At 36.7% G+C, this 72,089-nt stretch overlaps 1 protein-coding gene and 1 pseudogene across 3 annotated transcripts; one reads left to right on the top strand and one right to left on the bottom strand.

Annotated features, from left to right (window-relative positions):
* The first annotated feature begins 5,554 nt into the window (after window positions 1-5,554).
* On the top strand, window positions 5,555-5,848 carry LOC102966148 (annotated as a pseudogene).
* Window positions 5,849-33,107: 27,259 nt separating this feature from the next.
* Window positions 33,108-71,601, bottom strand: LOC102965869 (T-cell receptor-associated transmembrane adapter 1). Of its 3 annotated transcripts, none has more exons than XM_042998934.1 (7): window positions 71,317-71,601; window positions 58,002-58,112; window positions 55,199-55,275; window positions 49,876-49,912; window positions 42,409-42,470; window positions 39,325-39,413; window positions 33,108-34,104 (listed from the first exon to the last, which is right to left on the bottom strand). In XM_042998934.1, exons 2-7 carry the CDS (start codon window positions 58,100-58,102, stop codon window positions 33,823-33,825), a joined length of 648 nt encoding a protein of 215 aa, XP_042854868.1. In that variant the 5' UTR covers window positions 58,103-58,112; window positions 71,317-71,601; the 3' UTR covers window positions 33,108-33,822. The 3 variants fall into 3 exon arrangements, with proteins under 3 accessions (XP_042854868.1, XP_042854869.1, XP_007098651.1); XM_042998935.1 differs by lacking the exon at window positions 71,317-71,601 and adding an exon at window positions 67,834-67,912; XM_007098589.3 differs by lacking the exon at window positions 55,199-55,275 and having other exon boundaries at window positions 71,317-71,596.
* Window positions 71,602-72,089: the final 488 nt, after the last annotated feature.

Raw genomic sequence — 72,089 nt, 5'->3', positions numbered from 1 at the left:
ATGAAAACACTAATTTGAAGGGATACACTCACCCCTATGTTTATTGCATCGTTGTTTACAATGGTCAAATTATGGAAGCAGCCCAAGTGTCTATCGATAGATGAATGGATAAAGAAGATGTGGTATAGGTGTGCGTGTGCATGCATATATATATATATATATATATAATTCAGCCATAAGAAAGAATGAAAACTTGCCATTTGTAATAACATGGATGGATCTAGAAAGTATAATGTTAAGCAAAATTATGCCACTTGGAGAAAGACAGTTACCATGTCATTTAACTCATATGTGGACTTTAAGAAACAAAAGAAATGAACAAAGTAAAAAAAAGAGAGAGAGAGAGAGACAAACCTAGAAACAGACCCTTCCCTATAGAGAAAAAACAGATGGTTACCAGAGGTGAGGTGGGTGGGGGATGGATGAATAGGTGAAGGGAATTAAGAGTACACTTATTGTGAGCACTGAAAAATATATGGAGTTGTTGAATCACTATATTGTACATCTAAAATTAACATAACACTGTATGTTAACTACACTGAAAAAAAAAAAAAAAGAATGGGTTCCATTTAGCAGAGAGGAGTTCTGTTTCCAGAAGGGAAGAAAAGCTGGATAGACAAGAATAACATGTCACTGAAGTTACAAAAGTACTGGGCCTTATTTCATCCACCTGTAGCAGCATCCAACTGTTTGTCCTTTAGACACCTAAGTGACAAAGTAAGATAAAACACCTTTTGGGGCACCGGGGTGGCTCAGTCGGTTAAGCATCTGACTTCGGTTCAGGTCATGAGCTCATGGCTTGTGGGTTCGAGCCCCGCATCAGGCTTTGTGCTGACAGCTGAGTCTGGAGCCTGTTTCGGATTCTGTGTCTCCATCTGTCTCTTCCCCTTCCCTGCTCATGCTCTGTCTCTGTCTCTCTCATAGAAATAAATAAACATTAAAAAAATTTAAAAAAAGATAAAACACCTTTTATTTAGTATTACAGAAACAAAAAATTGCAGGATTTATGCAAACTTTAAGCACTGTCTGAAAAATAAGAAAAGTTTAAATATAGTCTAAAAACACTGTAGAAATTCTTTGCTATTTAGGATTTTAATCTGTAAGTGTTTAGGACCACTTCCATTGCAGATGTAATCCCCATAAGGCTTCAGCACGCACTTTCCCATTGCTGGCTGAAGAATGTACTCCTAGTGGGTTACCAATAACCACTGCTCTAGGTACTGGGCAGACCCTCAATTTCCTTTCATCACTTTGGTAACCACAACCAGGCTGCAAATTAGAATCTCCTGGGAAGCTGTTTAAAATTCCCACGCCCAGGCTGCAACCAAGGCCAGGTGAATTAAAATCTCTGGGACTGGGACACAGGCTTCAGTATTTTTAAAGCTCTCCAGGTGATTCCAATGTGCAGCCAAGGTTAGCTGATTCAGGGGATGGACGGGCTGCATGCTGACTCCTACACAGGCCTTGCTTCACCACTGGGGTCTTGAAACAGAACTAAGATTTAATCATGACCTTACAGAAAACGGACAAGAAGGTAGCTCTGCCTGTGTTGGTTGTAGGCCACGAATTCCAAAGAAGTTCATGTACTAGATTGAATTATTTATGTTATTCATGGTATATTTTAAAAATATAAAAAAATTATAAAAATCTAGGTTTTTATCTTCTCTTGAAAGGTTGGAACATTGGGGAAATATTGGGCAACATTCGGTCAGCTGCTGTTGAATAGCAGCTGCCCCCTCTAGGCAAGAAATGCACTTTTTGGTTTGTCCTGGTTTTCACCACTCGGTTAATATGTGCAGAGTTCCACTAATCGAAACAATCTGCCTAGCCTTTCTGGGCATTTGAGTTTACAGCCGCTTCTAGGTGCTAAACATCCCTGCAACCTGGGCAAAAATAAGTCTCTTTCGAATATAGCCTAATTCATTAAATTGGGTCTCCATTGGGATAAAGGCTTTTGCAGTAAAAAAAGAAAAAAAAAGTATTAACAACTCATTAACAAATTGACAAGGTGTTTACTATCCTGACCTTTTCCCCTGCACGGAAATCTTTCAAGTGACTGTCAGAATAGGTCAGAGAAATGCTAGGTTCCATATAGATACAGAGATATGTTGATGCATATATACTTGTAGATGTAGATACAGATACATCGCCCCTTTAAGAAGTCTTCCCATGACTATCAAAGGGCCATAAAAGGGGCACACACAGATTTCAGGGTTTCTCTTCTCCACCAAGGAAAAATTAATACCTTGAAGGCGAATTGATTAAATTCACTGTAATTCTGCAACAACAAGTAATGGCACTTGTATAGGACATTCCAATTACAAAAGAACCTCTACACTTATCATCTATTTGATTATCATAGAAGCTATGTGAAGAAGACTTTATTATGACTTGTGATAGAATGACTTATAAAAAATAAATATTTAGCCATTCAGATGACCCAAATATATTTCTCAGATATATTTGGTCTTCATTCACAGTTCCTGAAAATGCTTCAGAGCCACAAAGGTGAAATGGAGGTCTTTCTATTAATAAAGGCAAGTTTTAGATCCCACACAAGGCGGTGGGGAGCTCATTGCCAGGGGCATTAACCATATGATTAAACCATATGATTTTAGTCCCTCCCCCCACACACATCTGGGAGGGGAGGGGCTGGAGATTGAATCAGCCAATAGCCAGTGACTTAGTCAATCATGACTATTTAAGGAAGCCTCCATAAAAAAACCAGAAGGCAACGTTTAGGCCCTTTTAAGGAGACCTTCATGCTTGAGGAAACATAATTCTCCCACGTGCCACCAAGCTGGGCCCTAAGTTCCACCAGGACAGAGCTTCCTTTGTTTGAATGCTTACCCTGTGTATCTCTTCATCTGGCAGTTGAAACTGGTAAATGTAAGTTTTTCCCTGAGTTCTGGAGTGATTGTTGAAATCTCCCACCTGTTGTCAGTCAAGTAAAAAGCTGGGGTGGCTTGCAACTGGGATCTAAATGGGGGCGGGGTGGCCTTGTAGGAGGAAACCTGTGGAATCTGATGCTATCTTTAGCTAGATAGCATCAGAATTGAGTTGAATTTTGCATCTATTTGAGTTGCATTAATTTGAGTTGAATTATAAAATGCATCTATATGAAGGAGGAATGCTGAGAAAAGGGAAACTAAGCATAAGAACGATACTTTGGTATAAACTTGGAATAATAGTTATAACACAATTTTTTTTCAAGTTCCTGCCCTTCTTTGGACACTAATCCCTGTAATTAAAATTGTTCTCTCCATTTAGTTATTTGTAGGTTTATGGTTCTTCCATCTTCTAAGTTAGTCTTACCTACTGTTCTTGTATTCTCAGTCCATTTGGTGAAAAACTTAGTACCAGGTAGAGTGAGGGTTCCATTTTATTTGGCTTCCCCAAATAGCTCCAGCATCCCACATTCCACAACATGATTAAAGGCAATATGGTGTAGTAGAAATTACCTTGATTTGAAGTCAAAAGACTTCAGTTTTATTCCTAGCCCTGCCCCCTACCACGTGGCCTCAAAAGGGCAAAGTAAATAACAAATATGAAATTAGCAAAACCGATGAATGCAACTTTCTGTGGCCCCCTGGACATGCCTGTACTCCCGAAATACCAACCTCACCAAATATCCTCCTATTTTAGCTTTTGCAGCTTATTCCCATACTTCTTTCCCTAGCCCTTAACTGTAAGAGAATAAATATTAAGTACAGTAGAAGTATGCATCAGGGACCGACCAGGTGTGGACAAAGACGTGTGTATACCCGTTTTGGTGATGTGTTTTAGTTGAAACAGCCAGGCTCTGAGGCAGGACACAACTTGCCAATGGGCAGTGACTTCAAGTGACTACAGGTGATTTTTACAAGGAGTGCATTTAGGCTGTTCTGCTCCAGTGAGCAGTTCATCAGACTTGAGCTGCCGGTGAGAATTGGGCTATGACTTGGTGGAAACTTTGTATAAAATCAACAACATCCTTGCTGAATCCTGACACCTAGATGATGTTTACCAGGAGAATTCTTAAGTTGATTGGGCTGTATGTTTTTGTTGTTTATATTTTGAATTTCTACAGGTTTATATTTTGAATTTCTTTTGCTTCCAGTTAAGTGACTTAAGTAATTTTTCCTCTCCCAAGGGGAAGAGATTTTTTTTAATATTTATTTTTGGGAGAGCACAAGCAGGGGAGGGGCAGAGAGAGGGGGACAGAGGATCTGAAGCAGGCTCCACGCTGACAGCAGTGAGCCCAATGTGGGGCTTGACCTCATGAACCTTGAGATCGTGACCTGAAGCGAAGATGGACACTCAACCGACTGAGCCACCCAGTTGCCCCAAGAGATTCTTGTTTTAGATGTGAAAGTTCTGAGTTAGTACTTCCTGTCTCATATTGACTGGTATCACAAAAAGTGAATTCTACATAGAGGGCCACTACTACATGTTGCTGCAAACTCTAGGGAGTGCGTACCCGTGTATATAAAATGTGTGTACATATATATGACTCTTGGTCCACACTGTCAGGTGTGTAGGGAGTGTAACATCATTTTTCTGTAACTGAACTTGAATTCCATTTGAGATTGCCATTCTTCTGGTCATAGAAATGTAATCTCAATTTATGAGCTCTTTTCCATCCTCTTTTTCACCTGTCTAGAAACTCAATGGGTGCCAATGTAGAAGAGGATGGAATCCGGTGTGTATTGTCATATATCAACTTTACTTTTGTAGTGATCAGGGATAATCACCAAAATACATTAAAAATATCTAAAAATCAAAATGGCACAGGCACAAACAATCAAAATGGATATCTGCGGTAATTAGTACAAGTGAACAGTCCATGCTGTTGACCTTGTCCTTCTGGTCTTCAACTGTTGGTTCACTCAAGTCACAGCTATGTCTTTTTATCCCTATAGAAAGGCATCTTCAAGTTTCTGTGCCACATCCAAGTGCTTCCTAGGAGCATTAAATATATTATACTATTTTCATCCCACTTTTGCCCACGGAAACTATGTTTTCTCTACTGCTCCTTAGGACATGGGGGAAAGTATGAACTTTGTATCTTCCTGGATTCTACTCCAGGCTGGATGTGGGGTGGGGATTGATGTCAGAAGGTGCACTCCTCTTGATTTCCACTTATTATAAAGGTTTAAGTTGTGTTTGGACCAGGTTAGAGTAGGGATCAGGTACCTGAAATGGTCAGAAAAATAGATAATTTTCAGAAATTTTAGCTTTCAGCTTTATTATTTTATATTAAATTAAATTTTCTCCTCATCAAAGATCTAAAGAATATTTAATAGGGGGCACTGTAGCCTGGCTTTTCGTATGCATTCCCAAATATTCCCCGAATTTTGTTTAGGACAAAATTTTTATGGTCTGAGTCCTTCAAGCATCTTTGTCTTGGTTTTTGACAATCAGGGGTCATTTTTCTACTACTGTTTTGTCATTTTGTACCCACTGAGACAACACATGTTGCCCATTAAAAAGGAGCATGTTCACAGAATAATGAAGAGTATCAGGAATAGGTGCCTTGTCTTCTCGCCTCTTTGGTCTCAGCCACAGAAACAAGATGACAAAGGGGACATCATCATTTGGAAAGTGTCACAGTAAGAAACACACATTGTGCTTCTGCTGTGACTCTAAGGCCCACCACCTTCAGAAGCAGGCCTGTGGAAAATGTGGCTGTCCTATCAAGTGGAAGAGAAAGTGTAACCAGAGCACCAAGGCTAAAAGACGAAATAGCACTGGGACTGGTTGAATGAGGCATCTAAAAGTTGTACACTGCAGATTCAGTCCTGGACTCCATGAAGGAACAACACATCAACCCAAGATGGCAGCAGTTGAGGCATCGAGTTCATCTTAAGGGTTTCAGCGATTAGTCACACAATAAATGTTCTGGTTAAGATCGATAGATATAGATATCTATATCTATATATCGAGAATGGCAAACATACTGGCTACTGTGTATTTAACTATCCACCATATATGCTTCAGACATCTGATCTGTCAAGTCTATACATGGACATCTCAAGCACAAGAACAGTCTTTCTTCTTGAAAGCCCACCCAGTCTTTGGATCACAGTATTAGGAAATTATTTGTTATAATGGTCTGAAATTTGTCTCTATGTAACTTACCTAAGAATATTAAAGAGAATGGAAAACAACCAGTCACTTCTGTATTATCACTTCTCTCCAGGCCTTGCTTCAGATATTGTGTTTTGTTTACCACCTTATATCCCAAAGGCAAGAGCACACACCAGTATGTAGAAAGGAAAGTTGGTTTTTTGGAAACACAGTGTTTTGTGTAGCTATTCTGCCATCCAAATTCCTGCTAAAATTCCTGATTAGCAGTCTGGGCAACTAGCTTTTGATCAGTATGCTTTATCTTCCAGGGAAAGGATTTCAAGCCCAGTGGCACATGTTGGAGAGAGGTAATACATTGGTCATTGGGATTGGAGACCCTCCCCAGGTCATTAACATAAGGCTCTGTGAGCTGTATGTTGTCCAAGGCTCAAGTCTCTTTCACACTGTACTTCCCCTGTGCTTTCACCACATTGGACATTTTGTCTTTTCAATTTCTCTTCACCCACCATGCTTCCTTGGGACATAGGCCTTTGCTCTGCTGAATGCACTCCTAGAAAAGATTTTTCTTCTCCTATATACCCAGTATTACCCTCCTTCAGATTTTAGCTCAAATGATATGTCCTTATGATATGTCCTTGGGAAACTTCCCCAAGTTCTTTAATGAAATCCTTTGTTTGTTTGTTTGTTTTTCTTTTTAGAGTCACTGATTTACACTTCTTTGTATGATTATTTATTTAATTGAGCCACCCAAGCACCCCTACTCTCTCTTTATGGTCTATCATCCAGCTGGAACATGGTAGTCACTGCACAGATAGTTTTTGAATGAATGAATGAATGAATAAATGAAAAGTCCATACCTGTATGTAAAGTTAGACCTGGGCCCATGTACTGGGTATGTCTTTCTCTACTCTCTCCTGCCTCTTTTCATCTCCATGTTTCCTTTTCCTCTTTAACTGCAGCGCCTGCTTCTAGCAAGCACTGGAATCAAATAAATGGTTAAATGTGTGTATTTTTTCCTTAAGGCCAGTTACAGGCTGTGGTGATGATGATTCTGTGACATCACCCAGACCTTGTCTAATGAGCAACAGGAATCTATGGAGAAATGCTGTTTCCCAGGGTTTGAATCAATGGTTGGAGCAGAGGCATTACAGAAAAAAAGATGGGGTGGGGTGGAAAAGAAAGAAATCCAGTGACAATTTTTCTCCAAATGTCATTTATATTGCTTTGCAATATTTACAATATATCTTGTCATTAATTCCACCAATTAAGGGAGGAAATGGCAGGATGTTCTCAAAAAGTTTATAATAACAAACTCTGCTCTTGTTCATACTTCAGATTAGATGTCATTTCAAATCCCTTAATTTACAACTTCCCTTCAGATACAGCCCACTAGATTACATAAAACCTTGCTGAAATACATCTTCGTTTTTCATGGAAATCAGATACGGTAATTTGAATATCGAAGGTAGGCTTAAACTGATTCTTGATTGTATTTTTATAAGTGGTGATATTTTCTCAGTATAATTTTGTTTTTACCACACACTTAGAAACCCTACTAAGAACTAATATCCAGGAAATATTTATTCTGATCAGTTGCCTCTTTAGAAAGGTATGATTTGATACTCACCTGGCACAATTTTAAATACTAATCTTGTTATATTGGTCACAAAAATGAAACAAAAGAAAACAAATTTAAGCTTGAAAAATGATGGCAATTTGAATATGAACTGTTTGCTATAATTAAAGGTGATAAAGGTAAGAAGTAAGAAATGTTTATAGGAAGATGACTTTAAGTTTAAAACACAGGTTTATTTAAAAACAAAAATGAGGCAGAGACTTACGATGCAGACATGTTGTTTATGACAGCCCAATCTGTATTACCAAGAACCCACATACAAGTATGGATATGGAAAACTGTCTGCAAATAATTCAATTACACAAAGCAAATTGAAAAGGCATAAAATCACCATCTGAAGAATTTGGGCACTTTAATCTTTTTCTGGTACTGTTTATTTGGAGGAAAGTCTGTTTTGATGGGTTTCTATTTTTGTTAAGCAAAAAAAAAAAAAAATGAAACATAAAGAAGCAATGGCATTTTGTTCAGTGATAATTTGAGAAGGACACTGTTGAAAGCAAAACACTTTGATTTTGAAATATTGTTTCCATTATGTGGGTTTTTTCCTGAAGTAATCTGTAAAGACAGTTTGTGATCCAATCATGAATTCTAAGGACCTAAATGCACTGTTCCTCTTAAAAAAAAAAAAAAAAAAAATCTACCCTCTAGTTCATTATGAGGTGAGTTAGGACAGGTGATCAAGGTTAAGACCAGAAGTAGGAGAGTGGGCTTTTAGAGGCAAGGACAGTGGAAAGATTGGAGGAAACACCGATAGTCAAGACAGTTGCATAAGAAATACAATTCCTGGGAGCTCCTGAGTGGCTCAATTGGTTAAGCAGCTGACTTTGGCTCAGGTCATGATCTTGCAGTTCATGGGTTCGAGCCCCGCATTGGGGTCTGTGCTGACAGCTCAGAGCCTGGAGCCTGCTTCAGATTCTGTGTCTCCCTCTGTGTCTCCTGCCACTTCCACACCCCTGCTCTGTTTCTCTCTCTCAAAATTAAAAAAAAAAACATTAAAAAAGTAATAAAAGAAATGCAATTCCTACATTAAAAACTAAATTGCTATTGTTTCTTCCTGTTGTTTGCTCCCACCTTTCCTGTTTTGAAAAAAAAAAAAGTGAAGTTTTACATTAGCAGTGAATATCTAACATAATTAACATATCACAGTTCAATGACCTCTTTGTAAAATAATTGGTGTTCACACAAATGAAAATAAGTAACTCTCTGCACTGCCCTCTGTCCTGAATAAAGTTAGGAAATGTATCAATTTTTCTGTATAGGTCAAGACTGCCCATTAAAACACGTACTCTCTGCTTGATTTCTATTTTTGAAAATTATTTAGTATTTTCGACCATAATTTTTAAGGAAGAAATACGTTTCCACAAAGCTGGCCTGGTCACAGCTAGAGTATCTTATATACTGACTGAATGAATAGCAATTTAAAATGCTAAGGTCATATCAAGTGAGAAAAACAGAATGTGTGACTTATTTGGGATCATGAAACATTAAAATGCAAGTACTATTGTAGAAGATCAATTATTTTCTCTGTGATTGGTTAGGCTGACCTTTTGACTGAAGAAGTCCTAAGGAAAACCAGACTAATGGCCTCGTAGCCTCAAAGAAAAGGAAATCTCTAACCAAATCTAAATTACATGGGCACAAAATTATTTTGCACAGTTGCATTATTTCCAACTGAGTAGATACGATTTTTTTTCCTTCGTTTCATTTTTTTAAAACCAGTTCTAGCAGGAATGGGTATCAGCCATTACCCCACGGAGAGCTGGATACCCTTTACACTTATGAAATGAAACAAAATGAGAAAGATGAATCCACCTTTCTCTAACCACAGTCCCCCCATACCCATTCCCTACTGTCCAGAGAATTCTCTAGACAGAAAGATGAGTCGATGAGGCTCTGTGTCGTTGGAAAAGTGGAACTAATAAAGTGGGCAGAGACAGAAAGAGTCACCCATTAATTTGTTTTTTAATTCATTAAGTATCTATTGTTGACCTATTATCTGTCAGACTCAGAGACATACAGTAAGGTGTCAAAGTTAGTAAGACAGACAGGGACCATGCCCTCTTGGGGTTTACAAGCCAGTATATAACTATAACTCTTAACAAAGAATATGAAAGAGAGGAAGGCCAGTTCAGCTCAGGGTTTTATTAACAATGGTAATTTAGTTACTTGTTTGGTGGACATGAAGAACATTGGCCATTTTCAGAATATAATTTTGAGACCTTGGAAAAGGAATATGTCATTGTCTTTCTTGTTTATCTAAAGGCCGTGTGGTTGGATTGGTGCAAAAGGAAGTGGAATTCTGTAAGTTTGACACTGTCTGGAACAAAATAAAATGTTTTAGAAAGAAAATATTTACATTTTATTTTTACTTGATTACGAGTACTTATGTTGGCCACAGTACAACTTTTCAAACCTTGCAATCAAATTGAATACCACCCACCACCACTTCATTTCTCTTTCCATATTGATATTCACATAGTATTTGTTTTTTTTATTAAACAGTTTTATTTTAAGATCATGATAGATTCACATGCAACTGGACGAAAAATAGAGGTCTTGGGTACCCTTTAGCCAGTTTCCCTAATGGTAACATCTTACAAACCTATAATACAATGTTATAGCCAGGACACTGACATTGATACAGTTATGCTACAGCATATTTATGCCACCATAGGCTCTCTCATCATGTGCATTTAAGCCCCACCCACTTTTCACCTGTTTCCACCTATTCCTTAACCCTTGGCAACCACTAACCTGTTTTTCATTCCTATAATTTTGCCATTTCAAGAATGTTATGTAAATGGAATCATTCAATATGTAACCTTTGGGAACTGGCTTTTTAAACTCAGCAGAATTCTCTGGAGATTCATTTAGGTTGCTGTGTGTATCAGTAGTTGGTTCCTTTTTATTGCAGAGTAGTATTCCATAGTAGTATGGATACACCCCGGTTTGTTTGCTTATTCACTCATTGAAGGGCATCTGGGTTATTCCCAGTCTGGGGTGTTTATTAATAAAGATGCTAGCTATAAACATTCCTGTATAAGTCTGGGATAAATGCCCAGGAGCGATTGATGGGTTATATGGTAACTACACGTTTAGTTTTTAAAGAACTTAAAAAACTATTTTCCAGAGTAGCTGTACCAGTTTACATTGCCAACAGCCATGTGTAAGCAATCCAGTTTTTCCACATCCTCATCAGCATTTGGTGTTGATGCTATTTTTTTTTTTTTATTTTAGCCATTCTGATAGGTATGTAGCGATATCTCATTATGGTTTTAATTTGCATTTCCCTAATGACTAATGATTGGATATCTTTTCATGTGTTTACTTGCTAGTTGTAGATCTTGTTTGTGAAATGTCTTTAGTCCATTTTCCAACTGAATTTTAACAGTTGACTTCTGAGAATTCTTTTTTTTTGTCAGGTGTGTGTTTTGTAAATATTTTCTCCCTGCCTGTAGTTTATTTTTCACCATCTTATCAGGAGCTTTCAAAAACCTACATTTTTAATTTGCTGAAATCTAAGTTATCAATTTTTCTTTTATTAATGGTGCTTTTGGTGTCATCTAAGAACTCTTTGACTAACCTTAGATCCCAAAGATTTTCTGCTTTCCTAAATGTTTTATAATTTTATATGTTACATTTAAGTCTGTGATCTATTTGGAGTTAGTTTTTTATAGTGGATATAAGACTTAGGTCAAGGTTTGTTTGTTTATTTGCCTATGCATGTTTATTTCCTCCAGCACCTTTAGTTGAAAAGACTAACTTTCCTTTTAGTTGCTTTTACAACTTTGTCAAAAATCAGCCAGGCATATTTGCGTGAATCTATTTCCAGGTGCCCCATTCTGCTCCACTGCTATGTGCCCATCACACAACAATAACCACACAACTTTAATTACTTTAGCTATGTAAGTTACAAAGTTGGCAGCCTGATTACATTTTATTCATCTCTTTTCAAAATTATTTTAGTTATGTGTTTCCACATAAATTTTAGAATAATTGTGTTTATATCTAAAAAAGATGTTTCAGGGATCTGGATTTCCCTCATGACTATGCATGCAAAACCTCAGTAAAAAATTAGCAAATAGAATTCAGCAATATATTAAAGGAATTAGAAGTCATGACCAAGTGTGGTTTATTCCAAGGATATACAAAGTTCGTCCAATATTAAAAAAAATTAATGTCCAATGTAATCCACCATATTAACAGACAAAAGAAAAGTCATATGATCATATCAATCAATTCAGAGAAGGCATTTGACAAAATTCAGTATACATTCATGGTACGTATGTCTTTGGGTTTATCCTGTTTGGGAGTTCAACCAGCTCCTTAAATGTGTAGGTTTCTTTTACCAAATTTGGGAAGTTTCTGGGCATTATTTTTTCCGAGTATTTTTTCATCCCCAGCCTTTTCCTCTCCTTTGGAGACGCCAATGACATTAATGTTGTATCTTCTGTTATGATACCATAGATCTCTGAGGATCTGTTCAGTATTTTTTTTTCAGTCTATTCTTCTCTTATTTTCAATCTGGGTAATTTCTATTGTTCAGCCTTCCAATTTGTTGATTATTTTTCCTGTCCTCTCTATTCTGCTGTTGAGCCCATCCACTGGGATTTCATTTTGAGGTTTGTATTTTTTCAGTCATAAAATTTCCCTTTGATTCTTCATATCTTTTATTTCTTTGCTGAGGCTTTCTGTTTTTTCATTTGCCTTAAGCATGTTCATAATTGCTCACTGAAGCTTTTTTTAATCATGATTGCTTTAAAATCTTTTTCAGATCATTGTAACATCTCTGTCTTCTCAGTGTTGGCATCTATTGTTTGTCTTACTTTATTCAGTTGAAATCATCCTGGCTCTTGGTGTGATGGTGATTTTTTAATGAAACCTGGATATTTTTGTATTATGTTGTGAGACTCTGGATCTCATTTCAACCTTCTGAAGATTAGCTGTTTTTCTCTCTCCATGCGCTGGTGGATTGGGGGCATTGTCTGGTTACCACTAGCTGGAGGTAGAAGTCTAGGTTCTAACTTGGCCTTCATTAACACCTGAGAGTGGGTGGAGAGCCCTTCTTGCTGCTGGGTTAGGTGAGATTTTGGCTCCCCTTGGGGTCTCCACTGAAAGTAGGGTGAGATTAGTCTCATTATTGCAGGGTGATGTTGAATGTCTTGAGTCTCTGACAGGCCTCTTCAGAAACCCAGCCACCTCCAGGTGGTAAGGGGAAGTAATGCCCCATGATGGCTGGGTGAGAAATGGAAGTCCAGGTTCCCCATGTAATCTTCACTGACACAATGGGTTGGGGGGGTGTACATCATTATCATCTGGGATGGTAGGGAGACAAAAGCACCCTACTTGGCTTTTTTTGGATACCACTTTGATGGGGATTTGAGGATATCTCTTATAGCCTCATGAGTATACAAGTATAGACCTCTCAGCGTTTGATTGCATGAGTGGAGATGGGCCACAGTTTTCTCTATGGTTACACTGGAATTGAGCAGTTAGTGTCTAAAAATTTTCTCTGCCCCAAGGGTGCCCCTTTCCTGCTCTTTTGGCTAAAGAAAGCAGATGTGTGTGTGTGTGTGTGTGTGTGTGTGTGTGTGTGTGTGTGTGTGTTTGCTGATATTTACAGGCTGCTGGCTTCTTCAGTTCCCAGTATGGGATATATGAGGTAAAAAGAAAACCCAGAAGACTCACTACTTGGTTGTTTCTTGGGACTCTCAGTCCCTAGCAGGCCTGCTTCTTCTCTTCACCTTTCAAATATTCTTATGTTTGTTTTATGTATAAGGCCCAGAGGTTAACTGTACTTAGTGGAGGAATAGGGAAAAGTATGTCTATTCCATCTTCCTGGAAGCATAAGTCAATAAATTGTTTTGATTAGTACATTTTTATTTAACAAATTCTCTCTTATTGATTTCCATAAATAAGAGTCTAACTCAGAAAGGAACATGGGCACACTCAAAATATATACCCAGAATCCAAACACTTCTCATCTTCATCACTGCTACCATTATGGCTCAAACTATCACCATCTCCCATATGAATTATTGCAATAATATTATAATTGCTTCTCCCCTTGGTCTCCCATGATTTATATTAATTACAGTATCCAGAGAAGCTCTATTAAAGCTATAGGTTAATTACTGTGCTCAAAATCTTTCAAGGGCTCTGTATCACTAGAACCAAAATCCATACAGTGGCCTACGAAACCTTATACATTCTACATCCCCTTTACCTCTTTGACTCATTTTCTCCTATTCTCCCCTCACTCACTCTGGTGGAGCCATGGTGGCCTCTGTGCTGTTCTCACCTAGTCTCACCTAGTCTCACCTAGGCGTATTCTCATCTCAGGACTATTCCCATCTTGGGACTATTGCAGTTGCTGTTTCTTTCATCTGGAACATTTTTGCCCAAGATAACCTCATGGATAGCTTTTACACCTCCTGTAAATCTTTTCTCAAATGTTACCTCCTCAGGCCTTCCCTTATTACCATATTTAAATCTGCAACTGTGGGGAAAAGACAGTTTCTTCGATAAATGGTCAGCTCCATGTCAAAGAATGAAATTGGACCACTTTGTAACATCATATGCAAAGATAAACTGAACATGGATTAAATACCTAAATGTGAGACTGAAACCATAAAAACCCTTGAGGAGAGCAGAGGCAGTAATTTCTTGGACATCAGCCATAGCAGCACTTTTTTTTTAGATGTGTCTCCTGAGGCAAAGGAAACAAAAGCAAAAGTAAACTGTTGGGACTACATCAAGATAAAAAGCTTTGCACAGCAAAGGAAACCACCAACAGAACAAGAAGCCTACTGAATGGGAGAAGATATTTGAAAATGACATATCCAATGAATAGTTAATATCCAAAATATATAAATAACCTACACAACTCAATACCAAAAACCAATCCAATTAAAAAATGGTCAGAGGACGCGAATAGACATTTTTCCAATGAAGGTATACAGGTGGTCAACGGACACATGGCAAGATTCTCAACATCACTAATCAACAGAGAAATGCAAATAAAAACCACAATGAGATATCACCTTACACAAGTTAGAGTAGCTAAAATCAAAATTACAAGAAATAACATGTTGGTGAGGATATGGAGAAAAGGAATCCTCATGCACTGCTAGTGGGAATATAAATTGGTACAGCTACTGTGGAAAACCGTATGGAGGTTTCTCAAAAAATTAAAAATAGAAATGCCACATGATCCAATAATTCCACTACTGGGTCTTTACCCAAAGAGAGTGAAAACATTAATTCTAATAGATATAGAACCTCTCTATATATTGCAGCATTATTTATAATGGTCAAGTTATGGAAGCAACCTAAGTGTTCATCAGTAGATGAACAGATAAGGAAATGTGGCATATAAATGATGGAATATAATATAGCCATAAAAGGGGTGAGATCATTCCAACATGGATGGAACTAGAGGGTATTATGCTACATGAAATAAGTAAGGCTGAGAAAGGCAAATATCATATGATTTCATTCATAAATGGAATCTTAATAACAACAACACCACACCAAATGGAGAAACAAACAAAAAGCAGAATCAGACCTATAAATACAGAGAACAAACTGATGGTTGCCAGAGGGGAGGAGGGGTTGGGCAAAGTAGGTGAAGGGGAGTGGGGGATACAGGCTTTCAATTATGAGATGAATAAGTCATAGGAATTAAAAACACAGCATAAGGAATACAGTCAATGATATTATAATAGTGATATAATGGGATAGGTAGTAGCTATACTTGTGAACATAGCATAATGTTTAAATTTGTTGAATCACTTAGTTTTACACCTGAAATTAATGTAACATTGCATGTCAACTATACTCAAAAAAAGATAAAAGTGCAACTATCCGTCACTTCCTTCACCCCACATACCATCGTCTCCTGCTTTATTTTCTCTATAGCGATTTTCTTTCTGTTATACCATTACAATTTACTCATTTATTTTGTTTATTTTTTGCCTGTCTTTATTAAAATATAAGCCCCATGTGGGACATGGCGTCTTGTTTGCTATTTCTTTTCTATATCATGAACAGTGCCTGGCATACACTAAGTACTCAATAAATATTTGTTGAATGAATAAATGACATATATATCTGGACTTTATTGAGACAGAAACAGCTTCATGACACAGCAATAGCTTGGATGGTCTGATTGTCAGCAGCTCTGGTGATACAAGATAAATTCTAGCCCATGTTCCTTCAGGTGCATTTATACACCCATCTCTGTTCTGTCGTGTCACTGTATTTCTTTAATATTCTTTGCCCTTCTGCTTCTTTCTGCCTTTCTCATTCTAGACTCACTACCAATTACATGGTTTTCTCAACATTTCTTTAAAAATAACAAGATCGAATCTGATTGCTCCATTGAATTGTTATCCTGTCTTGGCAAAATCACATTATAATGGATCACATTATAGGCCAACAGTTGTGGAGTACCTTTAGGTCAGCCATGGGTCACAGGGAACAGTGTATGATTACCTCTGCTGGATAAATCACCCAGGGCAGCTTTCTCAAAAGCAACAAGTGGAAATGAGATACCACCTCACACCTGTCAGAGTGGCTAAAATTAACAACTCAGGAAACAACAGATGTTGGTGAGGATGCAGAGAAAGGGGAACCGTCTTACACTGTTGGTGGGACTGCAAACCGGTGCAGCCACTCTGGAAAACAGTATGGAGTTTCCTCAAAAGGTTAAAAACAGAACTACCCTACAACCCAGCAATTGCACTTCTAGGTATTTATCCAAAGGATACAGGAGTGCTGATTCAAAGGAGCAAATGCATCTTAATGTTTATAGTGGCACTATAAACAATAATCAAATTATGGAAAGAGCCCAACTGTCCAGAGACTGATGAATGAATAAAGAAGAAGTGTATATATACACACACACACACACACACACACACACACACACAATGGAATATTACCCAGACATTAAGAATGAAATCTTGCCATTTGCAGCAACATGGATGAATTAGAGTGTATTATGCTAAGTGAAATAAGTCAGTTCAAGAAAGACAAATACCATATGATTTCACTCATATGTGGAATTTAAGAAACAAAACAGGTGAACATAGGGGAAGGGAAGGAAAAATAAAATAAGATAAAAACAGAGAAGGAGGCTAACCATAAGAGACTCTTAACTATGGAGAACAATCTGAGGGTTGCTGGAGGGGAGGTGGGCCGGGGGATGGGCTAAATGGGTGATGGGAATTAAAGGCGGGCACTTGTGATCAGCACTGGGTGTTACATGTAAGTGATGAATCACTAAGTTCTACTCTTCAAACCAATAAAAATAAATAAAAACAACAAACACAAGCAAAAAAGCAGCAAATGGATCAGGTAGAGATCCAGAGAGTAGATTCTTCTCTAATATGCTAGGCAACTCTGTAGATTTGCAAAATTTTTATAGATTTAAAAATAAAATCCTCCCATTGTTTTTTTGACTGTTATATCCGTATACAAGCTACTCAGCCTACACCTTAGAAAAATGGAAACAAAATCATGACTCACCATTTATCAAAGGTATCCCTGGCCTTTTTGACTTTCTGTCCAGTAGAGGACTGATCTCCTTGAAGAACTTAAGAATCTATGCAATAAATATCAAATAGTTTGATTTAAGTCAACTTTTATTTTTGAATTGAAATTGAATTTCAACACAGACAGACTGAGATGCTTTCCTTTTAGGTTTATACATTGTCAGAAAAAAAGACAAAAAAAATACACCTTTGCTTTGCAGCATATCCTGGAGAGGACCCACGAAATCCTTGCAAGTTCATGGGTGCTATGGCTCACATATTATGGCCCTTTGAAAAGTACAAAAACAAAGAGAAACATCAGAACCAACTCCTGCCCAGCATGACAGGTAAGGAACAGCAGTTTGGAATCGGTGTGGATTTAGATTTTTTGTGAGAATTCTTTTCTGGCCCTACTCGGGAAAAATTTGTTTCTAACATACAGGGCATAATTAGGCTTACTGTATAATCTCTCACTTTTTATATGACATGATAAATACGTTATAAAGAAACTGTTCCGTGACAAGCAGCTTTCAAAACACAACAACAAAAAGATGAAAAAAATAATATTAAGCAGATTTTCTTCCCTAGAAAATTCCTATCACACCTAACAGCCATTTGTTATTATGTTGTTTGGTGGGTTTTTCTCCCCCCATATCTAGAGATGAAAGGAAAAAGCTATTATGGATAAACTGTGATAAAATTACTAAAACCCAAAGAACCAGTGGAATGCCTTTGTATAAGTACATTTACTTTTGGAGAAATGGGACCAATTTCAAATTTCAGCAGAAGCCTTTGTTTTCACTTTTCATCAGAATCTTGTCCTTTTCCTTATTGAACACAAGGTATCGATTATTAAACAAACGTTTATTCACTTTTCACTGAACACCACCAAAAGCAGAGCCGAAGAGTTTGCCTTTTGTTGGTGACACGAAAGCAGATGCTGTTATGCAAAATGCACATACAGATAGCTCAGCCTTTTCTGCTCTACCTTATGGAACATTCCTTTATAATTGAGTATGCTTTTAATTCCCCTGATTAGAGTGCAACATTACCCAAATTGAAAGGAGGGAGATTAAATAGTAGCATGCCTGAGCTAGATGAATTATCTGCAGATGAGAATAGAATGACAAGTGATTACCATTCTTTTTTTTATCTTTATTTGCCCAATTATCTTTATTTCTTTAATTATCCTGGATAGAAAATGAGGCCAATAAAATTTTCAAGACAGAAATTTGTATCATTTTAGTATAGCTTATACTGATAAACAGCAGCCAAATAAAATAATCAGGCCACAACAATGTCAACACTGAGAAAGTCAGGTTTATTATATTGCTTTGTTACTATTTAGCATGCTGTCAGAGCCATCTGAGGGATGGTGAATCTGGGGCAATTGTTAAACAAAAGCCTTGACAGAGTTCGTGCTCCATATTTTTGCCTCTCCTCCTTCCTTCTGGCTCTGATAATACTTCAAGGCTATAAATTCCTGAGAAATGAAACACCAAGTTGCCCAGAAGACAGACAGAAGAATGGAACTCTTCCCACTTCTGCTAATGAAGCATCTGAGGCTTAGAGCATCTGCCACGCCCCATGGACGGTACTGCATTGAACTGGAGCTTCTTGAGGGCAGAAAATGTGAGATTCACTCTTAGTAACCCTAGTGTCTAGAACTGTGCCTGTCACATTGTAGGCAAGTGCTTCAGTTTGGGCTAAAGCGAATACATAGGAACAAATTCTCTTTCTCATTCCATATTATAATACACAGCTCTCTCTTTTGACAGCTTTCCTCCATCAAGAAAGGCTTACTTAATGTCAACTCTCTAGTATAAAATCGCACTGCTGGAAAATAGGGAACTGCTGGCTAATAGTTGTAAGAAAGTGCATGGTGTGATTTATTTCTACGAGAAGCCCTATTCATTTGGGTTAATATTTTTGAGTATATCAGATGGTCTTAATATGGGTCTTTGCAGGCAGTGGTAATAACTACATGATCTTGGATAAAATATGAACCTCTTTCACTCTTAAGTTTTTTATTGGCATAGTCCATAGGAGGGCTGGTTTTGAAATAAAATAATGTAAAAATCAATCAATTATTGAAGACGTTAATGTGCCGTTGTAGTACGGAAGGTATGGATGTGTTCTACAACACTCTGGGACAAGAAAAGGTGTATTGCTTTATTCGTGTAAATCAAATTAATCCTGGCTCTATGCCTTTGCTTGTCAAGGCTGTGTGAAATTGAATTCTGACTCTGTTTTTGGAGGATCCTCCGCCTCCCTAGAGGGAGTCTTTCATATTCATATTCCTGCAAATATAAGTGAATGCAAATGTATGTATGTTCGTATTTCTTCGCCCTGACTTTCTTACACAAAAAGGGGTGTACGTTATGCATTCTTATACACAGTGCTTTTTAAAAATTTCTAACATATGTCCTGAGATGTTTCCACGTACAGAACATGTCCTTGTGTCTCTCCGGAACCTTCATGGTGTTCCATTTAGTGGTAGTACCTGAGTTCATTTAACAAGATTCCTATTGTTTTCAAACTTTCGCTATTACAAATAATGCTGCAATCAATATATGCTGTGTGGAAATATCATTTTGTATGTACCAACATATCCACAGAATAAATCCTAAAATATCAGAGTACTGTGTCAAAGAGCAAAGGACTTTGTAATTTTTGAAAGCATTGCCAAATTCCCTCCGGTGTGTACCAAATCACACTCTTTAGCAGCAGCGTGGAAGAATGCCTGCTTTCAACAGGAAGATTGTAAACTATTGAGTCAATTTCTTTAACAGTTACATGAAATATTTTACTTTTCTGTTTTTTCTTTTTTTTTTAATTTTTTTAAATGTTTATTTATTTTTGAGAGAGAGAGAGACAGAGCACAAGTGGGGGAGGGGCAGGTAAATTGCTGCGGCTAAGAGAGGTTTTTTTCCTGCTTTCTCCTCTAGGGTTTTGATGGTTTCCTGTCTCACATTCAGGTCCTTTATCCATTTTGAGTTTATTTTTGTGAATGGTGTAAGAAAGTGGTCTAGTTTCATTCTTCTGCATGTTGCTGTCTAGTTCTCCCAGCACCATTTGTTAAAGAGGCTGTCTTTTTTCCATTGGATATTCTTTCCTGCTTTGTCAAAGATTAGTTGGCCCTACTTTTGTGGATCCAATTCTGGAGTCTATTCTATTCCATTGGTCTATGTGTCTGTTTTTGTGCCAATACCATGCTGTCTTGATGATTACATCTTTATAGTAGAGGCTAAAGTCTGTGATTGTGGTGCCTTCTACTTTGGTCTTCTTCTTCAATATTACTTTGGCTATTTGGGGTCTTTTGTGGTTCCATACGAATTTTAGGATTGCTTGTTCTAGCTTCGAGAAGAATACTGGGGCAATTTTGATTGGGATTGCATTGAATGTGTAGATTGCTTTGGGTAGTATTGACATTTTAACAATATTTATTCTTCCAATCCATGAGCACGGAATGTTTTTCCATTTCTTTATGTTTTTCAATTTCCTTCATAAGCTTTCTATAGTTTTCAGCATACAGATCTTTCACATCTTTGGTTAGGTTTATTCCTAGGTATTTTATGATTCTGGGTGCAATTGTGAATGGGATCAGTTTCTTATTTGTCTTTCTGTTGCTTCATTATTGGAGTATAAGAATGCAACTGATTTCTGTACATTGATTTTGTATCTTGCGACTTTGCTGAATTCATGTATCAGTTCTAGCAGACTTTTGGTGGAGTCTATCAGGTTTTCCACGTGTAATATCATGTCATCTGCAAAAAGTGAAAGCTTGACTTCATCTTCCAGACTCATTCTATGAAGCCAGCATTACTTTGATTCCCAAACCAGACAGAGACTACAGGCCAATATCCCTGATGAATATGGATGCAAAAATTCTCAAGTCGAATTCAACAGCCTATAAAAAGAATTATTCACCACGATCAAGTGGGATTCATTCCTGGGTTGCAGGGCTGGTTCAACACTTGCAAATCAATCAATGTGATACATCACATTAATAAAAGAAAAGATAAAAACCATATGATCCTGTCAATCAATGCAGAAAAAGCATTTGACAAAATTCAGCATCCTTTCTTAATAAAAACCCTCGAGAAAGTCGGGATAGAAGGAACATACTTAAACATCATAAAAGCCATTTGTGAAAAGCCCACAGCTAATATCATCCTCAATGGGGAAAAACTGAGAGCTTTCCCCCTGAGATCAGGAACACGACAGGGATGTCCAGTCTCACCACTGTTGTTTAACGTAGTGTTGGAAGTTCTAGCATCAGCAATCAGACAACAAAAGGAAATCAAAGGCTTCTCTCTATTCTTAATCTATCCAGCTAGACAGGGCTTCTCAACCTTGACATTTTGGGTCAGATAACTCTTTGCTTTGGGGCTTGTCCTGTGCACTGTAGGACGGTTGGTAACATCTCTGGCCTCCACCCACTATGTGCCAGTGACACTGCCCACCCCAGGTTGTATTTCCAATCGCAGTAAGTCTGCACACTTTGTCAAATGTCCCCTGGGAAAGAAAGATTGGGGAGAGGGGAGCAGAACTCTTAGATGCAAACCACTGATCTAGAAGTTTTGCAGTATTGAGCCTTTTTGAAGAATGAACTTTGGTTTTGTTAATTCTATTTTTCCTTTTGGCTGCTCTATTTACCTTTGTGTGTTTTCATTCTGTTTAGACTTATTAATGTTTACTTTCCAACTTTTTATGATTAGTATTGAACCCTTTAGTTTTCATCCTATCTTTCCCCTAACATAAGCATTCTAGACTCTTCATTTACCTACAACCCACGAGTAAGCGGAATTATAGTATGGTTTTAGCTTTCAGTTTTGACTTTAATGATTTCCTCTTGTATCCATGGGTTATTTAAAAATATGTTTTTATAATTTCCAAATTTGTGGATTTTTAAACTTATTTTTTAACAATTAATTTCTAACTCTGTTTAATTGTCAAGGAATATGTCTGTGTAATTCTGATGCTTTGGAGTATATTGAGATTTACTTATGGCTTAGAATGTGGTCAATAATTTCCATAAATGTTCCAAGTGTTGTTGAAAATGACATCCAGTTGCTGAATATAGTCTTCTGCACAAGTCCTTTATCCCCGTTCTTCTCAAACTTTTCTGATCATGTCTTATTGGGACAAATGAATGAGATTTGTTGAGGACAGATGAGACAGATCTGCGAGGGTGAAGGTCACTGCCAGCTATCCCAAGAATAGAGGCAATTAAGGTTTGGTCTGACTTGTAACCCTTTCACACTATAACAGTTTGCCACAGCACAGCAGCTTATAAGTTTTGCATTAGGTCAATGTCAACTATGTTTTCCAAATCTTCCAAATCCTTACTGATTCTTTTGTCTATTAATCTATAATTACAGAGAAAGTTTTGTGTAAGTCTATTATTTTTATACTTTCTCCTCGTAGTTCTATAAATTTTTGCTTTATATATGGTATTAGGTACATACAAATCAGAATTCTTACATATTTCTAGTAAATGTCAGCTTCATTAATTACAGTGACCCTTTTAATCTAGTATTGCTTTCTGTTTTCATGTCCATTTGACTAACATTGATATAACTATGCCAACTTTCTTGTACGTTATTTGCTTATTGTATTTTTTCATCTTCTTATTTTCAATTTTTGTATCCTTATGTTTTAGATATATTGCTGGTAGGCAGCATGGAGGTGGATTATTCCTCCATTTTCATAATATTTGTGAAATGTTGTTCCTGATAAGTTAGTAGACTCAGTATCTTGTTAAAACAAGAAAAATTGCAGTCATGTGCTGTAACTTCTAACATGCCAGTGATTCTTTTCTGATATGACATGATGATCTTCCAAGTATTTATGTTGTTTAGAAACACTGAGTTATCAGTTGTAATAATATTACCAGGTCAAGCAAGATAACCAATCAGAATTGCAAGTTTCTTTTGGTATTGTTACGGGGCCTGGCAACAATCTCTAGAGTCTTCAGAGTGTTACAGAACCTTTTCTGATACTTCCAAGGACAAATTTATATTAATAGAAAGAACAGTACAAGTTGGTAACAGTTATGAATATTCACACAAGTCTCCTTATTACAAAGGAAACAAGATTGATATTCTTGTGAATGTTCTCAATTTAATACCTTATCAAATCAGACTATTTGAACATGTTTTATGATGCAGAAAGCTCTTTCTCTCTGTAGCTTCAGGAGAGGGGATATCTCTTTGTCTCTTTTAGACTTTTTTTTGTTAATTGTAAAGACTTCTACTCTTTTTAAGGTGAGGCTCTGTTAACTTCATTACTTACTCAGCATAGAAAGAAAAAACCAGGCCCAAGATCTCATTTTTATTTGTAGAAGTGGAATAAAGGATGAATAGGATTTTATTTATTAACAGTGAAAGAAGGTGCATATAGCATTATCCCCCCACATTCTGATTTTGCAAATGAGGAATGTGTTATTCCTCACTGAATGCAGTGAATACAAGAATGGCAGAATGGACAAACAATGGTTTTTTCTTCTTAAGGTAATCAAAGTTTAAAACGTAGAGAGCAGTGGGCACTGCAGCACTCTTGGTGAGAAAGGCAAGTTTCACTGCCCACCAAAGTCCCCTACAACAAGAGCCTGCAGACGGGTCTCTTGGTTAGGATCTAACTGTCCCATTCCTTTCCTCCAACCTGTAGCTGAGGTGAACTTGGCAGGCTACTTAATTTATATCTCGGTTGGAACCTTATCTTCCAGGGCCTGCTAGGTTGAATGAATTAGGTCAGACTAAAATCAACTGCCTAATTGAAAATACGGCAAGAGATGTTGTCCTTAACAATTTGATAGTGAGATTTAGAGAGTGAATGAAGTATAAATAACCAAGGGATTCATTGTTAGTTTCTTAAAAATAGGTTGTTTAATATTCACTTAAGATATCTCTAAGTCTTGCTGAATATTTTCTTTTAAGTGATCTCCTAAAGGCACCATTTTATTCTTTTGGTTGTGTTTCCTCTGAATTTGTGAATATAATAATTATAACTATGCAAATTTAGTTTCCAAAGTCATATATAAAGTATTATAAATTTTAATGGAGGGGAATAAGTTTATGCATTCATAAGGAATTTCATTATTCACCTTCTTGAAAACTAGCTTTTACAAAACCTCTAAGAATATTCTGAGTGGTGGGCAGTAGATTTAGTCTGTAAGAAAATACTGTGGATCTCATTCTGCCAACCCCACCTCACCCCAAATGGCACCATCTTAACATTCCTTATTACCCTTTGGAAAAAGGTTAACTAAAAAAATGAAACCAAGGTATTTGTAAGAAAATTAGTTAAATTAGGTCCATGCACAAGTAACAGAAAACACAAATAACAATGGCTTAAATCAAACAGAAACTTCTCTCTCATGTGGTAGAAGCAGGAGATCCTTGGTCCAGGGTTGGAGTGTGTTTCACGTGTGAGGGAGTTAGGTTCTTCTTATCTTGTTTCTCTGCCATCCTCAGCCCATGGCTTCTTTCCTGTGATCTAATATGGCTGCATAAATTCAGCCTCCATATCTTTCTTCCAGCTAGAGGAAATGAGGGCCAAAGAAGGCCACATGGAGCTACGGGGGGAACATTGTTCCTGCAGCTATATATTCAGTGTCAATTGCATTAGACAAAGTTAAACAGGTAAGGAAGACTTTATTCGAGACTATAAGAGTAGAGAAGGGAAACTGAACTTTACTGAACTAAAAATGTGGAGAGATTTGAAAAGCTGGGTGGAGGTAATCTTAGGCCACTTATGTTTACTAATTGACCTTACCCAGAGGTAAAAGTAGACCTCCTGTCTTTATGACAGGAGGTAGTTTTACAAATCGGAGCAAGGTAACCACTGAAATCAGGCCTCTACTCTCCCATGGATACTGGGAATTTCTGGCCCTATCTTCCTTTAATGTTCACATTGCAAAGAGATGGTTCCCAGGTCCTTGAGAAAGAAAGACATTGGGTCATCAAACGCCCAAGAGGCTTTTAAAGAACTTGCATACATTTCAAAGGAGGCAGAGGAATAATCTGCAATTACAAGTGTTTTAAAGGAAATACTCTAAGAAAAGGGGGTTCAGGGGCCTATAGTGAGGAAGAAATCTGGCTAAAGTTTGTCAAGCCAAGCACATTTAAGGTGCCCTGGTGACCCAGTAAACTCAAGATTCTGTACTAAGGATGAATGGGAGAATGGACATTGGAGGACAACTCGCAATCTGCACCAGTTGGCTTCATAATTTTTTCTCTTTCAGTTATTTGAAGAAAGACTACAAAAACACAATCATATTTAATTCAAAATTAATCTTATTTGTGGAATTTCATGTGCTATTATGATTTGTATGGCAAAGATTTTGTGGGTGTGGGAGACCCTTTCAGTGTTCTAAAAATTCTTTCTGTAAAGTTGACTTGGATTTGTAGTAAAACATTTGTTAAGTGACCTCCTCTTACATGAGCCACTCTCTCTTCCTTCTATCGACAGACTGACTTTTGACCACAGCATGAAAAATGCTCAGACCAGTAGACACTCTCTTATAACCTGCTGAATTTCTTCCAGCCTCAGCATGGTATGCTTTCCAGGAGTCAGTGGTGTTCCTCTCTAAAGTTGATTCTCCTAGCTATGCTTGTTATTGTAATTACATGAGATAATTAATTGTTACGTATCCTAATGAAATATGGAGGTGGATAGAGCATTTTCTATGATAATTAAGGTCAGGCTTTGTAAAGAATCAGTAAACATGATGGCTTAAAAATCACAGTCAATTTAGATGGTAGCAATACTTATAAAAGTCTTGGAAGAAAGACCAAAAATCTGGAGACATTCTGCACCTAGATTTCATCACAAATGTTTTAAAGTTTTATTCTGCTTTAAGGAAACTTAAACTGGGGTTATAGAGAGTGTTTAACAGTCAGTGAGATTTATACAAAAAAGATGGCATGAAATTCCCATCACAGACATACTCAAGCAAAAGCTTTGGCCCTATGTCAAAAGGCTAACCAAGAAAAGCTTATTACATTTGAAGTTAAAATGTTTATGGTACATTTTCATTATTCAGTACTTGGATCAATTTTAAAAATTAATCTACTAATTACTGTTTCAATCAATTGGTATGAAAACAGAATGAAATAAAAGCCCTACTAACTGTCATGTTTTATGATGGATACTGACATGTTAAGAGAAGTTGTCCATTGCGTCAGAGGTGGCCAAGGATATTACTGATTGAAACACTTACTCCCACTGGGTGTTATATGTAAGTAATGAATCACTAAATTTTACTCCTGAATCATTATACTATATGTTAACTAACTTGGATTTAAATAAAATTTAAAAAAATAATAGATTAAATAAATAAATAAACACTCCATTTGCTTTTCATTTTGGATTCAACAACAAAGAATTCTCTAATTTTAAATGAGATAACTTTAACCCCCCACAGATAAAATTAGACAAAATTGAGCATAAAATTAGGTTTTAGCCTTAACGCTGATTTTTTTTTTAAGTTCTAAGTTTAGTCTTTTATGAGGTATGAGCGTGAACTTTGTATCTAATATCATCGAAGCAATGACTTCTATCTTTTAAGTCATTTAAAAGCAAGTGACATTAATAAAAATACTTTCCTGGAAAAACACTTTAATATGAACATTTTGTGGTAGATGTCTTAGTGTTTATTGAGAGCAACAGACTGTCATTTAAGTTGACTTATATTTGGATTCATCCTGACCTAGAGAGGCTCTTTGTGTGTGAAAGCTACTGTCATTATTTTTCAACATTTTAAAGAAATATTTTTTTTAAATTTGTCTTAGTAATAGTTTTGACTTTAAGTTATAGAAACCCATTCACGGTCTTTTTATTTTAAATAATGGACACCTAGTCTATTTGAAGTAGAGATTATTATGACCAAATAGGTAAAGCATAAGGCCAACCCCAAAATAGGGCTCAAAATACTTAGAACCAACTGAAGAGATCAATAAGAGATCACTACTCTACAGAGCCAGCTTTGGACTTAGACCATCTGTTCAAATCTTGAATCTACAATTTATTTGTGTAGTATTAGTAAGCTGATCTTCATCAATCTCGGTTTTCCCATATGTAGCATTGAGATTTTAATAACATCAATCTTTTAGGGTTGTATGTGATTAAATTAAGTGCATTTATTAGCCCAGTGTATTTCACTTAGCAAATTTTTAATAAATATTAGTTGCTGTTATGAAGGTTATCTGGTTAGTCTGATTAGTTATGAAGTCTTAAACTTCACTCTTTAGCAATTATCATCTTGTGCTTACTCTTGGTTTCTGTCCTCTGTAATTATGCCCCATTTCTACCTTATGGCACCCTTATGGCTCTGCCTTCTGTGATCACTGTTCAATCTGTTGCATACTGATCGTTTCAGAAGATGAGTTAGCTGTCTTAATTCAGTTATCTGCCTTTGATCCAGGCAGCCATGATTTTGTAGGTAGTGGAAAGTAGTTTAGGGTGTTTTCCCACAGAACAGGTTAAAGGAACAACAAGCAGCATGAAGAGACTACCTCTCTTGGCTTTGTATTCTTTCTTGTTCCCTTCTCTAAATTTTGATTTTTCCTGGTTTTAGTGTCTTAATATAAATTGTCTGTTCTATTAATCAAGTGAAGACAAAACCTCAAAGGAGATTTAGAGCATATTTTAAAACTATTCACCCTACCTTTACTTTGTCAGAAATAAGCCCTTTAATACCAAAGGGAAATGAGTTATTGCTCTTTTTCTTGAGATTCGAATTAAACTTGTTCAAGCTTTAACATTCTCAGTGAAAATCTCAAGAGTTTGGAATTCATCTGTTTTCTAGTCACAAATTTTCTCTTTATTTCCATCTGTACATCTTTTTTTTTTTCAGTTGAAATGTGAAAGCTTATAATGAGACTCCCCTGGGATATAAGCCCTGAGAACTGCCACAGGTAAAACATATATGTTCCCTTAATAATTGCATAATGATCAGTAATTCATAACTTACTAATTAACATTTAAAAGACTACAGGTTAGGTTATAGAATACACTAAATCCCACTAAAAATATATTGTAGAATTACACTAAAGTGATATGAGGTACTTGGAGTTTTGCTTCTGGCCAAGATGAAATTACATCTTGATATTCCATGTAGATATTCCATGTAGATATTCCATTGATCGCCAGAACTTAGAAGATGAAGCTTCATGTCAAGAGAAGCCAAGAAGTGGCAATACTGGAGGTGAGAGAACTGTACACAGGGTTCTGAAAATATGCAGAGTCCCCTTTGAGTATTCAGCTGAATATGGATTAGTGCATGCATGTAAGGAAGCTACCAAAAGCCTGGGGGAAAGACCCACCTAAAAAAGATTAGAAAAAACAGTGCCCAGGGCTCATAAGAGACTGGGCAGAGTACCTGTTTTCCATAGCCAGAGTTGAACACCTCAAAATTCCTGAGGGCCAGAGTAGCTTTTAATCTAAGTTAAAGTTAGTCTACTACTGAGGCAAGACCCTGCTCTGGTCCTATCTAACAAAGCTAGTTAGTTAGTTTAAAGTTTGTTTATTTATTTTGAGTTAGAGAAAGAAAGCAGGGGAAAGGTAGAGCGAGAAGGAGAGAGAATCTCAAGCAGGCTTTCCACTGTCAGCACAGAGCCCAACGTGGAACTCTACCTCACGAACTGTGAGATCACGACCTAAGCGGAAATCAATAGTCAGATGCTTAACCAACTGAGCCACCCAGATGCCCCCTGCCTAACAAAGTTCAAAAGCAAGACTCTAAAGGATCAGATTGTATCCAAGTAACATGACCACTTTCCAGAACAAAGCTCAAGAGTATATATGTGATTGTAAAATATGAATCTCCAAACAGAATAAAATTCAGAATATCTTCTCCCAGTAAAAAATCACTAGGAATTTTTAAAAGTAGGAAAATACAATCCATAATGAGGAAAATCAGTCTGTTGAAACTCAGAATGACAGAGATGATAGAATTAGTAGATAAAAACATTAAAACAGTTGTTATAGCTGCATTCAATACATCCAAGAAGTGAGAAGAAAGATTAATCATGTTTGATAGAGATGTGAAAAATGAGAAAAAAAACCTCAAACTGAATTTACAGAGATAAAAACTAAATTGTCTGAGATTAAAAAATATCTATCTTAGATTACTAGCAGATAAACATTTTAGAAGCAAAGATTAATGACTTTGAAGACATAGCAAAAGAAACTATCCAAAATGAAACTCAGAGAAAAGACTGAAATAAACATATCAGTGAAATGTGGGATAATTTGCAAGTGATTGAAGAACTTGAAAATGGGTGGGTGAGAGGGCACAGAAAAAGTATTTAAAGAAATATTAGTCATTTTTGTCCACATTGGTAAAAACTATAATTACACAGATTCAAGATGCTAAGCAGTCTCCTACTACAAGACACATAAAAACAAACAAAAACTACTCAAAGGAATATTGTTTAAAACTAGTGATAAAGAAAATCTTAAAACAATCAGAGAAAATTAACAAATAACACAGGGACCAAGACAAATATGACACTAGATTATTTCTTTGGAAACAATGTAACTGAGAAAATAGTAAAGCAGTATCTTTAAATTACTGAGAGAAATATATAGCCAAACTAAACCTTAAAATTTTTTACCCAGAGAAAATAGCTCTCAAAAATGAAGGCAAAAAGAGACTTTTTCTGATACATAAAAGCTGGAGGAATTCATCACCAGCAGACCTGTTCTAAAAAAAAAAAAAAAAAAAAAGTTGAAGAAAGTCCTTTTAGCACAAGAATGATGGTATTAGATAGAAGCCTGGCTCTACAAAAGTATTGAAGTGTTCTGGAAATATTAACTACCGAGATAACCATGAAGGCGCTTATTATTGCTACTTAAATCTCTGAAAATAAGAATTGACTTTATTAAAGGACATAGCAAGGAGAATTCCTTATTAAAGGAAAAATTAATAACAATGTATAAAATAAATAAAACCCAGAGCACAAAAGCCAGAAGGGCAGAAATGGAAGTACACTGTTTTAAGGTTCTTATACTATACCAAAGTAGTAGTATATCATTTAAGTGTAGACTGTGATAGGTTAAAGATGTTTATTATAAACTCTAAGCAACCGCTAAAATAACACAGCACACTTATAACTACTAATCCAACAATAAAGATAAAAAAGAGTCATAAAATATACAAATGTATAGTTGGCTCTTGAACAACATGGGTTTGAACTACATGGTTTGTTTATATGCAGATTTTTTAAAAAATATAAATACAGTATAGTCCTGTAAATGTATTTTCTTTTACTTGTGATTTTCTTAATAATATTTTATTTTTCATACATACTTTGTCATAAGAATACAGTATATAATACATACAACATACAAACTAATGTGTTAATCAACTGTTTATGTTTATTGGTAAGGCTTTTGGTCAACGGGAGGCTATTAGTAGTTAAGTTTTTGGAAGGGGGTCAAAAGTTATATGTGGGTTTTTTTTTTACTATTGAGGAGGTCGTATTCCTAACCCCTGTATTGTTTAAATGTCAACTGTAATATAGAAGAAGTCACAAAAAGAGGAAAAAGATGAATGAAGAATAGATGAGACAAATAGAAAACAGATAATCAAGACTGTTGCTTTGAACCTAACCATACCAGTAACTGCATTAAATGAGAATGGTCTAAATACCCCAATTAAATGGCAGAGATTTTCAGATTGGATTAAAAAGGCAAACAAACTACATGCTGCCTATAAAAATGAATTTTAAATATAGAGGACATAGAAAGCTTGAAAAGCTCTATCAACCAAATTAATCTAATTGGCATTTAGAGAACATTCTATCCAACAAAAATAGACTATGCACTCTTTTCAAGTGCATATCATCATTTACCAAGATAGACTATATTCTGAGCATTAAAGAAAAGCTCAATAAACTTAAAAGGATTCAAGTCATATGTTTTCTTAATACGATGGAGTTAAATTAGAAATCAATAAGAAAGAGATCTGGAAACTCTTCAAATACTTGGAAACTAAATAACACACTTCTAAATAACCTATGGATCACAGAAGAAATCAAAGGGAAAGTAGAAATATTTGAAATAAATAAAAATAAAAACACAATATATCAAAATTTATGGGAAATTTATGAAACTAAATGCCTATTCTAGACAAGAAGAAAGTCTCATTACTGAGCTCAGCTTCCACCTTGAAAAGCTAAAAAAAGAACAAATGAAACCCAATAAACAGAAGAAATAATATAATACAGATCAGAGGACCCACCAATGAAACACAAAATATAAAAACAATGGAAAAATTATGTCAACAGTAACTGGTTCTTTGAGGAAATCAATAAAATTGATAAATCTCTAACTGGAGAGATAAGAGGAAAAAAAGAAGCAAATTCCTAGTATCAAAGAGAGGTTAAATCACTAGATTTAAGATATTAAAAGGATAATATGGGAATATTTTGATCAACTTTATGCCGTAAATTTAACAACTTAGATGAGAGGGACACATTCCTCAAAAGACACAAATTACCACATTCACTCAACAGGAAATAGATAAACTTGAATAATCTTTTATCTATTAGGGAATTTGAATTCATAGCTAAAAACCTTCCAAATTATCAGTCATCAAGTATATTTGATGCATAAAACTCAAAATAGAGTGGAATGCAAATGATGTAAACTAGAGGCAAAAAATTCAAATATGTTTAGGGGTTAAGTGAATAATGTAGGTGAATGATGTAGGAAAAACTAACTGCCAAAATACAATCAAACTTTATTTTTACTGAACCATGCTATGTACAGAAATGTAACATAAACATATACAATAACAAAGATTTTATTTTATTTTGAAAATTAAATTTAAAGTCAATATATCATTGTTAATTATTATTTCCTATGTTTCTGTGGTTCTCTAAAGTCAGAAACCTGATTCTTTTTTCTTTTGTCCTTAGACACTAATATTTTTTGGATTTTTTATGGCATTATGGACAACTTTCAAATATTTTACTTTGGCATTGGCATTTAGTTTTTTACCAGTTCATAATAGGAATAGTTATTGACAGAAGCTGTTACTTCCAAATATGGATAGAATTCTTATACAACATGCTCTTCCTTCCTCTCTCTTTACATTGGCGGCTCCTCATTGTTCAGTTCTCAGAATTAAAACATTCTCTTCAGAGATGCTCTCTATTATCATTTCTCATTCTTCTATTTTCTTAATAATATTTGTTTTTTACTAGTAGCTATACTTTGTTAAGCTGATACTCATCTTTCCTACTCATCTGTAAGTTCCATGGAGGCAGGGTCTCTGTTTCTCTCATTGTACACCAATGTCTAACTTGGTACCTATACACCAGTAGGAGCCCAATAGAATTGAAGAAAGAATGAATAAAATCCATGAAGCTCTGGTCAGAGGGCAGGACTGACAGCTCATATGTACACTTTTCTTGGTCAGTGATGATTTGAAACCCAGTTAAACTCCTATTCCAAATGGAGAAAGATAACAGAAAGTTTTTTAAATAACTTTTTGGAGGGCCTTACAGGAATTTAAATTGGACACATACTTTGAACAAACTCTTGACCTTTTAGAAGTATGTTCTATGGAGACTTACTATGCATACCTTTTAGAGCAGCAATTCCTTTTCTAGGCATGTAGCCTCAAGACGAAGTCAGATAAGTACTTAAACACGTGTGGAGATGCATTCTCATTACAATAATTATATGTAAAAATGAAAAACAGAACTCGGAAAATAGCTGAATACACTTTCAAATTATTTAAATAAATTCTAATGTCATCAGTGAATTGCTATGCAGGCATTAAAATTATAATATGTAACTGTATTTAGTTATAGTTTAAAAAAAACAAGAAAAATAAACCCCCAATATATTAAGTGAAAAAAATTTAAATAATATGTATAAAATAATCACTCCCTTTTTTGGTATAAAAGAAAGAACAAAACAATGGATGTATGCACATAGGCATGTCCAGAAAAATTTCTAGAAGGGGATATAGAAAGTTGCTCATAGTGATTATCTCTGGCTAGTGAAATATCTAAATTCTTTGTTATAGTTGTTTATTGTTATAAGGGACATACATTAAATTTATAATAATTTTTAAAAGTAATAAAGGTAGTTCCTCTGGGGAAAATACTTTTTAAGAAGATTCTTCTACTTCTATTAGGAATATATTTGATGTCCCATGGCTTTCAATCAGAAATTTCTTTCAATTAAGGGGTATTTCATATTGATGAGACAGTAAAAATGCCTTTTAAAAAGTGACTTTTACTTTTCTTTCAACATGTTCTAGAATATACTTATGCTTAAAATTTTTTTTTTTAATTTTGTTTCACTGAGTATTAAGCATTGTTGGTGAAATTGTGACTTTGTTATTAGGCTCAGTTGGCGAACTTGATTTTGTTTTACATTTTACTACTTAGGCATTTGTTAAGCCAATTCAAATAACTAATTTTCATGGCACTACATTTGGTGTGCATGAACATAAGCTGTGGATAAGAGGTAAGCCACCATCCGACTAGCAAATGATTTAGATTGTCACCCTCCCAAATCATGTTATTTTCTTTAACATTTCCAGTAAGAGCCAGATTACTGAGCTATATCATAGTCCAGCGAGTTTATAGGTTCTCTCTTTGCACGAATCAATCCAAATAGTCTGATGGGGTCATCATGAACATTTTCCTCTACTTCCTGGCTCTCAAATGGGAAGTTGTCTACTGAAGTGGTGTTAGAAAGGACGGCATCTGCAGCACATAACTGGGTTTCCTCGTCCTTGTGTGACAGATCAGTCTTCTGTTTCTTGGGCTTTCTGCGCTTCCCCTCAGAGTTGTGATCCACGAAGGAATAGAATACCTGTGCTTCCTCGGTTGTCTAAAAAGAAAGGCATGTTAATTTTTTATTGTTAGCTCATTCTTTAACTTTGATGACTTCTGGGGATTTCTAAGGTCTATGAAAAACAAGCAGCTTGTTTTCTGGGCTCTGGCTACCTTGTTTTGCCAAATTTGGCAGTTAGGATGAAAACAAAAAACAATAGTCAACTCAAGCCTCAAGACTTTTGAGATGAGATTTTTGTATGTATATTTTTATTTCTTTCTTATACACAAAATAGACATGAACATTTTAGATGGACCTTTATGTGCATCTCCCCCTGCCTTTACCTTATGTAGCTCTTGCTCTGTGTTGCTTTTACCAAGTGACAATACTCTAATTTGTTAAACCGGGAACGAGCATGATAGGAAGGAATTTAATGAATCTCAAAATGTACTTTACCCATGTTTAATAACTGGTCATTTGACGGTACCCATAAAAGTCCCCAATTTTTCTACTTTTGAGATTCAGGAGTATAAAGATTCAGAAGTATAAAGATAAGAGTATCCATTTATGTGAGTGGCGTCTGGCAAGAATTACATTTTCCAACTTCCCCCTTTTATTTCCTCTTTGCCTGCCTTTCCCCAGATTTCCTTTGAGCTCATTTTAAGTTGTCCTTGGAGTATTCATTTGCATCCAAGAGGTCCTCTCTGGCCTAGACCTGGGTCAATACTAGAATAAGAAGGACAGAAGACTGCAGAAACTTGGGGGAACAAACAGGCTGAAGGCAAAACCTTGAATTTGGTGTTGGAAGGCCTAGGCTTGAATCCCTGCTCTATAACATACTGATCATGAGACTTTGGGCAGTTTTAAAAAACTATTTGAGCCTCAATTTTCTTGCTTATAAATTGAGAGTACCTATCTTACAGGGTTAGGAATAGAGATAATATATATGGAAGCTATAATCACTGTCCAAAGATAAATTGGGGGATTATAGTTATTCGAAGTTGTAGGCTAAAACTGCAGGACAGCCATTGAGTAAACCACAAATTTCTGTATTAAGGATTCACCTTTAAGAGTAGGCCAAAATTATATCAATTTGTGGGGCATGGAGTAAGGAAGCGACACTCAGATTAACAGACCTTTGAATGTATCGGTAAGCATGTCCCTGTTGCACCCATTTTCATGCTAAGAATTATATGTTTTATCTTTGTTACCAGGTGGAAGAGATGGTTCTCTTTGCAACCTCTCTAGTATCTTTGACTTTTTATTCCTAAAATAGTAATTCCTGGGAAATTGCAATGACTGCCTCACTGGTATCCTGGTTCTAGTCTCTTCCCTTTGCCAGTTAGCCTGTGTGCTATCTTCAGATTGTCTTCTTCAGGTGCAACTTTCATATTTTTCCCATTCTGTCTCCAAAATTTTAGCCTATAAAATCTGAATTTCATATTCTGACATTCAAGGTCTTCCATGTTTGTACTTCACCTTTTCATTTTGATTCTCACTACCTGCCCCCTCCCCAAAAGTGTATTCCAGGGAAAGTGAACAATTTACTGCTTTCTGCACACACCCTGTACTTCTACTTCCTTTGCCTTTGCCCAAACAGAGAAGGAGACATCAGTGATGTTCAAAAATAACTAGAAGGCACTCGGTGATACAAAGGGATGGATATCTTTTTTGTCTGTCCAGCCCTTTGTTCTATCATTTTTCTTTGATAAATTCCCCATTGTCCTTTGGGAAACTCTTTTCCTCTGTCTGGTCTGAGAGAGGCTGTCAATTACAGTGCTGTACCCCACTCCTAGTGCAAGACTAAGCATGTGACCCAGGCTGGAACCAATCATACCACAGAACAGAAGTTGGCAACAGAAGTTGGTCCAAGAATGGACATGTGATTTAAGCAGAGCTAATTATATGGCATCTTTGGGATTTATGTACAGATGTAGGAACAGAAAATGTGTTTTTTTCCTTGAGACTGGGAGGAAGAAAATCTGGATCTCCCCATGGCTTGCCCAGTCCATGGAAGAGTCCACTGGTAATAGAAGAGAAGGAAGTCATTAACCAAGAGAAGCAGGGAAGAGAAATGGAGAGAGTCCTCATATTCAGTCATCTCAAAAACAAAATACACCCTACATGTCCCAGTTACATGAGGCAGTTATTTCCCTTTTATGCTAAAGTCATTTGAATCTGGTTTCTGTACTTTTAACTGAAAGCATTCCAAATAATGTATGTCCGGTCAACAGTTGGTCAACTTTATCAAGCGCTACAGAATTCAGAAAATGGGAGTCCCAAGAAAGGATCACAGATTGTACATGAAGAGTCACTTCTGGGGGTGCCTGGTTGGCTCAGTTGGTTAAGCATCTGACTCTTGATTTCGGTTCAGGTCATAATATCGCGGTTCATGAGTTTGTGAGTTTGAGCCCCACATTGGGCTCTGTGTTGACAAGGTGGAGCCTTCTTGGGATTCTGTCTCCCTCTTTCTCTGTTCCTCCCCCACTTGTGCTCTCTCTCTGTCTCTAAGTAAATAAATAAACTTTAAAAAAATTAAAAATGATTCACTTGACTTCCAGAGTGTGGTTTCAGGTGAGCGGATGGGTGGGAATTATATAGCCAGGAGTAAAAGAATGTGTATCTATAGACACAGCAGAGGAGAGTAAGAATCAGTTTAGGGATTATAGAGAAACACAGGTTGATAGCAAATTTTGTTGGTTTGTTTGTTTTGTTTTTAAATATTGGGGTGATTTGTGCATATTAGTAGGTAAATAATAATGATCCTTTAAAGAAAAAATGGAAAATGGAGACAAATTAAATAATTGAAGATGCAAGATCTTGAAAGGAGAAATGGTCATGAGCATAAATAAGGTATTGGCTTTGGAAAGGAAAGTAGGTACTTCTGACGTAGGAGGGAAAGGCAACATCAGTGGGAAACTGTGACATGAAGAGAAGAGGCGCAAGCTCACACTGTGGTCCTCAATGTGTTTTAGGATATGGGAACTGTGTGGACTCTTTTTACTATTAGGTTTCCTGATGATCTCTTCCTAGTTAATGGTAGACTTGGGTATTAAAATTACAACTTCTGAACTGTATACATCATTTTAAAGGGCGAGGAGCTTGTTTCTTTTTCCAACAGACACTTTATCCGTAACGCTTTCTGCATAGTATTGTAGGCTCCTTATGCTTTTGTAATTGAACAAAGTTAACAAAGCAAGTATTGTCGTAGCAAATTGGGTAATGGTTTTGATGATAATGATCATTCTAATAAAATAGAATTGAGCAAATATAAAGAAATTATATTTAATTTGTGAAACCAAATTTATGAGAAGGGCATAATAGAATAAAGGCTAACCTCTTTAGAACTGTCTTTAAATATATCATTTACAAAATAGCAGACTGTTAAAGGCATTTTAAACTTGCCACAATTTCCACTTGAGTAAAAGCCAGATGAGGCACAATTCATATGTACTAAATAGCAACTTTTATTAAGAATTTTCTGTTCTTTGGGGGCACCTGGGTGGCTCTGTCAGTTGAGCCATCATTAATGATCTCCCATTTAATGGGATCAGGCTTCACATCAGGCTCCATGCTGACAGAGGGGAGCCTGTTTGGGATTCTCCCTATCCCTCTCTCTGCCCCTCCCCTGCTCATGCACACACACATTCTTCCTCTCCCAAAATAAATACACTTAAAAAAGAATTTTTAGTTCTTTTATAGTTATGGTGCTTTGAATCTCTACATTTATGATGGTGTGGTTATATTTTAACCTTTGAGAGATTTTCTTTTTATTATGGATTTAGCAGATCCTATTATAACATGAAGTTTTTTTTTAAGTTTATTTATTTTGAGTGAGACAGAAAGCATGAGTTGGGGAGGGGCAGAGAGAGAGGGAGAGAGAGAGAATTCCAAGCAGGCTCTGCACCGTCAGCGTAGCGCCTGACTTGGGGCTCGAACTCACAACTGTGAGATCGTGACCTGAGCCAAAATCAAGAGTCAGGTGCTTAACCAATTGAGCCACCCAGGTTCCCCAATATGCACTTCTTCCTACCTTTTATTAAAAAAAAAATTTACCCTTAATTTAGCATCGGGTAACAGGTTTTGCATCAGAAGATGATTTCACATTTTGCTTAAACCTTACCACATCTTGGTTTCTTAAAAACTCCAAGAATTCTGATTTCTTAACTAATTCATAAAAGGAAAAAGAGAAAAACTCTGTATTAATGGGAGGTTTACAAGATATGACCCATCTTAAGGAGGAGAATACATTCTGTTATACAGGACTAAGTTTAGATCCTCTTTGTACGTAGTATCTGAGCACTTTAGAACATGTTTTTCATCCTTCTCACGCCTCTGTCAAATGGGAGAAATAATGCTGCTTCCCTCATAAGACCAAGAAGATAATGCATGTAAAGCACATATGATAAGGTCTGACACATAATAGCTGCATTGGAAGTGCTGGGCCTATGACAATTTCTAGAGAGTAGCAAGAGAGCACAAAATTGAAGAGAGAAAATCTGGGAGGAAAAAGAACTCTTTTAACTGAAATTTATGACATGTCAACAGCATGTAGACTAAGAATTGTGAATGGCTTTTGATGAAGTCAGTGCTATGTCTGAGGAGGTTGAACTGATTGTGGTACAAAAGGGAAAAACTATCCATTTCTTCTTGGGTTTTCATATGTTCCTGCTTACACTTTGTCCTGCCTAACCCTATACAAGCTATGTGAAAATCTCTTGCCATTAGCCCATGCCCATAGAAAATATACCAAAATTTATACTCATTTGCCTTATAAAATAGAAGTATGGCCTTTTATATCCAGCTCATTTATCTTTTAAGTAAAGCCCTCTCTCTTTCTCTCTCCCTCCGTCCTCCTGCCTCTCTCTCCCTATCCCCTCCTCTTCTCCCCTTGCCTCCATAAATTCCTGACATCTAGGTCTTTTGAGCATTATATATGTGCCAACTTTTGTATTTATCTTTGTGATGCACATAATTTATTTTCAACCTGAAAGAAAAAGCTTCATTGACTAAGAAGAGAACCACTTTTCCTTTCAATCTATTGCCTTTGTAATGGTACACAATTCTGACTTTTCAAGTGTGTTTCCGAGCACTGTTTGCTTTGCCTTTGAGGTTCCCTTTAGAGCTCAGGTCCCAGAATTTGACGTTGATTCAGCCTGTAAAATCTTGGGCTGCTTCAGGTGTGAATCAGCATGTGCTGCTTTTGTGTTCTTGAAACATGTAGCTGTGCTGTGATCTAGGCTGAGCTTGATCCATAATACAGAAAACAAAGCTCACCTGTGCAGGTGCAGTGGCTTTTCGCAGTTCATTTGCAGATCTCTCAGGTCGTGCTTTCATTTGTTCATAACAATTTTCATCCACTGGTTCTGATGAGTTGAAAAGATCATGATTTACAGTGGAAAAATGAAAAATGCTGGTGCCAATAAAAATACACAACCCAAACATCATATAGCTGTAAATGTGAAACCCCCAAGAGTCATTTGATTTGTCATTTTTTGGAGATGCAAAAAAATAAGGAAGCACAAACCATTTTATGCTTCAGAATGTGGAGAAGTCTTTTGCCCTGCAGCATTACCAATAAGACAAAAGAAGGTCACTTAGGATAAGGACTAGATCATATTAATTTATGCCATTTCAGGACATGACAGGCTCAACTTAAACTACCATTTAGATGTTAGAGATCCCATGTGTTCTATTTAGCCATGATTGCAAATGGTGCACGGTGGTGGCATAGTATAGTACACATGCACTGATGATTGAAATTTGGCAATTCTTTCCATAAGTGAGAAGTTTTACTTAAAGGCATTTTATTTATTTTTTATTTTTTTTAAGTTTATTTATTTTGGAGTGGTGGGGCAGAGAGGAAGAGAGAGAGAGAGAATCTCAAGCAGGCACTACACTGTCAGTGCAGAGCATGACGCGAGGCTCAAACTCAGGAGCTGTGAAATTATGACCTGAGTCAAAGTCGGATGCTTAATGGACTGAGCCACCCAGGCACCCCATACTCAGAATCATTTTAAAACCTATGTCCTATTTTTTTATGTTTTTTTTAATTCTTATTTAATTTATTTTTTCAACTTTTTAAAAAATGTTTATTTATTTTTTGAGAGAGGGAGAGAGAGAGAGAGAGAGAGAGAGAGAGAGAGCAGGGGAGGGGCAGACAGAGAGGGAGACAGAATCCCAGGCAGGCTCCGTGCTGTCAGCACAGAGCCTGACGTGGGGCTTGAACCCATAAACCATGAGATCATGACCTGAGCTGAAACCAAGAGTTGGACGCTTAACCAACTGAGCCACCCAGGCACCCCTTTAATTTATTTTTTTAATTTATATCCAAGTTAGTTAGCATCTAGCGCAACAATGATTTCAGGAGTAGATTCCTTAATGCCCCTTAGCCCATCCCCCCTCCCACAACCCCTCTAGTAACCCCGTTTGTTCTCCATATTTAAGAGTCTCTTATGTTTTTGTCCCTCTCCATGTTTTTATATTATTCTTGCTTCCCTTATGCTCATCTGTTTTGTATCTTAAAGTCTTCATATGAGTGCAGTCATATGATATTTGTCTTTCTCTGACTAATTTCACTTAGCATAATACCCTCCAGTTCCATCCACGTAGTTGCAAACGGCAAGATTTCATTCTTTTTGATTGCTGAGTAATACTCCACTGTATATATACATACACCACGTCTTTATCCATTCATCCATTGATGGACATTTGGGCTCTTTCCTTACTTTGGCTATTGTTGATAGTGCTGCTATAAACGTTGGGGTGCATGTGCCCCTTCGAAATCTATGTCCTATTTTTGAAAAAGAATGTTTAGATTATGACTTTTGTCCCATATATCAGTGACAGTTCAGCCAGGCTGTTTTGAGGGTATGGAACTATGAAATGCTGGTCCTAAGTACTTAGAGCTTTTGTGCAACAGCCAGCAGACCTGTGCTCATTTCATCCTGTAGGGACATGCATAATAAATTATCCATCCCTTTCTTTCCCCCCAGACAGGCCTATATGAAAGGGAAAAGAAAGAGAGAAAGAGTGACTTGTAGGATGGCCTGTCACCTGACAGAAATGTGGATTGCACCACTTTGATCCCACATAAAGAAAGATACATTTACTAATATAATGCAAGTTATCTTATAATCATTCAACCATTTCTGAAAAGTAACACAGAGGAGTGATGTTTCTCAAAGAATGGTCCATGGAAAACATGCATGACAATCACCTGGAGATTTGTCAACTAGCAAATTCCTAAACCATATTCTGGCCCTACTAAATCAGAGCCTGTGGGGTGGCACCTGTGTTCCCTTAGATACAGAAATTGCAGATATGGTGGGTTTTGCACCACGAGAGTACGTAAGAATTGAAACCTCAGATATTATAGGTGGGTACCACGATTCTGCAAGGTGAAACAGGAGGGCAAATTATAAGATAGTCCTAAAAAGTAGTTTTGATTTCTCAGAGTATAGAGACTAGAAGACACTTTACAAAGAAGGGAAAGACAAAGATTAAATAATATTTTGAAGCCTTTAATAGTCTCACATTCCTAACTTTAGGAGAATTGCATGGTGTTTTGATACACAGAGTTTCAGAGAGTTTAGTCCATTCCTGGAAATCTCTGTTAACCCCTAACTTTCCTATCAGGAATTAAGTGAAGGACTTGTAGGGCCAGGATGGCGTTAAATACTAGCATTTACCCTTATGGCTTCTCTAATCAGAGCTCTGGGATCAGATCATTGTTATCTGTTTTAAGGAGTTTAGTGGCATTTTGTTTTGGAGTGGTTGGGATGTTTCAAGGAATACGGGAAGCTGGGAATTGAAAAGTACTTGTTACCTAAGAACAAAAAAATATAACCCACTCAGTGGCGATGTAGCTCTTTTCTTTCCCCATTTGCCCTTAACGTAGCCCTAGATTCTCTACTTAACCTGAGCAGATAAAATACAGGAAACCAGAGTACGTGTTCATTGTTCCAGATTATTCAGCGTAGATTTGCTTTTGTAGACAGTGCCAAGCACTGTTTCCCTGAGCTATTTTCTGTTCTAGAAATATCTTTATTTCATAGAATTGTGTGTGTCAAAATTCATAGTAACAGGGTCTTCCTGTATTCACATTTCTTCTAGAGTAAAACAAAGAGAATATAGAAAAACAGGATGTTGACTTACACTGAGTATTTCAACACAATTTACAATATGTAGCTTTGGAAATATATACTAAATAAAATGCTAAATATTGTTGAATTTATGGTTACCATTTGGGAAGTTTAAATGTGATTGCAACCAAAAATAAGCCACCTCAAAATGCTGTGGGAGTAAGGGGAGGGATATTAATTTGTAGATAAATATAATTTCTGGAAACATAAAACTTACCTGGGACCACATCATCTAAGTTACCATAAATTGGTGTGTCTTCAATATAATACTCATCCTCCCTATAATAATGAAAAACAATTTATCTTATTAGAATCCACTTTATACACAGTTCTTACCTGGTTTCTCAGCTAAATTCAATATACGATTATATGTTCTTGTTTAACTGCAGCCAACCAAGGTAGAGCACATGTGTGCCTGCGTGCCTGTGTGTGTGTTCATTTGAATAGGGTTTGTTTGGACTGTTCAGATAATAACAGCAAATACTTATTTAGCACTTAATGGTTGTCAGATGTTACTGGAACTGCAAGTTCATTTATTCATTTATTCCATTCTCAAAACAATCTGACCAGATAGGCACTATAGCATTCCCATTTAATAGATAAGGAACTTGAGGCACAAAGAAGTCCTATAATGTGAAGGTGAGAAGACTAGTCAGTGTCAGAGCTGTGACTAGAACCTAGGTCATCTATGGTCTTAATTATACATTATACTGCCTGTTTACATCCCCAGACTATTACTCTGAATCATCTGCTGAAACTGTGTTTACTAAATACTAATTGACAGTGATGCTTAGGAAATAAAAGGCCGAAGGAATATTGTAGAGTCAGGTTGGAAGGTGTAGCAAAATGATTGATCACCTATTCTATCCAGATGTTGTGCTAAATGTTTTATATACATTATACCAAAGTTCTAGGGAAATTCTGCAGAAATATTATTTCCCACTTTACAGACGGGAAGTCTGAGAATCAGCTAGATTAACATTATTTTCCTTAGCCTTATGTGTAATGCCAGCAATAAGTACCAGTTCGGAAAGCTTTTCTTTATGCCAGTGCTCATTCAACCCTCAGAACAATTCTGAGATGCTTTTTCTTTTTAAATCCCCACTGTGCATACAAGGAATTTGCAACTCCTAGAGTTAAAGTGGCCAAAGACAAGGATAGTAACTCTCAGTGCTAGGATTGTAATGCAGGTCTGGTCCAAAAGCCCTAAATATTATTTGCTCTTGATGTTTGATTAAATTTCCTTACAGCTTCATCTGAGTAATCCTTTTAGGATTAGAGTAGACATCTTACCATTGTCACCAGACAGTGACAATGGTCCTGGTGACCAGCTTTCACAATGGCAGGCTGGGAACAGAGGAACATATCAGGCAGTGAGAGTGGCATTTCATAAAATAGTAGCAACTGCTTTAACTTTGAGATTACATATCATCATGAGCTGGAGGGAACTGCATGAAAAGAAAAAAGAACACTTAACTGATCTCAAGGCATAACACCTATGTTACTCCCTATGCTTCTGAAAGAAGGCACAGTATATGTAAATAGTAAGTAGGTGTCCTAAAAAAAAAAAATCAAATGATACCTGTATGAAATGGTTTGAAAAGTCCAGATGTTGGCATGTTTTTCTCTTATCTGATAACAAAGGAACTCATCTGTAACCTTTCTTTCCATCAGTAATTCAATACAGCTTAATATTGGGATATGGAGTAGTCCCTGTTCATGGTTTTTCTCTGGCTATGCAGAGAATATAATAGCAAAAGGTGAAGAATTTTTAATAAGACAATCCATCCATTTTCCTAGCTTACATAGATAGCAGATACAACCTGCAAATGATAAATCATGTCCAAAAAATGAATATCATTTCATTCCCTATGAATGAAAATAAGATGTGATTTATAATGCAGTGCCCTATGTCTACAGGCAGGTCTCAAATGATTAATCATCCGAAATAAACTATTACAAAGGAACAGTTGCCTAACCAACAAATTAAAAAATATATTTTTACTTGGCAATGCCAAATAGCTCCAGCCTATTGCAAATATCTAATAAACTCTAAGCACAAATATTTGGCAGTGTTTTATGTAGAAGATCAACTACTATTAAAAATAGATTAATAAATAAAGTCATATCCTAGAGGCTAGTCCATTGTTCTGAACATGTCTGAAATGGTCCTCTGACCAAAAAGCACATTTACTGACACTCCAACGTCTAAAATAATGTTAATTATATCTTTTACTGGGGGCCAAATTTTCTACTTTAGCATATATTTTCTGTATTCCCTATTTTTAAAGTTTTAATTTCATCATTATTTTATTGTGAAGAAGTCCTTTTAGAAAAGTGGTTGAATACTTTATTATCTAAGTAGATTAAATAAGTAAATTCAGTTTTTAAAAAAATCAGTACTTCCATCCGAGTGACTTTGGACATAAATTCTCTAAGTTTCAATTTCCTTATTTATAAAACAAGTTTATTAAACTATTTAATCACTATTTTTCTTTTCAGCTCTGAAATTCTATGATATGAATGTAGGGTTCCAACATCCAAATAAAAATGGAAGATATTTCTATAAAACTAAATAAAGCTATTTTAAGGGGCCAGAAAGTTGTGAGGTTGCAAAAAGAGCAAGCTTAGGGGTCTATCAGGAATTCTGGTAAGTGTTACCTTGATTTGCTTAGTAGGCATTTCTTCAAATTGTCAGATATATATGTTAGGCTCCATTAGTGTGTAACGTTTTTTAAAGCCATAAGAGGAGATAAAACTACTTTATGGAATGAGTATAGATAGAGAAGAGTTTCATGAGATTAGCCCTGAACACTCTGATGTCAAAGGTTCAGGAATCAGCAGAGGAGAAGGAGCCGCTGGTAAGAAGGAAAATCAAAGATGGAGGTAGGGGGGGCACCCAGAGCCTAGAGAAATAAGTGTCTCAAGAAGTAGAGAGCATCGATGTATCAAATGCTACAGATGGACTGTATACAATGACACTAACATTTCGCCATGTGGATTTCAATGGTGACCTTGACAAGAGCTGAGTTGGTAGATTACTGAGGGCAGAAATTTTTTTTTTTAATTTTATTTTTTTATTATTTTTTTTATTTTTTAATATATGAAATTTACTGTCAAATTGGTTTCCATACAACACCCAGTGCTCATCCCAAAAGGTGCCCTCCTCAATACCCATCACCCACCCTGCCCTCCCTCCCACCCCCCATCAACCCTCAGTTTGTTCTCAGTTTTTAACAGTCTCTTATGCTTTGGCTCTCTCCCACTCTAACCTCTTTTTTTTTTTTTTCCCTTCCCCTCCCCCATGGGTTTCTGTTATGTTTCTCAGGATCCACATAAGAGTGAAACCATATGGTATCTGTCTTTCTCTGTATGGCTTATTTCACTTAGCATCACACTCTCCAGTTCCATCCATGTTGCTACAAAAGGCCATATTTCATTTTTTCTCATGAGGGCAGAAAATTGAATAGAGTAGGTTCAGGAAAGAAGAGAAGAGGAGGAGAAGCCAGAAAATGCAGACAGAACATAGATGGAACTTTCATGTTTTGCCGTAAAAGGTGCAGAGCAATGGGGATGTAGCAATCTAGTATCAAGTATCTAGTATCTAGTATCAAGGAAGCTTTTCTTGTTTTCTTTTCTTTCCTTTTGTTTTTTTTTGAATGAGACAATACTCTTTATATATTGAAAGGAATAATATAAAAAGAAGAAGCAATGATACAGGAGGAAAAAGGGAAAGTTGCTGAAGGGATGGGTCCTGAGTACATGCTTACTGAATTTTTACTTTCTTTGCCAGGGACTGTGCCATGGCTGTAGCTGTCTTGAACTTGGGGTGAGAGGACCAAGCATAGACCCCTGGTCCTGGGGAAGAGTATAAACCTTAGCAGTGGCTTTGTACAGTTAGAGACTAAGAAGTGAATCCAGTGGTATTCCCTGTGAAGGGGATGGTCAATGGATTCTCAGAGCAGTGATATCTAATACTAAATTTTTATTCTCTTGCTCAGTGTTCCAATTTTCCTCTAAAATATCCATTCTTTGTAGCCTATTAAAGATAAGGCACTTGTATTGCCAGTCTTTGGAGCACTTGAAAAGAAGGATCTTTCACCACGTTTTTGGGGAATGGACAATAGAAAGATCTGCCAGCATGAAGAATTCTAAAGATATGGGGAAAGACACCTAGAGCAGTGACACAGAGCTAAGTGTGACAAAAGGACAATCAAGAATAAGATTTGATTTTGGTGGGGGGGAGCTGGGTGGCTCAGTTGGTTGAGCGTCCGACTTCAGCTCAGGTCATGATCTCACGGCTTGTGAGTTCGAGCCCCACGTCAAGCTCTGTGCTGACAGTTCAGAGCCTGGAGCCTGCATCAGATTCTGTGTCTCCCTCTCTCCCTCTCTCTCTCTGCCCCTCCCCTGGTCGCACTCTGTCTCTCTCTCTCTCTCTCAAAAGTAAATAAAAATATTTTAAAAATTAATAAAAAAAAAGAATAAGACTTTTGAAACCTATCTGTACTTCTCAAGGATTTTTTTTATTAAGTTTTTTTTATTTCTTTGGAAAGAGAGATAGAGACAGCATGAGTAGGGGAGGGGCAAAGAGAGAGGGAGAGAGAGAATCCCAAGCAGGCTTCCTGCTGTCAGTGCAGAGCCCAATGTGGGGCTCAAACTCACGAAATTGTGAGATCAGGAACTGAGCTGAAACCAAGAGTTGGGTGCTTAATGGACTGAGCCACCCAGGCGCCCCTCAAGAATTCTTAGGAAGAAATTCTTAAGAAGGGTTAAAGCATGGCTTACAGTTATTTGTACATTAAAACTAATAAACAGAAGGCTGGAAAATGTGGAGCTATTTTGGTTACAAGTGTGGCAGTGATCACGGTGAGGGCCTCAACTCCCTATCCACTTTGATGTCTGGGAAGGCTACTCAGAAGTTCTCTTGTCACAAGGATCCTCCCTCTTGAGAATGGATGAGGACAGCTAAAACCAGAAGTCTGGTCCCGGGCACTAGGTTAGTGTATTTAGTAAAGAGGGGAAGTGAATGGAGCCTACAGAGCCCCAGAAATCCAAGAAGTCATCTTAAGATGGAAGAATGGCTGAGATGAGACCTGTTTTGTCATAAAATCATGTTTCAGTGTCACCCAGAAGCAGACCGTGCAAAAAGCTGCTGAGAATCTGTCCTAAGTTTTTTGCAACAGACTCTGAAACTAAGGAGTCATGATGTGTTTAAAGTAGTCATAAACCTGAACTGATTTCTGAAATTAGAGGGTAAATATACCATAAACAGGCAGGAATTTTCTTAGACCTTAATTTTCATCTGATAAAGCAGTACCTTTGTTTTTAAATCAACTCTGCTTTGTATGGAAAGCATTATATTATAATCTGTATTTTTCAGATGATACAGCTGAAGTTCACCAATGCTCATTTTCCTAAGACTACAAGCCTAGTAATTACAAGAGTTTGATTAAAATCCAGAATTGTCTAGATCTCAAATCCATGATATACCCACTGTATAATACTTCTAACACAGATCAAAAGACCAGAATTGTGTAGAATTCTATTTTAAAGGAAAAATAAAGTGGCCCAGAGGTAAATGCCAGGATGTGTGTATATGACTTTCTGTTAAATATAGATGCTACATTGTCTTTAAAGTGATCACATTTTTGACCTACTAGTGCAGGAAGGGCAGGGATTTGGGGAAGCAGGAAGACAAGATCAGAGAAGCAAAGTTCTTTCCCTTCAAGCATGGCTTCCCACCCAAACCACTGTTGGTGGAAAGAGGGTGCAGTGGGGGAGCCCTAGCCTCAAACCATCTAAGAACTGAGGAGGCATCACTAATTTTACTTCTACCTAAGAAAGATAGCTTTTATTTCCACTTGCTGTTTTCATGCTGAAGTTTTAATGGCTAGAGATAATTTCACATATTTTGTTTTTCCTGGAGCCTCCATGCCCTTCCTACAGTGGTGATTTTGGCTCCCAGACTACATAATCAGAAATAGACAAGCTGTGAAGTACAGACATAAACTTGTGAATTAACATGCCACCCACTTTTCATAGATAAAGTCTGCATCACATATTCAAATTATGCTTAAATTGAGACTTGTTACAATAGATAACAGATTAAATCCGTGAGGGAAGGATCTACATCTTTCCATCTTTGCATCTCTTGTCTACCACAATTCCTATTTGTTGAACCAATATTTGTTCAATGTATGAATGAGTAAGTGTTATAAAAGAACCAGCCTCTTTTTCGCATTTGCCCTATAGGTAAGGGCCTACTTACTTTGAGATGGGTATTTTACCAATTTTCCCTTCTGACTCTTAGCATCCTGATCCAAGAGTACCTACCCAGTCTTTAGCAGAATGATCAAATCACTAGATGTTCTATCACATTGCATCTTAATTACCTCTCAAATGATAATTATCATATAAATCGTCTAAGAGATTAACTTCTACATGGTTATATAGGATTTTCTTTGTCATGTTGTTTGCTGTAACCAAATCAGCAAATCAATCTTGATATGAGATAATGAATTGAAAATTATCTCATGTGATAGAACCAATGTTAAACTGTAAAAATAAAGATTTTCTTCTTTGTGTGAATCTGCCTGCAGCTTAGATCCTGAATCTGCCAGAGATATTTCCACATGGAGAAAAATTTTAAAAAGGTCTTTTTAAAGGCTAACAAAAAGCTTATAATCTTATCCTACCCAGTGAGAAAGCTCTGTGTTTGTGAAAGACCTTTCTGCCTTTCAGTCTACTATTTCAGAAAGTTCTTGAAGAGTCCTCTAGGAAATTCTCTATATTTAGATGGTTTTTTTTAACCTAAAGGAGAAATTTCCAATGTAATAACACAGTTGGGCCAGAATATACTGTGCAAGAAAATGAAAATTCTTTACTATTGTTTATACCATAAACCTTTTTTTATAAGGAAAAATCATACAAACTTCCCTGCAACTAATTCAACAGGTGTTAAAGAGAATAAGTTATATCTATAACCATATATAATTTTAGGGTTGATTTATCACAGTTCCCTATTGATTGACATTACTTTTCAAAGGAGCACACCACGAAGCATCTTCATGTATTTGTGTATGTATGTATATCTTTTTTAAATTTTTTAAAACATTTATTCATTTTTGAGAGGGAGAGAGTGTGAGCGGGTGAGGGGCAGAGAGAGGGAGGCAAAGAATCTGAGCTGTTAACCCGGAGTCTGATGCAGGGCTCAAACTCATGCACCATGAGATCATGACCTGAGCCAAAGTGGGATGCTTAAACTGAACCACCCAGGCACCCCTGTATATCTTAAATTTTATTAGGTATTGCTAGATTCCTTTTCCACCCTGGTTTCTTAAGGGCCACACAATTCTATATATAATCAGACTGAATTCTTACAATCTGATTTGAATCATAATCTAGGATATAGCCTTTTGAAATTGACAAGAATTCTGTAGATACCAGGTTAGAGTCTCACTTTGTCCCTTAACCAGCTCTGTTATTGACTCAGGATGAGTAACTAGGGAAAATAATAACAGTATAGTTCTTGATCTTCAGATAGGAGTAAAAATAATTAAAACTCACTTTTCATTTTATTTTTACCCAAATGTGACAACCCCAAGCCAAACCTAAAAGCAATATAGCATTTATTACTTCCCCTTATTAGTTGGGAATCATAATATGGAACTTATTTTCTACATACCTGGGAATGTAGTCTTCAGTGCATCTGTACATTTTACCTGAAAGATATTAAAAATAGATAAATTAAAGAAGTTGACATTACATTTGTTAAATCTTCTTGAGAATATTGTAAGGGGAGCTTAGCCTCATTGTCCTCAGTATCAGTTAATATCTTAAATCAAGACAGTTGGCCACCACTACCAGATATAATGATCTTATCTCATCTGGGCCATTCTTCTCTCTTGGAAATTTGAGGTGGAAACACAACACAGTCTGGAAGTGATATAGAGCCTTCATGTGTGGCCATTTTATGCAGGGGAACACCAAGTGATGAACATGGGGACCTCTACCCCTGCCTTTCCGGTGGGCAATCCAAGGTAGGTGGGGGCACACTGTCCCTTCTGTCTTCACATTCCATGAAACAGCTCTGCCTCCTTCTGTCATATTTCCCTCTTTGCCCTTGGTGATTTGAATAAGCTTTTCTTCCCTACCAAAAACAAACAAAAAAATATGAAACAAAACAAATCCTAGAAGACTTATGTATTTATTTCTGAAGTGTCTGTTAACACTTCTTGTCACATGAACAGGAACATAAAAATTATGTTCAGGAAGTTGCTCTGGATGTGATTCAGGGCAAATGCAAGTAAGGGCAGATGAAGATTCTAAGGAGAAGAGAACTGTAAAAAGTTGGGAACACAGTCTAAAAGTAACCAAAACAGTAGAGTGGGTTTTTAGGGAAAACAGTATAGGGGCGCCTGGGTGGCGCAGTCGGTTAAGCGTCCGACTTCAGCTCAGGTCACGATCTCACAGTCCGTGAGTTCGAGCCCCGCGTCGGGCTCTGGGCTGATGGTTCAGAGCCTGGAGCCTGCTTCCGATTCTGTGTCTCCCTCTCTCTCTGCCCTTCCCCTGTTCATGCTCTGTCTCTCTTTGTCTCAAAAATAAATAAACGTTAAAAAAAAAGAAAGAAAGAAAGAAAAACAGTATACTGGTCTGCAGTGACAATACTGACCAGAGATCTGATGTAGGCTTATAAAAACCATGAAAAAATTATGTGCCAAGTTTCCAAAAGGAACCCACTGTTAAAACCTTGAAGATGGTAGCTCAAATGCAAATAAAAGGAAGTATTCTTACTTCAAATTAAATATGTATGTTTAAACTGGAAAAAAAATAGTTTTAAGAATTTTTTTGGTGAAAAGCAATAGACTCATAAAGAATTATTGAGAGAAATTAAGGGAAAATTAGGACACAGTTTTAATAATTAAGATTAATATTATGAACGAGTCTGTATTATCTGTTCATCAGTAAATTTTCTTAGATGTTTAATTGAATGGATATAGCAAATACTGTGATATGTGGTATATTTTGACTGTATGTTATTCAACCTGACATTAAATAGCAAAATCTTGTGAAAGCTATTTCTATAAAAATGAAGCCCATCATTATCTGAGTGTCTGGCAATATCACAGAGAAAATAGTGACCAAAGGGTGATCTTTCAGTTTCAACACACAAAAAAACCACCATATTGGTAGGGAACTGGCAAAAATATTTTCAAATGACTGAGTAAGTCACCAAACAACTAGGTAGATTATTTTTAGTTAGATTTATGTGTGACAAAGCTAAGTTATTCTTCAGAGAGGTCATTAACTGTTAGAGAAACATTATTGGGACAAATTATTAAAATCATCACGTTGGGGGATGAAATGGACCTGTCACATGTCAGTATGTTTGGAAGAATTCTGTGAAGGACCAAATGTAGGAAGTTTTGCAGAGCATGTATACGTAGCATCTATGGGGCCAAAAATGATTAGTGTGATCCACTTAGGATATATCTGAAAGGCTCCTCTTCTAGCCCACAGGCAATGCCCTAACATGACCTGCATATAAAAGATGCAGTCATTTCGACTACCTTCAGATTAGTCTTGTGAACATGAACACAGATGGATGTTGAGGGAGGCTAGAGAAGTCTACTGTTGCACAGAGCCACAAGTTAATGGAAACACAAGATCGGAAAGCTTCAGAAACATAAATAATATCAATAAACATAAGAAAAATTAGCTAGTATAGACGAGAATATTGAAAACTGGAAAATACAAAGTATGTGTTGAGTTCTTTTTAAATGACAGAAATGTTTATACTCAGGTCGTTAATTATTGTTCATATTTGCCTGGAATTAAAATGCATATACAAGAATTTAGTTAGCCTGATGTAACACAGAAAAATTCAAGGTGAGAAATCAGAAGAGTGGATATGGGTAGCAGTTCTTCAGTGCATTTGCCATGTGCCAACATGCAAATCACTTTTAAAACTCTGATTCTCGGGGCACCTGCGTGGCTCAGTCGGTTGAACATCCGACTCTTGATCTCATCTCAGGTCATCATCTCACAGTTCATGAGTTCAAGCTCCATGTCGGGCTTTGTGTTGTGTCATCACAGATCCTGTTTGGAATTCTCTCTCCCTCTCTCTCTGCCCCTACCCCACTCATGCTCTGTCATTCTCTCTCTCAAAATAAATAAACTTAAAAAAAAAAAACCAAACCACTCTTCATTAAAAAAAAACAACAAAATACCTGTGATTCTCTTTATCCATAGAGATAATAATGCCAACAGCATGTGAGTAGATGTAGAAGATAAATGAAATAATTTTTGTTAAAAACATTTTAGAAAATGACAGTTGATTTTCAATATTGTACATTCTAAATCGAATCATATAATAAGCCACAACTTGACTGTGCTGATTTGAATTCAATCTCTTCATTAAATGGATTAGCTGAAAACAAGTTGGTATAATTAAAATGCAATTTTAATTGCAAGTAAAGCTTGATTTGTAGTGAAATGACCGAATCTCACTTCTGGCAAGAGGATTGTCATCAAGTAAGTGTTAAATTGAAAGAAAAAATTAAAAATAAACAAAGAATTTGAAGGCAAAAATAAAGAGTGACATTACTTAAATAGAATAAGAAAACATAGGCATGGGGTCAAAGGTTACCCCACACAGACTAATAGTTTTAAATGTTTTTTATTTTTATTTTTTTATTTTTATTTTTGAGAGAGAGAGAGAGAGAGGAGAGGAGGGACAGAGAGAGGGAGACAGAAGATCCAAGCTGACAGCAGAGAGCCCAACGTAGGGCTCAAACTCACAACTTCTGAGGTCATGACCCAGCTGAAGTCAGATGCTTAACTGACTGAGCCACCCAGGAGCTCCCAGACTAATATTTTTAAAAGATAATGTGGATTTTCCAGTTGGAGGTGCTTGGAGTATGAATGTTGGTACCTGGAAACTATACCAATGTGATGTGTGAAAGGATAGCTCTATGGAAAGAAAATGTTGGATGGATTATCAGTAGAGAAAAGGAAAACTAGGTTTGGACCAAAAAGATTTGTGGGAAAAAGAAAACAGAAGCCACTATATGAAGGATACAATATAACAATGTGATGCTTACATGGAAGGAAAGGAAATTAAAACAATGTGGGGGAAAAAGTAAGTACTGGGTAAAGGACATGATACATCAAGACCAATCATATTGAAGAAGCACCCAGAAATGGTCCTTCAAAAGGTCAAGGACACCACCTTCTCCACTCCTCTTGGAATTTAAATGTGTAATCCGGAGCTGGAGATCTGTACTTGTGTGGTTTTAGTTTTACATCCTTAATATAAGAAGTATGGTAGTATATGATTTCTTTAAATAGGGGAGTGGTAGGGGTGCCTGGGTGGCTCAGTTGGTTAAGCATCCGACTTCAGCTCAGGTCATGATCTCACGTTGTGTGAGTTCAAGCCCCAAGTCGGGGTCTGTGCTGACAGCTCAGAACCTGGGGCCTGCTTCAGATCCTGTGTCTCCCTCTCTCTCTGCTCCTCCCCTCCTCACACACACACACTCTCTCTCTCTCTGTCTCTCAAAAATGAATAAACATTAAAAAAAATAAATAGAGGAGTGGTAATCAAAAGTTTAGAGGTTGGAGCTAAGGAGAAAGGTCAGCAAGCTCAGGCTCCTGAATAGAGTTTGCTCCGTCATGAAGGCTTATAAGTTTAGTTAAAAATAGGGGTGCCTGGGTGGCTCAGTCAGTTAAGTGACCAACTCTTGATTTTGGCTCAGGTCATGGTCTCACAGTTCATGAGTCTGAGCCCCACATCTGGCTCTGTGCTGACAGTTTGGAGCCTGCTTGGGATTTCTCTCTCTCTCTCTCTCTCTCTCTCTCCCTCCCTCCCTCCCTCCCTCCCTCCCTCCCTCCCTCCTCTCTCTCCTCTCTCTCTCCCCTCCCTCTCTCCCCTCCCTCTCTTTCTGTCCCCTCTGCCTCTCTCTCTCTCAAAATAAACTTAAAAAAATGTTTTTAATAAAAATAAGTGACATGATTTAAAAGCTACCCAATTATCTCAGTGATATTCAGTCAAATAAAAAGCAGTTTTTATGTTGCTATGAAGCAGTTGCATTTGCAAGATTCTGTGTGAGAAGAACTGGGTGAGTTTTCATAATCCTTTCTATGATTCAGATATAGACAACTTGCGGTCAGGTTCATGGTTGAGAGGATGTAAGCAAACATTTGCTTTTATGTTTTCCCCTTTATAGTGTTTACTCTTCCATATGCAATACATAACAAGAAAAAACAGCACATGACTTAAACTCCATAATAGCATTTTTTGATACATTCTTCATGTGAAAATGTGAAAAATGTGCCATAATTTTCAAGCGTATAGGAAATATACTGATAGGACTTTGATGTATGAGCAAACTATGAACTTATTTATCCTTCTTCTCAGAACAGAGAAGAAAGGTTGGATAAAGGATATTTTTTGGTTTTAAAGGAAGACAAAGCTAATACATTCCTAGCAGAAAAAGAAATAAATATAATCCTCCCAAAGAACAGACAAAGAATCACATAAAATGTAGGGTTTATTTTGGGAGGAAGGGATAACTCCATTACAAAGCCTCTACCTAGCACTGCTACAGAAAACATCAAGGAGAGGCTTATCATGTCCTCCTGATTGAATGTGTAGATACTGTATTGTTGCCGGGGTGGAGATTTTCTTTTGTAAGCTGTTTAATACACCAGCAAAACTCATTCACTGACTCTTCGCCTTAGGTGGAGTCATATCTTGCAAGTTTCTTAGCCACAAAGAGTAGCACAAAGATGCAAAAATAAAAAGTTCCATGGGGACACGGATACAGAGGCACTGTATTCCCAGACCACGTGGCAGAAAAGCTGGCAAACATAATTGAATCTCCTCTGGTCTGTCTGGCTAGGAGAAACAAAGCCGGAGGAGTCTTTAGCAGGACTGGGAGGAAGTCAGTTGGCAGAACTAATCCCAGAGCCCGCTGGAACCCCTGTGTGAGAAAGCGCTATTTGCTCACGTGGACTAGCAAGGGTGGCAGTTACTACTGATGCTTGGGGGAAACCGTCAGGAGAAGCGGAGATGTTCAGGAGAGGGCTGCAAACAGAAAAAGGGAGGTGGGATGAGAATGAAAGGCATTTTGGCATCAGTGAGCACTGTGCAAAGCTAATTTGAGGTTTGTACGCCAATAAAATGCATGACCCAGGGTTGTGTGCTTACCTACAAAGGGCAGGTTTTGCTCAAATAAAGTAATTTGCAGTAGGCTAATGGTTAGAACTGATTCCATGAGAGCCTGTGGAAAACTCTCTAAAATGAGCCTGTATGTTACTTAAAAGAACACAGCAATAGAGGTTATTGCATAATCGTGTTGGATAATATAGAGGTGGGGCAGGAAGTGACACAGGAGCTGGAGAGGACCTAGAGAATATAGAGTTGGTGGGAGTGGTGAGAAGCCAGAGGAACTAACATTCCCTGAAATAACCAACACTAAAGTTAAATGGGATAATACATAGTCATAGCAAGCCTTTAACAAATGTTTGTGGAAGGAGGGAAGGAAGCACCAGGCAACCAATAGTGGTGATGTGGGCTACACGCCATGCAGGAATGACCTCCTCAGTCCCCAGCACTGTGCCGAGGTATCTGTATAATTCTGGCAAGAGCCCTATGGTATAGATGATATTCTCCACATTTTGTAGACAAGGGAACTGAGACTATGAGAAGTTATGCTTCTTGTATAAGAGATCTCCCAGGTAAATATTGAAAGCAGGGTTCTAATTCATGACAGATTGACTTCAAAAGCCATGATGCTAAAAACAAATTGAGAGAACTGAAATTGATTTTAAAAATACAACAATAAGTGTAATTTACTATTTCCTGCTTTTAAAAAACTGTTATTTCCTACCATACTGCTTTTAGACAAAGTAATTTATGGCATGCCTGAGGCAGTAAGGGTTTGTACAATTGAAAAGAAAAAAAAATAAAATAAGTCTTTTTTTTTTTTAAGGAAAAAGTCTTTCTTTCTTTCTTTCTTTCTTTCTTTCTTTCTTTCTTTCTTTCTTTCTTTCTTTCTAAAAAATTAGTCTACAGTCTTTTAGTAGTGGTCAACTAATCATTATAAGAAAACAACTCTCAAAAGGAGTTCATATGATGGCAAATGGTATGAACATGGATAAATAAATTCCAATGGACACACCATCAAAACTGAGAACTAAAAAGCCCACTTGTTCCCTGGTCCCACACAGATCTCTGGATGATTGTCACTGAAATCAGTGGGAGAGTGAAATACCAGTTCATGATGGTTATTCTTGCCCTGGCTTCCACCTGCAGACATTTCACCTCTATGGCTCTACGTTCACCTTTTTCCAACTCAAATGACAATATTATCTGCATTCGTAAAACATTTTAGTGAAGAAATTAAAGTATAGTCATGTTAAGCTATTATAAAAAAAAGAATTCTAATGTTAGCTCATTTTTTTATGAAGAAAACTTTTTTCGAAGATGTTGGATGGTGGGTCATTGATGTATCTGACTTATAAAAGGTATTTGAAAAAATATTTGATAAAAAAATTAATTGCTGAAATCATTGCTAATGAAAAAAGCATTGCCTGCCTGGAGTTTCAGGCATAGAAATGATAAATAGAGATCCTAAAAGAGTGTTGGCTTTCTGGCCAAGGACATTTGATCAACAGTGTAAAAACAGAATGTGCTCGTGGAAACCAATTTGGACAGAGAATTAGACAGACTGGGCCCTTATCCTTGGCTTTGCTATTGAGTAGATGTGTGACCTCAACTATGCCACTTCACTTTCTAGTGCTTCTTATCTTTTTTGAGAGGCGTGACAATAATGTCTTCTTCTTTATATTTTATATTTGCGTTAGCAACACTGAAGAAGACACTCATAAGAGGATCAAGGACTCTCCCCAGAATCTGACTATTGTTCTAAATTAGCGCCCTGCAGTTTTTCTGGGTCACATGTTTCTAATGTAATTTTATTAACTTCATTTTATTTATTTTCATCTGTTAAAAAGCATTGACATTTTGTTTTCTATTCATTATTACCACAGAAATGTCCTGCCCCCAATAGAATTTTGGCTCTAGCATATTAAGACCTTTCCCAGAAATAGGTGAACTTGCATAACCATCCATCCATCCATCCATCCATCCATCCATCCACCCGACACGCTTGTGCTGAATGCCAATAGTGTGCAAATACTGTGCCAATTGCTGCACACTACACTATTTCAGTCATGCCCATGAGGATGAAAACCACATGGTTAAAACTGCTCACCAGCTGTTGAAAGGAAAAGCTGACCCTGGGAGTGTTAGATAATGCCTGTGGGTCAGCCTGTTGCTTTTCTAGTTCTCTCCTGATCCCAATACAGTCCTACTGCACATTAGAGGCTCTGACTTGATGCTGAGGGGTTTGAGTAGGCATGAGTAGAAGCTTCAAAATTTAGTCTTCACTTTTCCTATCACGCATCAGTGAGAATCTTTATGGCTGCTACAGAATAAATTACAATTTCTCAACTACTGTTGAATTGGAGAAGAAAAACTACATTTTACCAGGACAATTCTTTCTTACTCTGTATCTCAGGGCGGAGATAAAGCAAAGATTGGGAGTCTGTTCATATTCTAATATGATTGTATTTTTAAAATAAAAAGAAAACTTTAGAGTGGAAAAAAAGTATCAAATAGATTTTCTACAGATAAAAATATCCTATTGCATCTCATTTCATAAAACTGTCTTCTTCTGTAGATTTTCCAGTGACTCAGTCTCCATTCATGCGGGAGTAGATGTGTGGCTATTTCTCAAAATGTCTCACCTTGTCGCTGCTTTTCCACATAGTGGGAAATATTGAAGATCAGTGATACAATCAGAGCTAATCCCAAAAAGGCTAGAATTACCCAGACATAATAGTGGCATCCAGGGTTTTCTGGAAAACAAACAAACAAACATAGCTATAATATATTAGCTGCTTACCAATTTGTTTTGAATTGGGTATTCCCACAATTGAAACCATAGTATTTATTCATAATGAAGAACAAATCCTCTGCCACAAAATTAATTACCATTGACAGACAAAGGTTTCTTATAGATTTCAAATGGGTATTGGTGGTAAGTCCCTGCATTCAGCATGAACAAAAGGAAGCAAGTTTCCCACATTCTTAGTGTTGATGAAAGACATTTTTAGTGTTGCTGCTAAAATTTGACAACTGGTGACTAATTATAAAAACTTTGGTTCAAAATCAAGAACATCCAGATTCAATCCAAATGGAATTATAATTGTTTTCTTTGAGTACTTGTTGGCATTGTAGTGGTTGTTGAACTGCCCTCAGTGGTCCTGTGTTTTTGAATAGATCTTTCATTTTCTTTCTTCCTTTCTTGCTTGCTTTCTTTTTTCTTTCCTTTTCTTTTTTCTTTCCTTTTTTCTTTCTTTCTTTTTTCTTTCTTTCTCTTTTTTTTTAAATATTTTTTTTAACGTTTATTTATTTTTGAGACAGAGAGAGACAGAGCATGAATGGGGGAGGGTCAGAGAGAGGGAGACACAGAATCCCAAACAGGCTCCAGGCTCTGAGCTGTCAGCACAGAGCCTGACGTGGGGCTCGAACTCACGGACCGCGAGATCATGACCCGAGCCGAAGTTGCCGCCCAACCGACTGAGCCACCCAGGTGCCCCTCTTTCTTTATTTCTTTCTTTTTTTCTTTCTTTCTTTCTTTCTTTCTTTCTTTCTTTCTTTCTTTCTTTCTTTCCATATTTATTTTTAAATGAATATAGGCATATATATAATTAAATATATAAAATATATATGCATTTATGATATAGATGTACATATACATATATGCATATAATTTGCATATTGTTTATTTATATATACTTTGCTTTTGTTTGAACTAGTCTGTGGCTCTTTTTTTTTTAAATTTTTTTTTTTTAACGTTTATTTATTTTTGAGACAGAGACAGAGCATGAACAGGGGAGGGGCAGAGAGAGAGGGAGGCACAGAATCGGAAGCAGGCTCCAGGCTCTGAGCCATCAGCCCAGAGCCCGATGCGGGGCTCGAACTTGCGACCGCGAGATCCTGACCTGAGCTGAAGTCGGACGCTTAACCGACTGAGCCACCCAGGCGCCCCGTCTGTGGCTCTTTAAACACCAGCAAATCTATTCACTAATGTCTGCTACCTCGTCTCTATTTTTGCACCATGTTATTTAAATGTTCAGAATACCATAAACTCCACAGAGAATAGGACCATTTCTGTCTTCTGCTCTGTAGTATCATATATAATGTACATAATTTACAAACATTTTAAAATAATTAATTAGTAAATGGGACAAGTTAACTGATGGTGGTGGTGAAATGGGTGGTTTATTTTCTTTAAGGGAATTTTTGTTTCATAGAGTCTTAGAAAATTGAGAAGACTTGAATAGTCTTTTATCCTCCAATAAACCTACAAATTAATTTGGTTAAAAACACTAAGGTTTGGAAAGGCCTTATTTATTCATTATGAATATAATCCCATAAATATTTATGAGAATTCTACAACACAGTAATCATTAACTATTTAAAATGTACTACTAATTCTAGGTATCGCATGATACTGCCTACATTCCTAGAATTGTTTATTTGGTTTTTATGTTTAACTGTTTATGAAAAAAACACAAGTTCATACTAAGTCTAAATTTTAAAAATTCTAGCAATAGCAAAATATAGAATAACATATAAGGTTCTCCACTAGAGCATAAATGGGTCACTAATATTATACTAATTAGCCTTTTAAAAAAACTTACCAGTGCATCTGGAGGATTTTTACCATGTTATGTTATCTGTAGTGGTGGCATGGAATAACACAGTGCTGTTGTAATATAATTCATCTACCCATTTTTCTAAGATGGATATTCTGATTTTTTAAAACGTTTTTCTCTTACAAACAATAATGCAACAAACTTCATTGGACAGGCATTTAATACATATGTGAGCTTATCTGTAGAAAGAGGCTCCTGGGAATACAATTGCTGGGTTAAAGGGAATTTTTAAGGCATGCTTTCAAAGAAAGATTGTTCTCTACCTCCCATTGATAATAGTCCTTTTCAGGTGGTTAATGTAACCAGAATTGTGAAGAATGAGGCCAACAAGCCATCTTAGTTCCCAGATGGGTCTCAGTTTCCTTCTTTGCTATATCACAACACAGAGGTATTAATTTCTGCTTTGTTATCAAATGAATGGTTATATACATGAATTCTGTTATTAAAGACTTCTTTTCTTCTAGTAAAGAAAAAGTCCTAGTTCTAGATTCTTTCACATTTTAAGGTAATTTGAGGGCACACACTATGTTTTCTATCAAGATAGCTCACAATTATCATTTCAGGTTATTCAGTCTAGTACATTCTAATCACTCACCCTTTGCAGTCACTGTATTTGGTGACAAACAAATGAACTTTAGTTGCTACCCAGAGGCCAGACTTATATATATCATCCGTGTTCAATATTAAAAACTATTAGTGAACTTAGACAAGAAAAAAAAGAAAGCTAAGAATCAACCATAATCCTATTATCAAGAGACAATCACTGTGAAAACCTTGGTTCATATACTTCGAATTATTTTTCTCTGTATAGAAATGATTATGGACAGAGACATAAGATTCAGTTATACTGAATATACTGTTATCTCCTTTCACCCCAACAATTTATAGTGTGCTTCTTTTCCTATAAATAAAATATGCTTTCATTTCTTTTAGCGGCCTTATATTCCACTGAATGAATTTTCTATAATTTATTTAAACAATCCCTTATCATTAGACATGTAAGTTGCTTGTGATTTTTAGGTATATAAGCAGTATTGTGATGAATATCTGTAGCTAAAACTATATATCCAACCTTAATTTTTTATTTCAGGTAAAAATTCTTTTTTTAAAGTTTATTTTTGAGAGACAGAGAGGGTGAGTGGGGGAGGGTCAGATAGAGAGGGAGAGAGAGAATGTCAAGCAGGCTCCATGCTGTCAGCATGGAGCCCAATGTGGGGCTCAAACTCTCAAACCATGAGATCATGACCTGAGTCAAAACTAAGAGTCAGACACTCAACCAACTGAGCCACCCAGGCACCCCTCAGGTAAAAATTCTTGATTTGTGAGGTCAAAAGATATACACATCTGAAAGGATTTTGATATCTTGATGGCCCAGGTTTTAATTTTTTTAATGTTTATTTTATTACTTATTTTTTGAAAGAGAGACAGAGTGTGAGTGGGAGAGGAGCAGAGAGAAGGAGACACCGAATCTGAAGCAGGCTCCAGGCTCTGAGCTGTCAGCACAGAGCCCAACAAGGGGCCCAAACTCATGAACCCTGAGATCATGACCTGAGCTGAAGTCAGACATTCAACCAACTAAGCCACCCAGATGCCCCGTTGATGGCCCAGGTTTTAAAACACAATATTAAGGGGTGCCTGGGTGGCTCAATCAGTTAAGCATCTGAGCTGGGCTCAGGTCATGATCTTGCTGTTGGTGGGTTTGAGCCCCCTGTCGGACTCTGTGCTGGCAGCTCAGAGCCTGGAGCCTGCTTCGGATTCTATGTCTCCCTCTCTCTTTGCCCCTCCCCTGCTTTTGCTCTGTGTCTCTCTCTCAAAAATAAACATTAAAACAAAATTTTTAAGGGGCATCTGCGTGGCTCATTCAGTTAACCAGCAGACTTGGGCTCAGGTCATGATTTCACGGTTTGTCGGTTCAAGCCCCACATCGGGCTCTGTGCTGACAGCTCAGAGCCTGAAGCCTGCTTCAGATTCTCTGTCTCCCTCTCTCTCTGCCCCTCCCCTGCAGGGCTCTCACTCTCTCTCTCTATCTCTCTCTCTCTCTCTCTCTCTCTTTCTCTCTCTCAAAAAGAAATAAACATTAAAAAAATTAAAAAAATTTTTTAAACACAGTATTAAGAAGACCCTTCTCAGGCTGGTCTGGCCTGTGATCCTATTAGTTAATTGGCCCTGACTTTATGTTTATGGCTCTTTTGGTTCAGCCACACTACATCAACCCCCATCCTGATAGCTACTATCTTCCCACACACTGTCTCATGTAGTCTCCTCCTTCGTGGTTTGTGGAGGAAGTTGTCCCTTTGTCTTTTCTCTGGAGCCTGTGACATGGGTACTTCATGAGAAGGCACCTGCTCTTATCTCTGCCCTAAGCATAGAGAACATCACAACACTTTTCTTTCCTTACCATGAACTGTTTCCACAAAATGTTGCTTTAAGTTTTCTAATTTTAGGACTTATCTGCTATACTTACCCAATAATATACCCTGCTCCAATCGTTCTGAAGCACTTATGATGCTCAGTAGATACCATACTTACATTTCATGTCCTTATGTCTCTGTATATTTGCTCCTTTGCCTGAAATGCCTTTCTCCTCAGCTGTTTGACAGATTCATAGTCATCCTTCAAGACTACCTTTTCTTTGAAGCATTTGCTCTATGCTGCCTGTCCCCCACCAAGTGACATCTTTTACACCCCCCTACGTTTCAACAAATATTGAGATGACCATCTATGTGTAAAAATCTCTTCCTACTTGACTGTGAACTTCCCAAAGGACAGAAAGAACGCCATATTCATCCTGGTCTTCATGCCTCAATTTCCTCATTTTACCTATTTTTGTGGGGATTAAGTGAGTTAAGACATGTAAGGAGATTTGTAGAAGAGTGTTCCTCGCCAGTAAGATGCCCCATAAATGTTAGCTATTGCATCGTTTTCAAAAATTTTTAGTGTAGTTGACACACAAGGTTACATTAGTTTCAGATGTACGTTTCTATTCATTATACGGTCACCACAAATGTATCTACCTTCTGTCCCCACACAACACTATTGCAATACCATTGACCGTATTATCTATGTTGTACCTTTTATTCCCATGACTTAGTCAACTCGTAACTGGAAACTATCGTTATTCTTATTCTCATCTCCCTACTAGTGAGACTCCTGTTATTATTTCTGTAACCTATTCAGCACAAAGTAGGTTCTCACTGAACACGTGTCAACTGACTAAATAAAAGACAAGTGGAATAAAGACAGACAATGTAATGACTAGGGCCAACAGAAAAGTTCTGATCAAATATGAGGTCTAGGCACACTCACAATCTAGGAAAGACAAGTTGAAGATCATAGTACATTTGTCTCTAGTGCTGTTGAGAAAAGACCTACCTCCCAGCAGCTATGAGATAGATCCTTGTGAAAAGAAGAGTAACACATTAGGCCGCTGTAATCTTGGTGAAAGTACTCATGAACAACATCCTAATTCTCTCTGCCCTGAACCTACATTTACCAAAAAACCTACAGATTATTATATTTTTTCTAAGAACTTGATACAAGGAAGTTGGTGCTAACAGCTAGGTATCTAATTAAATTTATGGGGTGTACACCACTATAAACATAAAATTTTATTTTCTTGTTTAAAAATCAGTCTTTGGGGAGTTTGGTTAGTGTCAGCGAATTCTCTGGGAAAGGAATTTAAACAATACCACTAGTTGAGGTAAGCTGTATGAGCCAGCTACAACCCTAGGAAATATATGCCTGCATAAAACTGGGATGTTAATGACTTAAGAGTCAGGATGAATAGAAATAATCTCCTCACAGAACACACAATAACTTTCAGAAGTATGAAGTGGGATATGCCTTCATTCCTCAACTTTTGCCTTGAAGACCCATCAATATCTTTACTTTTACTTATTAAAAATGCACACTGTCCTACTATGAGAAGAGAAAAATAAGGGTTTTCTTTATGCTGAAAACATGGTTCTACCTTCATAAATCAAGAATGGCCTCATGAAATAGTTGTTTTGTCTGGTTATTGTTAGCAAAAGAATGGGCAAAGTATAACTATTTATAATTATTGTTTTAGGCAAATATTTGTTATTATTTTTTTCAGCCTACTAGTTATATGCCACAATATAGCACAGTTTACCTAAGAACACATATCACAGCTAGTTTATTTTAGAGTTGACCTGAAAGTTGCATTGTTTTAAATGAAGCATTTGATAGATGTATTAACAATTTACCTTTGGCTAAATTGGGTGACTTGTAGTCTTATGTTAGAAATAGTCCAGGGGGTCCTGAGTGGCTGAGTTGGGTAAGTGGCTGACTCTTGATTTCAGCTCAGGTCATGATCTCACAGTTTGAGATCAAGCCATGCATCGGGCTCTGTGCTGACAGCATGGAGCCTACTTGGGATTCTCTCTCTCCCTCTCTTTCTGCTCCTCCCCTGCTCATATGTGTGTGCTCTCTCTCTCAAAATAAATAAATAAACTTAAAAAAAAAAAAGAAATCATCCAGTCTAATTTTTCCAGAAAAGAAATACAGATGGCCAGCAGACACATGAAAAGATGCTCAACATCACTCATCATCAGGGAAATACAAATCAAAACCATAATGAGATACCACCTCACACCTGTCAGAGTGGCTAAAATGAACAACACAGGAAACAACAGATGTTGGTGAGGATACAGAGACAGGGGATCCCTCTTACACTGTTGGTAGGAATGCAAGCTGGTGCAGCCACTCTGGAAAACAGTATGGAGGTTCCTCAAAAAGTTAAAAATAGAACTACCCTATGACCCAGCAATTGCACTACTAGGTATTTAGAGGTATTTACCCAAAGGACACAAAAATACTAATTGGAAGGGACACATGCACCCCAATGTTTATAGCAGCATCAATAGCCAAATTATGGAAAGAGCCCAAATGTCCATCAACTGATGAATGGATATAAAGATTTGGTGTGTGTGTGTGTGTGTGTGTACTCAGCCATCAAAAAAAGAATGAAATCTTGCCATTTGCAGTGATGTGGATGTAGCTAGACAGTATTATGCTAAACGAAATAAGTCAGAGAAAGACAAATACCATATTATTTCATGTATATGTGCAATTTAAGAAATAAACAGATGAAGATGGGGCAGGGGGAAGAGGGAGGCAAGCCATAAAAGACTCTTAACTACAGAGAACAAACTGGGGGTTGCTGGAGGGGAGATGGGTGGGGGGATGGGCAAAATGGGTGATGAGTATAAAGCAGAGCACTTGTGATGAGCACTGGGTGTTGTATGTAAGTGATGACTCACTAAATTCTATACCTGAGATTAATATTACAGTGTATGTTAACTAACTTGAATTTAAGTAAAAACTTTAAAGAACATTTACTTTAGAAAATTTGTAATTAAAAAAAGAAGAAGAAGAAGAAATTGTCCAGTCTAGAATTATTGCATCAAATCCTATGACATACACTTTGGAACCTTGATCATTCAATCATGCACATGCTGAAAGGATGCAAAACTGATTTTGGAAGGAAATTTTGACCCTACCTATAGGTTGTCCCTGGATCTACCTCTGAATGAAAGCAGAATGGGCTTTGATGGCTTTCTATTCTGGGAACATGTCCCAGTTATGTTCCCAAAATGTTTTAAGAGAATATCAAAGTGGTTTCCCTCTCAGCTGACAATCTGCCCTAAAATGGCAACAGAATACTGAACTTCAGGTTATAGTCAGAAAATAAAAATTTAAACACTGTCACTCTGTTTGTTCTCTTACATTTTGTACATTTTCTGTCTACGTTATCAGGGCAAAATAAATCTTGTTTTAAGAAAAAGAAACAGCTGTATAAAACTTGCTACTGAATTAATTAATTATAAGAATTTTATGGACTGGAAGATATTATTTAATATGTCATTCAGTATCTCAGGTAGAAGAAGCTGAGGATCTCCTCAAGGACTGTCACATTTTTGCTCTTCTAGTTCATGTGAAAATTGCTATTGGCCATCGTTTGATACACAATCTATCTTAAGAAAATCTCTTGGATAATATGATATACTTATTTTTTATGACTTAATCGTATCCCTTGCTCCTTGTTTTCCTTTGTCTTGATCTATTTGGTTACCCTTTATACTGTGCTATATACGTCTATTACCTCTCTTTCTAGGGGAGAGGCGAGAAAGCAAATAAATAAATAAAAAGAATAATAGATTTCTAGAACTTATCCTTGAGAGAACTAACAATTTACCTTCTCTTTAGTGTTTTTTTTCTTTCTAGTTCTCATAGCGTCTAGTATTTAGTATAGATTCAATAAATGGTTATGGTTTGGGTAAATAAAGTAGAGCACAGTGTAGAAAGGTATACTTCAAGGCAAAACCCTTAATCTTATTTTTATAATTACACTGATTCTAGCTATAAAATATCCTATCATTTGCACAAAATTGTATTTCAATTAGAAGTTTCCCTTTATTCTTTGTAATTAAAAGGAGCACTGAAAAAGTTCTATCAGTCCATTAATTGGGACAAGAAGATAATTTGTTTTCAACTACAAAGAAACAACCAAATCAATGTCATGTGCCTACATTTTACATAAAGGGTTTAAGGAAAGTCCTGGTAATTTTCATAAAATGTGTCAGGAACAGTAAGGCCAAAACACAGGCCAAATTCTGAAGGGTAGGGTATACTTAGCATAGTTTCTGGTTTTCCTATTGATTTTGGGGGTCTGCAATTCCCTATCCAGACTTCTGTTTTCCAAGATTTTTTTCCTTGTGTAATGTGATCTGAGTTTTAAACAGGAAGCTTTTCATTTAGAAGCTTTGTTATTTCATGACATTCTTGATAGCTTTAATAGTTTTTTTTTTTTATTTTAATTTTAAGTAATCTCTATACCCAATGTGGGGCTCAAACTTACAACCCTGAGATCAAGAGTCACATGCTATAATGACTGAGCCAGCCAGGCACCCCAGCTTTCATAATTTTTTGATTGTCAACAAATGCCCCCATTTTGAAAAACAAAAAAACATACACAGATGAGAAGGTATTGAGTAGCTACATGGTGGAGATTTTCAACTTGAATGGCAGATCCATATAGATGCGAATACACATGCACACGCACTTTCATACCTCCCTTTATCCATATTCAGTATATCTCCATATGCATGTGGATATCTATTCGGTACAGATAATGCTTCTTACAATGCTGGATTCACAAAGTGCTCAAAAATTCTTGCCCAACAAACGCAATCTTTACTATTATTATTCCATAATTATAGTTACTTTCACTTAAAAAGCTTTTATCAATTTAAAAAGAACTCCCACACAATTTGAATTTAGCTATTACACTGTTAAAAAGCCAAAGGCCTCAAGAAGGTATTAGTGAGGCAATGACAGCTAGGAAAACCATAATTTAAGTTTCTATATAGCATTCAACTGCCAAGGGTTAATAGTAGTAGCTTTAATTATAAGACCTCTGACTCCCTTAAAGCCAAGAGTACTTGGCAGCCACTGTATTTAGAATTCACACTTGCATGTACTCTGGAGGGAAGCCTAGCTAAAGCAAATGTATTGTCTTTCTGCTGACAGATATGACTCCTACAGAAGCCTTTATTTAAACAATTAACAACAGAAAAGCAATACATATAATGCCTTAATTGTTTCTCCTTCAGGGAGTCTGTAACTGAGACCAGTGCATACGTTTATAGTATATAAGATACGGCTTTTCATGACGGTTTCTCTTTCTTGGCTTGCAAACTCTGTCAGAGCAGTGACCTTCTCCTTTTTGCATCCCATGAATGTGTATATCTACTTTAGACACCCCAGAAAGTTCAAAGAAAAAGTTCTGATATAACAATCCCCATGGATTCTACCTATACAGCAACTTTCTTACCGTGATGATAGTTTGGTGTGGAACTAGATGCATTCTTGATGACTCTTTGTGACACGTTGTCAGTATCCACAAATCCCACCCCCCTCCCCCACCACTTACATCACAATCACCCCATCAATAAAAGGCATTAGAGTCATAGATAGAAGCACTGGAAGGGATTCTCAACTCTACTCCCAGGTTTTTGAGTAAATAAAATATTGTTTTTAATGCCAAATTTGAAATCTGTCAACCTTAAATACGTGTCTTTTGTGACCAGGCGGTTATTTGAAAAGTGGGTGGTGTATGTTGAGGAAGGACTATGATGGAGAGACAGACGACAGCAATACAGGGCATTGGAATGTCTGCTTTGAAGTGTAGAGAAAGAAAGAGTGTAGTCATTTATGAGCTGTGTGACTTCTTACATATCACTGAACCTCACTAAACCAATTGTAAAGTTGGAGGTCCGATCCCCATCTGTGTGACATCAAGGTCCCTCTTTCTAGTACATCATGGTTGCTCTTCAGCAACACTTACTGAATTTGTTAGAGAGCATACATGTGGAGTGAGGTGGGGGCAGATTTTAAGACCGTATAATTCCTCCAATACTGGGCTACTTGGCACTTTTATAATTAAACTCTAATTAGGATTGGTCAACTTGAAAAATCCTATTAAGATTGAAGTGTTGCCAAAATCCCTGCTGTTGATGAGTCTTTCTTTTCCTATATTTACTCCTTCATTTTATTTCTGTACTTACTGTTTTCTGTTGGAGAAGCACCTTGGTGAAATCCTCAGAAGATGCCCTGGTTGTTGGGAATTTTCATCCAACAAAATTTTAACTACTATGTTACTTTAATGTTTTAAGAAGGCCTGTTAATTTTTTATATCTTCTTTCTAGTTTGGGAACACTGAGAAAATTACATGAAATTTAAAATGCCCAGAAATGTGACCAGTAATGATGCTGATGATAATGACAATGATGATGATTATTTTGTTTTTTAACTTTACAAACCCTTGGGTTGAGGGTAATGATATTTATTATTAACTAGCAATTTGTGCACATTTATTTCTCAGAGTTATGATTAGTAAGTGACAATCTTTCCCGAATTGACTTTCCTTAAAATCACTGCAAACATTAACTAAATTAAATGATGAAACACATTGTCTTTGACCCATCTTTAATTTAAAGAACATCTCAGTTTAAAAGATGATTCATAATTTAGTCCTACCTAGTCTCTAAAGGAAAGGCTTACTGTCCTCAAAAAAGGAGATTGAGGCTCAAGGGAAAAGAAAACCGAATAAAAACAATGAAAATTCTTTTTTTGAAAAACAGCAATGTGTAACTAAATCGTGGCACACTCTTTACACTAAGGGTAGCCCACAAGAATTGTTTTTGCCATTTGATTCAGCTAATATTGATTTTATGAGCATGCAGAAACACAGTAGGAATTATGATACTGGCCCATTGATTGATGCAGCGAATATAAAGCATGTAGGTAGAAGAAAAGGAAAGATTTGCATTTTTTCTTTTCATACCTCCTTTTACTTAACCAGGAATAATTTCACTCTTTCACACTTATTTTCTTGTTTAACCTCGCCTGTCTAAATGTAAAACATATTGTCATCTGACTCTCTTCTTTCACATTGTTCTCCCCCTCTCCTTTTAAGATCTGAGTCTTTAACAGCAAACATTTGGTATTTTTATCTCTTCTGTGGAATTGCAGAAGCTCTCAACCAACAATGGAGGAACTCCTATGTTACCTCGAAAGGGAAAATCTAAACTTGGAAATGGTATGAAAGAAATTTTATCACATCTATTGTAAAATTAGAATTAAGTAATCCTGGAAATAGTTGAATGCCATATTCACTGCCTTTGACCTGCCCACACTTCCTGAGTTCCCCAATACCATCAGCTCATGGCCACTGTAAATAGTACTGCCATGTCTATTTTTTCCAGGGCATAGCAAAACTGCAACAATTGATTTTGTTCTTTGCTAATCTATGAACCTGGAAAAAAGTGAAGACAGGTGCGAAAATCGTATGTATCCTACGTAGGTATCATGCGATTAATCAGCTGTGTGATTAATCCAATTAATTGTTTTTAAAATTTGGCAAACCAAACATTGGAAAGCAAATTCACGGATTATATATAATATCTTTACCCTATAAGTGGCTCATACAAATTGATCTTAAAAGTATGATAAAGCACAATAATTAAGCAAAAGATGTAATTAGACAATGCACAAATTGTATGGTTATAGTTTAAAAACCCATGTGAAAGTGTTCAGCCTTATTATAATCAAAGTAAGTATTATCAATAGGCTAGCATATTACACTTTTTCAGTAAAGATTTTTTTTTTAGATGATACCAAACTGTTCAGGAGACACACGCTAGGATCAAAGTTACTTGGTAGCAGTCTTAGAAAAGTATTTTGGTAATAATGAGACTTAAAGTGTTCATAACCTCTTGCTCAGTAATTCCAACTCTAGAATTTCCAAGAAAATAACCTTTAATATAGAAAAAGCTATAGAGATTTTCAACTTTCTGTCATTTTAAATATAATACAACTGGATACAACACAGATGTCAAACAATAAAAAAACAACTAAGGAAGCTGTTATTAACCCAATGAATGTCATAGTCTACATTCATCTAAAATGATTAGGCAGAAGTTTTCATAAAAAGGGAAATCATTACATTCTAATGTTAGCAAAAAATCTAGACATACGATTTTATGTTCATTATTATTTCATGTAGGAAAAGCAAACCATATAGAATGTATAGAAATAAAAGTAGGAAGGGAATACAACATAATATCTTATGATTTTTAAGGTGATGGGAGCTGTGGAAATTTTTTTCTTTTTCATGTATATTTCATAGTTCTCCCACTTTATATGTGTGGTTTCTTTTACAACAAAAAGATTTTTATTAAAGAAATAAAAAGTATGTAAAACAATGAAAGAGGAATGAACTATCAACATGGAACAGACATCCAGCTAATCGATGGGGATTCAACCCTTGTAATCCATGCTGCAAGCAATCGAATTTTCACTGGCCTTTGCAGAATGGTCAGCTCTCTGATATTGACAATTGGATTAATGTCTGGGAAGGTAATAAAATCCCTAAACTCAAAGGAATTAGAATGTGGTTAGTACTAACCAGCTTTATAACTAAACTAAAGAGGAATACGCATGATCAACAAGTTTCTTTAAAAATAACAGATACTTTAAATGGCATAGTTATCAGTGAACACCAGTGAAAGCTACAACTAGCTTTATATTATAAAACCTCCCATTTTTTTCTTTTAAGAGAAAATAATCAACTTATATTCAGTAAAATATTTCAAAGTATTTTCTAATTATACTAAAGGCTATCTCACACTTTAAAAATAACATGTAAACTGATTTACTTCCCAAATGTTAGGTGTTTTTTGGATGGGGACATGGAAATTATTTAGTGAATTTATAGGCATAGGAATAGAACAAAAGAATTAAAAATACTGCTTACCTGGCATGCTTCTTTTCTCAGAGAAATCCTTATGTAACCATAAGGCAAATATATGGATTAAAAATGCTCCCACAAACTTTTTTTCCTCAGTAATGTTGCTCTGTCGCTTTAGAAGTAGTGTGCCAGTAAAACTTGTCTTTAACTGTACCTCAGTTTTCTCTCTCTTCTGTGTCTTGAAATCTTTCGTGTGTACTTTGTTCAGTTACAAACAGGAAATGTGGTGATGGAGGCTTCTAGAGTTTTGATCTGAAACCAGTACGCTCTTGAATTTTTGTGTTACGTGACAAGACCAATCTCACAAGCCTCTGCATTCTGGTATTTGGATTTCTATCAATACCTGAATCTAATTTAAAAATAATAGTGAAAGCAAAGCCTGGGGGTGGATCTCCCACTCTTTGGAGAGAATCCAGGGATCTCCTCATAAGTGAGTTCACATGGAAACAAAGTAAAACATCTGACAGTAGGGAGGAAACAGTGAGAAGCCCAGGTGTGCACAGCTGTTAGCTGTGTTTTCTTTGAGGCACCATGGAGGAAAAGGGATTGGTGCTTTTTGAACATTGCTATGTTGCAGGCGCCTTCTTTACCTGGTCGCACTGGGAGACCTGGTGCCTGCCTTCTATCCTGACAACCCTCACTGCAACCAGGGTGAGGTAAGTCCCTCTGTCCAATCTAGGGCCGCTTGGCAACAAGCTCCCGCTCTCAGTGCACAACCAGTAATCTGAAGTTCCTAAATGTTGGCGTGTATAAGTATGTTAAGTGGCACTACTTTAGCA

Source organism: Panthera tigris, chromosome C2, assembly GCF_018350195.1.
Source record: "Panthera tigris isolate Pti1 chromosome C2, P.tigris_Pti1_mat1.1, whole genome shotgun sequence".
NCBI lineage: Eukaryota > Metazoa > Chordata > Mammalia > Carnivora > Felidae > Panthera > Panthera tigris.
Note: the sequence above shows the minus strand (reverse complement) of the source record. Positions and strands in the feature narration are given on the sequence as shown.

Excerpts from the sequence above, each read along its gene's own strand:
- LOC102965869 (XM_042998934.1), bottom strand. The coding sequence starts at position 58,102 with ATGCCACTATTATGTCTGGGTAATTCTAGCCTTTTTGGGATTAGCTCT. Across the intron at positions 49,913-55,198 it reads TGCCACCCTTGCTAGTCCAC|GTAAAATGTACAGATGCACT; the intron begins GTGAGCAAATAG and ends AATATCTTTCAG. Across the intron at positions 39,414-42,408 it reads CTTAGATGATGTGGTCCCAG|AACCAGTGGATGAAAATTGT; the intron begins GTAAGTTTTATG and ends TCAACTCATCAG.